This window comes from Populus alba, chromosome 17 (genome assembly GCF_005239225.2).
Source record: "Populus alba chromosome 17, ASM523922v2, whole genome shotgun sequence".
Lineage (NCBI taxonomy): Eukaryota > Viridiplantae > Streptophyta > Magnoliopsida > Malpighiales > Salicaceae > Populus > Populus alba.
The window spans coordinates 16,372,167-16,443,901 of NC_133300.1; the positions used below are offsets into that span (position 1 = coordinate 16,372,167).

Here is a 71,735-nt window from a genome sequence, read left to right on the forward strand (position 1 = left end):
CGATCCAATGGAGAGTAGACTCCTACAAAGAAATCATTTGGGCTTAAAAAAAATCACTTGAATTTACTCATGACTTATTTATTTTATTATTTTATTTAAGAATCTTATTTCCGATACAAAATAAAATGATTGAACAATATTTTTATATTTTAAATTATTTTTTATTTAAAAATATATTAAAACAATATATATTTTAATTTTTTTAATATTAACACCTCAAAATAATATAACAATAAAAATAAAACCCGAGAAAACATGGTAATTGTGTCGCTATCGAATTAACAAGCATGCGAGCTGAAAAATATTAATCAAGAGGCATCCAACTCGGCAATAATACGCCTAATTATAGCAATAAATTTGGATACCATTTCCCAGCCCCATTAGTTAAATATTGTCTCTTGTCTCTTTCATTTTTTTTTTTAAACCATAGGCAGGCCTTGATCGCCGTGATCAATCATAGCGGATTAAAAAAAAACATGGAAGAGCACTAATTATTATTATTATTATATAATAAACATGAGGTTATGGATGAACCAGCTGTAATGATCTTCATGATTTTGATTTAGCGTCACAAATTGCAAGTTTATTGATTCATGGGAAAGATCTAAGAATAGTTTATTACAAAACAAAAGCTAAATCACAATTATGGAGGCTGTAGTTGTTGGAATGAAGGAAAAGAGCTCACGAAGACACGAACCGAAGCTTCCTCTCTTTCACCGGTCCGAGCCACGATAGAAATTATGCGGTGTGACGGTGAAGGCCCTGAAGGGTGGGGTCCATGCATTTTCGCTTGGACGCGGGGACACGTAAAAGAGAGTGAATTTTCGTCTAAGAAAATGATAACACGTGTCGCTATGCGGCAATGCTTGAATTTTTGTGTGCATGAAGTTTTCAAAATAGCTTTTTATTTAAAATATATTAAAGTATTTTTTTAAATTTTTTTACATCAATACTTTAAAATTATTAAAAAAAAATTAATCTAATATTAATTTAAATTAAAAACATTTTTAAAAAACAAAAACACTAGTATTTATCCAGTCACTTATAAACTTACATATTCTTTTGATATTTACTCTAAAATTAATATATATTTCATACCTATAACTATAATATTTCAGATCTAAATTTTCATTCATTGAGGTATATATATCAATGATATGGTCAAGAGATTTGTTATTTATATTATTATTTTGAATTCAAATTATAAATACGCGTGAGAAAATCTCTCATATACAATTTGAGCAAGGATGATGACTTAAAATTCAACTAAAAAAATTAGTTTTTAAACGTAAGAATTGTTCAAGTAGTACTCGAGCCATCCTTGGAAAACAAAGACTCCGAGTCTTTGAAAGAGCTCCAAAGTCTACAATTGTTTTTTCCCTAGAAAGGTTCTAGATAAACACTGGTGTGTAGAATATAGCACCCGAGTCCAACGTGGATGCTTTATCTAGCTATGTAAGTTTGAAACGTGCACACATAGCATTACTATTGACATCGAAACTACTTCCAGTCTCTTTTGCTATGCTAGTTATGGTGCCATGATGTCTGGTCAGAGTATGGATGCTCCTGCAGCCCTAACAGCCTGCCTAGATGCATCACCGTAATCTCGGTGGCGGATCTATGGCTGCATTGTGATTAGTTTTTTTAATGTATAATTTTTTTAAAGTATAAATCATGTTTTATAAAAGTCAAGAAAATAGATAATAGATAATAGAATAGAATAGATAATAGATTAAGATGGCATCACCATAATTTTTATTAAATGATAGTAGATAATAGAATGTCAAGAAAATGAGCAACTTTCTATCGTCGCCATAACTATTCTTTAGGTTAAGATGGTGTTGTGGTGTAGATTTTTTTTTTTTGAAAATATATAAAAATAATTTTAATATCAAGACATTAAACATATTGAAAAATATTAAATAAACATTAATTTAGTATTTGTTTCAAGGTAATTACATTTTTAAAATATATTCAAATACAATTATCAATTCAATACCAAACAATCATTAAAATAAATGGATTTTCTTATAAAAGCACCTTGATATGGATAACTTGCGTAAGATAAAAATAAAAAGGGAACTTAATTTTAGTGCATAGAAGTTAGTCGAGAGTAGTGTGTCTGTTTCAAAGATAGTTTTTGTGATTATAATTTGAAAAAAAAATAAGTTTTTTAAAAATATAGTTAGCTATATTTAGATACGTGTTTGGTAAAAATTATGATTGAGGTTTATATGTAACAAAAAACATGTATAAAATGTTTGGTAGTTGTGTGATTACGGTTGTTTTTCAAAGTGTTTTATATTTGAAAATACATTAAAATAATTTTTATTATTTTTAATATTAACGCATCAAAATGATTTGAAAACCAAAAAAAAATATTAATTAGAAGTAAAAAAAATTAATTTTTTTAAAAAATACTTTTAAAACGCAAAAATAAATAGAGTTTTATAGAACTCGGTTATAAAAACATGTAAAAACTGCTTATTAAAAACTATATTTCAAGCTTAATTTTTTAGTAAATTTTATAATAAAAAAAATATAACTTGATATATTATCAAATAATTTTTATATCGCAAACATAAAAACTGCTAGAAAAGAAACGCAACAAGTACTGCTGCACCGAAAACGTAAAAAAACAAAAAAAACGAAGGAGGAAAATATTGGGGTGTGGGGCACTGTTTTGGATCCGGGTTTACAACGGAGGAAGATCACTAAATATCTCATGGGCTTAAACATGGACCCAGAACCTTCTTAGTTAAATCTATACTGGGCCACATTTGGGCTTCGGCAATTGCAAGAGTGGGCTACTGAAGAAATGAAACCAGACGCCTAATCGAAATTGAAATCGAAGTCTTTCTCCAAGATTACTGAAAAAAGAAATATTAATTACAGTTAAAAAAGAAAGAGGGAAAAAAACACGTGTCACTCACTCGACTGGAGGGACAGGTGTAAAGAAGTCCTAAGCGCACGTTAACATGAGGCAGTGAAGTTCGCAGCTTCGTTTTTAACTTACCTGTCTGCCTTCAACCCCGATGTGTCTGCGAAGAAGACAGGCATAACCAGTAGCAACAGCCAACAACAAGAGGTAGTCTGTTGTTGTTTTCCTCTCTCATCAACACTACAACTATATTCTCTTCTTTACACAGTACTTACTATTTCCCTGTCGACACAACTCAGCTTCGTCTTTCTAAAGGGTACGTTCTTCAATTATTTTCGTCTTTTCTCTTCTTCTCTTGTTGAGAGTGACAGAAACTTATGTGGGCATGTCAGATTCTTTTTTGTTTTGTTCAGTTTTTCCTTTTGGTATACCCGTGGTGGGTTTTCTTTTTTATATACAGTTATGGAAAGATTGTTGTTGTGTATTAGAGTTGGAGATGGAGATAAGACTGATTTAATATTGTGGAAATGATTTTGTTTTGTTTTTTTGAATTTTCCAGATCAGAGGGTTTTTGTTTTGTTTTGCAGTGGAAGCAAGTGACCCTGATGTGGATTAGTTAATGATCATGAATTATTAATGAAGGGATGAATATCTTTATTTTTATGTTTTTATTATTATTCATTGAATCAATCATCAGTCGAAATTGGAACTTGAGGAAGCCTGTGTGAAACAATAACCAAGTCTAGAATTTGAAGGGCTGGCGCGATTATCTTGCTTGCTCTGATGAATGAGAGGTGGATGTAGCGAGAACTGGTTGTGAGTGGGAATTGGAATGAGGATGTTAATCTAGTTAGATTTAGATTTCATTGTGAACTAGCTCTGGTAATGCTGTAAGCATGGGTTTTATTATAGTAAGCGGGCCTTTGAGATATTTATTGCTGCTACATAAGTAAATTGCATCTAATTTTCTTATGAAGTGCTGGACTTGGTTATTTAATTTGGATTGTGACCCAGTCCTATTATCTTAATTGTTTAGAGGAGAACAATGACAATAGTCTTGCACTTGGAATTTTGCAGCACATCATTGAGAATATTGAGTTCACTACATGGTGAGGAATTATTGTTAGGATTTGAGGTATATGAAATTAGGGACTGGCTTATCCAATGATCAGGTTATTTTGAAGCTGAAATTGGACTGTGATTCATAGAAGTAAGCTTACTAATAGCACTGCTGCTCCTTAACAAGTAGGGCTTCTAAACAAGAAAATAACTGGAACGACACAATGGCTATTTAAAACAGCTCCCCCTAGCCAAGTCATCTCAGTAAATGATGATGGTATTTTTGGAGTTTTAATGCATGTTTGGAATATGTATGAATCATTTGAAGTTGTAGTACGATACCAGCTTTATATGTCATATTTTGATGAGGGGCAGTGCTGGTCTACCCAAGAAATTAACTAGAAATGATACTGAAACTATTGAACAGAGCCCCTAAGCGAAGTTGTGTAACGGTGATGGTATCTTTTATGTGATAGAGTTCTGAGGCATTTGGCATATGAATCGTAAGAAGTATATTTTTGAAGTTTATAGCACGTGTTGTCAACAAATTTTTATATCAATTTCTGATGTTGATTTGGGCTGGTAGCAAGTTGGTTTGGATCTCATTTAAGAATAGCACTAACACTTTTAAAGACTTGATTTTTGTTTTTTGGCAGTTGATCATGTTGTGCAGAACCCACACAAATCAAGCAACAACACAAAATAAAGGCACTCAAAGTTTAATGTGGTTATCTCTATAGACCACAACTGTTACTGAAAATTTTTGTTTCTACTGTTACCAGTACAGCAAATCTTCCTAAGAAATTAACCTCTCAAGACTACCTCACACTCACAAGCCCAAAGCCTCAATCACACCCAAGACTTTCACAACAAAATTATCTAAAAATTGCCAAGCAGCAAGACCACAACTTATACCAAAAATACTTCTTCTCAAATAGCAAATTCCTAAGCTATATTCTCTCACCTGCTTGGCTGCCACAAAACTGCTCCCCTTGCTCTATTCGGATGATACTCTTTTCTTAGCACAAAATACTTATTTTAAATTTACCAGAAGTCAGTGAAAACTGCTTCTCTTCCTCGTAAACTTTGTAATATAAGGCATCTATATATATATATATATATATATATATATATATATATATCAGAAGGGGTTTAATTGGGTATGGTAAGGTGCATTTAACTTACATGCATTTTATGGCAACTCAAGCCATAACGCTTCACGTTGTGTATCCAGCTTGACTTTGAGATTATGATTAGCCTTGTAAGATGTGATTCTGAAAACCTCTACTTAAGATTTCATGCCTTTGGACTTACTCACCAATTGTGCCTGAGCCTTGGTCAATTTACGTTGGAGCATTATGTTTATTGTTGTAGAGTAAGGTCAAGCAAATTGTTCATTGTTTATAGTTCAAGTAGAAGTAAAATAAGCAGCATTTGATATTTGTAATGCAATGCTGTTTTTCTCAGTGCCTGTTAGCTTGTGGCACGCTACTATTATTTAGCAACATTACTAGTGCCATTTGTAACTGTCCTGTTAGCTTATGACATGCTATTATTATATAGCAATAACATTAGCGCCATCTATAATTGTCGTGACTGGCACTGATTTTTTTTTTTGCTTTTCTTTTTTATTTATTATTTTAATGGGCATTGATCACCATTTGTGTGCGTATCCCAGTACCTGCTAGCTTATGAAATGCTATCGTTTAGCAATGCTCATTAATTCCACTGAAACTTGTATTTTGACTAGCATCAATTCCTTTCATTTTATTTACTATTTTAATGGTTGATACTCAGGTTTTGAGGCTGCCAGAAAGACAAGTTTGCGAACATGGATACTGATTCTGTACATGAAACTAAAGTTTCTCTTGAAGATGTTGGAACTTGTGATCTGGACATCGAGTCAATTAAAACTGACTTAGTTGTAGAGGCATCTTCTAATGGAGACAAGAGTAGAGAATTAGAAACTGCGGGTGGGATTCTGACAGGAGTTGAATTAGATTTGGCTTGTGTTGCAGAGAAGTTGGTTAACTTAAGCGTGCTTATGATGCATGTTGCAACCAAGGAAACTGATTTTGAAGCCTTTGCCTCATCTAATGATATATTGGCTGATTCAGTGGAGAAGGCTTTGGAATTTGATTTCTTGTCTGAGATTTTGGATGCTGAGACAATGGAACTGGATAAGTTAATGATGAACACAGAAAAATATATTTTTGAGATTGGAGAAATAATATCATCAAATGGACCAGGGGAAACTTTCATGGCACTGGAAGAAAAGTTGCGTGACTCTCAAGATTCATTGAAGCAGTCAAAAGATCAAGTCTCAGAGATTAGGGCACAATCTGCCAAGTTCCAGAGGACATTTTCATGTCTGCACAGGGAAGAAAATTGTAAGCTATAGATCCCAAAAATTTAATTTAATATAACTTAATTTTATTTACCCCTGCTTTGATGCTGGGCCGCCTTAGACTTCAGAAAACGAACCCAGGCTATTATGTTTGCTCTTGAATCATGCAGCCTGCTGGTTGTGTTTTTTTTTTTTTTTTTTTATGGGGTGGGGGGTGATGGATATGGATATATGTGCATTTATGCAGGTATTTTGGAACCATGCATGCAATATTTTCAGGGAATTCTTGTATTTGACAGGCTAATTCTGCTGCTTTGGAAACTGATGTTTAAATATTTGCCTTTTTATTTCACTGTTTTGAACTTTGGTGTCAAGGAAAGATCAATTACTTACTGGTTGTAATTTTTTGCTTCACATTCTTATGTGTGCATTTTAAAAGGGAGTGCTGACAAGGGCTCAAACTTCTTAGAAGACAACCAACTGTCAAGCATGAATTCAAAGATCAACATGCAAACTGCAGAACAACAAAGGCATTTCTTGAGGATGCTGGAGAAGTCTTTGGCAAGAGAGATGGACCTTGAAAAGAAGCTAACCGAATCAAGACAACTAGAAGAAGAGCTAAAAGATAGAGCACTCTCTATCCAGCAACAAGTATTCTTCATAGAGGAAGAAACAATGGATGTTTATGAAAAATGGTTTGAAACAGAAAATGCTGCCGAGGTTTTGATGGGGATATCAAAAGAACTACTGGGACGACTCCAAATATTCCAGTTAAATTTGAATGGTTCCGTGAAGAGAGAAGCTGAGTTAAGATCAAAGCTCGAAAATTCTATGGAGCAGTTGGAAGCTAAAGAAATTGCTTTGCAGAAGTTTGATAGCAGCAGTACAAAACTCAGTCTGCTTGTAGCAAAGACTGATACCTTAAAAGCCAGCTTGTCAGAAGCTGAAAATAATTTAGGCCTTGCTAATTCCGAGGCCTTAACTTTGAGGGAGAAAGTGACTTCACTTGAGAACCAGCTGATAGAATCTGAATTTCAGCTGTCTGCAAAGGTCTCTGCGGATGGAACTCAGGAACAGCATAATGCATATTTATGTTCTGAAATCAATGAAATGAAGAATGTAACTGATGCTGTGAAAGAAAAACTAGCTAAAGCAGAAAGTAGGGCAGACAATGCAGAAGCCAAGTTAAAGTTATTGGAAGAGACTAACATGAAACTTGATGAGGAGTTGGGCCATCTTAAAGACACTTCTGAGAAGGTTGATTCCTTGGAGAGACAGCTGGGGGAATCTGATTTTAGGCTCCAGCATGCGGTGGCATCTGCAGAAGCCAGTCAGGAGAAGCAAAATATGCTGTATGCTACAATTAGAGATATGGAAAATTTAATTGAGGGCTTGAAGTCAAAAGTTTCAAAAGCTGAAAGCCGAGCAGACAGTGTGGAGGATAAGTGCATCATATTATCTGAAACTAATTCAGATCTAAATGAAGAATTGAGCTTCTTGAGGGGTCGACTTGAGTGCTTGGAGGCATCTTTGAATCAAGCTGAAGAAAAAAAAATGGCGACTGCAAAAGATATCTGCATTCGATCTAAAGTGATAACAGATTTGGTGATGCAGCTTGCTATCGAAAGGGAACGCCTTCATAAACAGGTCCACACATTTCCTATCTCAACTTTCAGCTGATCACGATCTTGCCTGGATTTTTATATTTAGGTATCAAAGAAAATTAAAATTTTTAAACGCTATAGACCACCAATGAATTTTGTCATGTTGTATTTCTTGAATTTCATCAAATAATTCCTCTTAGTGTCCTGTCTATCTCTCTTCAACCCAACACGTGTAAATAAAGCTGTCATTTTGCACATGGATGCGCACACAGAGACTAGGCCTTAAAACCTGCATAGAAGCTATAATTTAGAAGAAGGTTAAAGTTTAGTCAGGTTTAATAGACAAGAAATTTAGGAAATGAACAATCCTAGGTCTAAAAACAGAAGATCAATCAAATGAAGCAAGAATTAGAACTGGCACCCCCCCAAAAAAAACAGTGAATAGTTGTTTTTGGCCTTTACAACTGGGGGAAGGGGAGAGAGAGGCCAGTAGTCCAACACGCTACCTCTTGCATGAGGCAGGAGGTTGACACCACTGGGTCATAGGCCTATTGGTAGAACAAAGGGTAATTAAACAACTGAAACCCCATTCTCCTAGAAGGAAAGTAAATTTTGACACTAACTCTACCGAAGCAAATAACTGTTTTCAGTCGAGAATGTTTGATGCAAAATTAGAAAAAAAATGCCTTGAACAAAAAGGCAGAAAGGAAGATGGATCACTCAGGTCAGTTCTTTTGACAGAGTTTGTTATTGTCTCTTCATTATTTACTACATTTCACTATTAAGAAGGGAGAGGATAGTGATCTGACTTTTGTCCTCCCATGCTATAAACAGCATTGGGAAGATACCTAGCATATTATTTTCTTTTTCCTTCTTCTTCTTCTTCTTTTTTCTTTTTCATTTTGATAAATCAGAAAATGTTTTGAAAGAAGCTCCAAAGGCAAGCATACTTATTTAACCGAGAATAGCTGGTCTTGTTTGCTTGAGATTTATTTTTAAAGTTCTCGACATTTGTCACTTTGCAGGAAATTTCATGAATTCCATGCTGTATGAGCTTGCAATTACAAGAAATTTCCTCTCAGGTTTTCTGTTTCTGATGTGTTGTATCGTACATGCAGATAGCATCACTAGCACAGCAGAACCAAACTCTGGTGATGAAGTTACAGCAGACAAGTAAAGATGCTGTAGACACCGAGTATCATAACAAAGGAAGTGGTGAAAAGTTTTTGTTTACTGAGCATGACGTCTCCAAATTCTCAGCTACTATTTCTGAGGTGGGTATTATATGTTACATTCTGAATAAGTTGGCTTTCACGTTAATCATTGAAAGCGCTGAAACCCTGATCTGTCTTCACCTGAATCTCAACTATCCTGTTTGTTTCAAGAGTCTTAAATACTGATTAAATCACTAATTTTTTAAAAAAAATGTTGAAAAGTTCCTTTTTGGGTCTGTTGTGTCTTCGTACAACATTGAAGTCCTTAATTTGAACATTTAGTCTAGAAACTTTTCAATCTCCTAGCCTTTGAGACTAATTTTATACACCTCTGACCTCTATTAAATGTAGCAGGCATCAATAGGAAGTAGCAAAAGGAAGCATGATCCTTGTGGTGTCTAAAATTTTGGGAAGACTTTACTTCTTCTTAATGGACACCCTTCCCAATTCTTTTCTGTTTCTGCATGTTCTGCAATTACTAGAACCTGTGTCATGGAGTAGGTGTTGTGTTCTAAATTCCTCTCTTCGTTTCCTTTTCTGTTTACAGCTGGACAAGGCCCAGAAAAATGAACCTGTTAGTGAAACTAAGGTGGCACCAGCAGATTCCACATCTGAACTTGAGACTGTGAGAAGAATAGATGCAGGACTCGGCTTTAAGCATGCTATCATGGCAATGCTTATATTACTCATTTCAGCAATAGTTTACTTTTTCCCACCACAAAAGCTACCGTTATGATGAGAGCTATATTCCTGTGCTAGAAGCCTAAAAGAGCAGCATTAGGCATACACTTTTCAGACAGTTCAACAATGACCTTGAAGAGCTTGTTTTTCTGTAACAAAACGAACCAGGAGGAAAATTTTGGAAACGATAAAGAGTTCTGTTACGTTCAATCTCATTTAAGATCGAATTTTTTAGTTCTTCTGAACGGTAATTAGGTGGTCATTTTCACTCCTGTGCGCAATACCAAGGTCCAATCTTGCTCTCTATATTTTGTTTTTAACCCAAGGGTAGGGCTAAATCATAAACAGTTCCTTTAGAGAAGAAAGCAAGCAATTCTACAAAAGAAAAATGGTCAGATTCATGACTTCACATTGAGCAACAGATGCAGTTCCAAGCGAGTATTGATGATGGGATGGTCCATCATAAATCTGGCAAACAAGCAGGCATGGAAAACTGCAACTGAACAAGAAAGTGGAAGGAGGGTTCCATTTTCACCCTATTAGAGAATGAAGGGCATCAACCACCGTGGTCCATGTCTAGGCAGAACATATAGGGCTTCTGAATTAAGGGGCGACCTACATAAGGCAATCTCTCAGGAACCAGTGAAACAATAAAAGAATTGCAGAGGCATAATTTCAAGATCTTTGTCCTCAAATTTATGGGTAGCCACAATAACACATCACTGAAAGGACAGAAGAATGCAACGTACAATCTTGAAGGTCTTCCGAAACATAATTTTTCTGGAGCTATTTGATAGCCAGTGTTCCAACCTCTTTTTTTTTTGTAATAATTCAACTGCTGCTGTTTCCACCTTCCAGGACTTCCCAAGAGTATGCCACAATTGGAAAAAGGGTAGGGTCTCCAGTAATCTGTGATTGGGTGTAGGCTCTCTATTTTTCCGTACAAAAAAGCTATGTTGCGTAGATTTTTCTTGTTGAATCCTGGAGACTTCTCCCAACACTTACTTTGGTTCCGTAACATGCTCACAAGGGTTTTGATCCATTTTGATTGGTTTCAGTTTCGTAGAGAGAAGGGGGAGGGAGAGATTGATGATTGCCTCAGTAGTTCGATCCATTTTGATTTAATTTCAAGCGGACCATCTATATTTAACACAAAAAAATATATTTTTTGTGGCCTCCTTAAAATTCCAATCTTGTATGAGAATGTCGAGAATATACCCAATTGTCAACTAACATTTTCTGAGGGATTCTTAAATTTGACAATATCTAATATCATAACCAGTTCATGCGTTGATTAGTCATCCAAAAACAATAACCTGCAACAAGCCACCTCAGAACCAAGAATTTTGAATCAAGTAAAAGAGTAGAATTTTATTAGATTACAGTAGTGTAATTAAAAGTTAATGTAGCACAGGACAAAGATGTTCACTATATGGTGACCATGAAATCAAAAGGCAGAAGGTTACAAGGCCAGTAAATCCATAAACTGTCATTCTTCTTTTGCAAGTGTCCACAATAAATGATAACAGAGTTTCTGCTGAGTAGTTTCCTGGCCCCAAGCAATTCGTAAAAATAGCTTGCAGTTACCCATTTCATCCCACCAATAGCTCAGTTGATTATTTGTTAGGTAAGATTCTGTTGACGAGTTTGAGAAGCTACTTGTTCAACAACTGAAAAGTTTAAGCCTGAACAACGAGAGATCACTTTTGCCTCTTCTGCAAATTCTGGATACATGTTGGTTATCTGCAGTGTTTCAAGATCCTTGAGACTTTCAAGGCCTCTTGGAGGCAATTTTAGTTTACGACACCAACCAATGGTTAAAATCTGAAGTTTTTCCATTGATCCTTCCTCTATCTTTGTCCATTCAGTTAATTCTTCAAAGTGAAAAATTGATAGTCTCTTGAGCTTCGGAAATCCAGCAATATTATCACAACCTATCTGCTTCCCTTTGAAAGCCTTGGACAATGAAAGGACAGCAAGATTGGGCAAATGCTGGAGGCTTGAGATGGGGTCTTGATTCAACATACAGTCCCATAGATGCAAATACTTGAGGGAGCTTAGCCTGCTTATCCACCTCAGCAAATCTCTAATCCAACCTCCAACACGTAACTTTTCCAAATTCTCAAGAGGATTTGATATCTGTATTTGAACTTCCTTCCTCCAAGCGCATTTTATGGTCAGGGAACTGAGGTCTTTCATCTGATTGATGGATTCTGACAGACACAGAGAATTTTTTCCACCTTCTACCTCTCCCACTGACAGCTTCAGAAGTTTAGGAAGGTGGTTTAGTCCTACAGCAACATTTTGTGTAAGTTTCACACCTGCTAGTGTCTGGAGGTCTTTAAGAAACATGATTTCGGCATCCAACTTCACTACCCTGTTGCCATATGAATCTGCAAGAAGAAGGTGCTTCAACATCTTGAGGCTATCAAAGCCACTAGGCAAAGCCCTTACCGGTGTGTTTCTAACATCAAGTGTCTGTAGTTCACACAGATTTTGAAGGGATGGTGGAAGCTCATGTAGCCTCGTGTTCCTCAGGTCTAGATAGCGCAACTCAACAAGATCGCCAATTTCATCAGGCAAGGTGTCAATAGGAACATTTTGCAAATCCAGCACATGCAGGAGTTTAACTTTCGATACCAAGTTCAACAAGATAGCCGTCTGGTTTGGCCCCCCCCAAAAGAAATGCAAAGAACGGATCTCTCTAGGGAGGGAATTAGGTGTTCTATTTTCAATTTCTCCATGTATGGCAACAAAACGTGATGCCTTTAATGGCCAAGCCTGCTGGGTGCTCTCATACACAGAAAATATCTGGTCCTTTTGTGACATGTCACAGATAAAATCATGCACTGGCTGCAGGAGTGTACAAGATTCCACCTCCCCATTTACACCTACACGTGCCACTTGAAGCAAATTCCTTTGGATAAGCTCTTCTAAGAGGTATTTGGCAGATTCCTCTTCTGTTATCCCAAAGAGCTGTCTTCCTGTAAAGCCCTCTGCCACCCATAACCGAATCAGCCTCTTACATTGGATGTCACAATGGCGGGGAAACATTCCACAATAAAGGAAGCAGCATTTCAGCATTGCTGGCAGGCTAAAGTAACATACTGTGATGACTTTCTTGATCAAATTGGACTGAGGCATACACTGATTAGCTTCCTCCAGCATATGAAGGACCTCATTCCAATTCCCAACTTCTTCTAGGTTGATTGTTGAAAGCAAGCTCCCCATAGTGGCAATTGATAAGGGGATGCCTTCACAAATATGCAAAATCTTCTTTTCAACCAATTTCACTGAAGAAGGCCAAGGCACCTCACCAAGGTCATATTGCTGCACGAGTGCTCGTCCGCGAAGAAGCCCCAGACCATCTTCTGCCAGTAGTGGATCAAGATGGAGAACATGCCTGCATATAACCGCAGGAATTGCTGAATTACAGGTTGTCACCACCACCTTCCCTCTGCATCTAGCGGGTAGTGCACGCTTAATATCTTCAAAGGTATCTAAGGTATCTAAGCCATCTAAGACTAGCAAGAAGTTCTTACCACCTAAGTAGTCACAGATCATGTTTGCTAAATCCTTGTCACCTTTTTTATCCAAATTACTCACCAGCTTCATTACTGAATGGCCTCTGGAAAAATCTGTAGCCATGTTTCTTAAAATTCCAGTGATTGAACGCCCACAAACAGAAATCCAGGCAGAACAGTCAAAATGCCTCTGCACACTCTCATACACTCTTAGGACAAGTGTTGTTTTGCCAACACCTTCATTTCCAGTTACAGCAACAAGATATGGCCTATCAGCCTCGACCACATGAACAAGCAATTCCTTGAGCATCATAAATTCTTTGCTCCTTCCAATCATATTGGTCAATGGAAGCTTATGAGAGGACTTTGAATGTTGTATCAGGTTTTCATGTTTGGCTTTAGTGATGTCTCCTAACAAGCTCAGTTGCTTCCTTGTGGCTTCTAGTTCTTTAATCCTATCTGAGACATGCACCAGCAATGACTTGTAACTAGTCTGAGGTTTATTTGATGTGGTCCCATAGTTAAAAAATTCACTCACAAAATCAACAAGTGAGGACAGAGACCCATATGACTCCTTTCTTCCAATGGAATCCTTGTCAATGACATCTTCAATCTCATACACCAGGTTTATCACATCTGTCACCCATTTCACAATTGTGTTGTCAGCCACCATCATCTTTCTCCAATCTGCATTTTTCAGAAATGGCCTGAGTTTTTCAAACTCAATCTTGATGCTATTTAATTCTGCCGCACTTCGTCTGTCAGTTTCAAATAAAATTCGATCCTTCAATTTTCTAACGAGGTACTCCACCGCTACCTCAGCCATGTTTCACATGTATGCAATGTCCTTTTATGTTATAACATTTTTCGAGAATCACCTCTGTACACAATGTCACCATTCTGCCACCAGTTTGAAAGGAAAAATGTCACAAATACAACAGAAAGAAAAAGTCTCCTCATCTAATCTTTCTGTCAAATCAAATAACAATATACAAAAAGATATGCTCATAAAAATTATAATAATCTTCCAACGCAATTGAAAAGTAAAAGATGAAAAAAAATGAATAAAGGCGCTTGCATTTATTTCACAATCTACATCGATTTTTAACAGCCTCGTAATCCAGAGAACTCAAGCTCATTTTTTGGCATCATGGAATTCAGCTGGAAACTGAATCAAAATAAACTACAAAAGCACTTATTAGAACAAAAAATGATGGCTGAACTAGGTTTTTTAACTAGCACTTCCAAGAGGAACTGCCAGAAATAAAAGGGATACGAAGTTCAAAAATCAAAATTTCTCTCCGCCTCAACTAAGTAAAAGACATCATTTTTCAAGTCTAATTCTCAAGTCTGCCAAGAATCCAATGTCCTTATCTCAAACAATCACCAATCTTGAAAGCAACCCATTAAAAAGATTTTTTTTAAATGCTCTAGTGATATCTACAGTGTGTTTTGGAACCGCATTTAGCAAGTTCTGAAGAAAAAAAAAAAGCAAACTCCATTTATGCAAACTCATTAAAAAAGAAAACGCACCCATGATTGTTTAGCAGGTTTACATCAGCCAATGTAAAGTAATGAAACTGAAAGAATATAATGAAAAAAACGAATCCCAAAATGTAAAAATCAAGATCTTGAGGGATACTCAAGATTCCAGGCACAGCCATTAAGGTAGTATAAGACCCCTAACAAAAACTAATTAAAAAAAAAAAACACAGTGAATGCTGAGAATGCCAAATATGAGAGATAAGAAAGAGAAGAGAAACCATAGGGTTTATTGAGATCCAAAGATGGCGAGAATGGAGAGAATTTGAAGCCTCCTTCCTCCTCCGTCATGCCTTCAAAATGTTAGGTTCTCTCTTTTTTTTTCTTTTTTGTCAGAGGTGAATGAAAAAGTAATTTACTTGTAAGAATATTAACTACCTTTTTTAATTGAAAATGTAATCACTGTTTTAAGATTTACCAATATTCATTTTATAGGTTTTTTTTTTCTTCAAATTAAAAAAAAGGTAATTACTGCTGTAAAATTGACATTGAAATGTTGATAAAATTCCATCCACACCTGAAAATTAAGTAAAGAATGCCTGAACGGGAAAAAAATTAAATTAAAATTAAAATTTTAAATTTTAAATATAATACATATATATGTCAGTCAAATCTGTGGTGGCAGTTAAAGGCCTGTCCACGAAGCTGAATTTTATCCTAGCTTTAAAAATGTTGATTGATAATGATTTTTTTATAGGTTTATTTGATTATTTATATATATAAAAGACATTTTTTAAAAGATTTTAAATAAATATTATAATCAATTATTTTTATTTTATGAAATAACAATGAACATAATATATAAAAAACTTTGTTTATTATTTTATTTTTATTGTATTTTATCTCAAAAAAATTACCAAATAAAAATAATATTTCGTTTCAGCTAATGCTATTTATAAACTTTGTATGTTTATATTTATATAGGCATGAAAACCAATAAAATTAAAATAATGGATCTATTATGAAGATAAAAACTAAGTTCATAGCTTTGATTTAATTTGATATGAGCTATTAGCCTCTTAGTGCATATAAAAGTCATTCTATGTTTGTAGTAAGTTTTTATATTATTATCTTGTATGTAGTAAAATTTGTATTATTTATGCTTTTCTTTGTATAAAACTAAATCATGAGGTGTTTTTATGTTTATAATTATGTATGGTAGATTAGAAAAATAAATTTATTTTTTGTTATATTAGGTTCGCCCCCCTCAAAAAATTATTCTAGCTCCATCCCTGCAAATCTGTGACTCGAGTTATCATGAAACCATAAACAGCTTATGTAAAAAATTAAAATAATCAAAAAGTTCGATTCTTAATCAACATAAACTAATGTTGAAGGAAAAAATTGAAAAAATATATTAAATAAAAAAAAAGACAAGAAAAAACTATCGGAATTAATTTGGGTTAATCTGTCAAACCCACAACTCGAATCATAAAATCAGGATAACCTCATTAAAAAATATATGAAACTCAATCCTTAACCAATTTAATGTTAAAGAAGAAGATAAAAAAAATCAATTAAAAAAAAATATTCAAGTCAAACCTGATTAACCTTATTAAACTCGTGATCTAGATCATATTTTTATTAAAAAAAATAATAAAAAAATTTATAAAGTTCTAACATTAAATATTGAAATCAAGGGGAAAAAAAAATCATAAAATGAAGATAATTTATAAAATAAATATAAAATAAAATCTTCTAGTAATTAATTAATGGAGACTCCTGCCATATCACAAATTTTATTATTAAGGCATACAAATTGAGCATCACAATTATGAAGACCAATGAATGGAACATAAAAGGGCTGAGTGCAAAATAATTGTTAATATCGACGGTGCAAAAGGCTGCAGAGAGATTTCTTATGATAGTGAATAATTCTTAAAGAGATTTGTTAATATTAACACCATCACAGATGCATTTAGCCCATCTCTCGAAAATGCTGTTCTTGCTGCTGCTGTCGCCGCTGCCTCGACTTTCATCATCTCAAATTTTGGAGATTGATTTTTAAAATCCAGAATATTTATATAATAATATATTAATCAAGATTAGGCAGATGATTTTCTTCTCGTAAGTTCAAGAAACACTAAATTAACAATAAAGCCTTGAGTATTTGCAAAAACAACCCCAATTAAAGAGATATCCCCCATGTTTAGCTTAATGCTCCATGCCTTCTTATGAATCAACAGAAGGGGAAAAATAAATGGTAAATCTGATCTGGTAAGCATTGCAGAAAAGCAAAAAAACAGAAAACATATGGCAACTTCATTTCATGTTGTTTTGATTTTCAAATCTTTATTGTTCATCCTTCCATTTCTGTTTGTAAATGCAGGTTTATTGGATATTTTATCTGGGGACACGCCCAAGGGCATCAAGATTCAGGCTAAGTAGTAATGATCCAATTTTTTAATGAACATGGAAAAATAAGGAAAAATTTAATAATTTCCTAAAAACTATTTTCTAAAAATTAAATATAACCTATAAAGCATTACTTTTCCATTGATTGAAATTGAATTAACAGTCCTTTAACTTTTGTATTATTTGATTCCAATCATAAAAAACTAAGGAAAATGGTTTATAAAAAAAGGAAACAAACAAGGTAGGATATATAATTTGTTTTATATTTTAAAAAGTGTTTTTAAATAAATTAATTTTTTTATATTTTTTTTTTTGAAAGAAATTAATATTATTTTTATATTTTTTAGATTATATTTTGAATGTGCTGATATTAAAAAATAATTTTTTAAAAATTTAAAATATTTTATTTTAGACAGAAAAACTTTTAAAAACTCTTCATATCATCCTTAAATATACATTGCAGTTAATGTATGTATGGACCCACTTCTTTTTTTCCCCATTTGTGTTTTGCCAAGCAACCATGAGTTTGTGGGTTACATCACCATCAAAACACAGGACCAAACACGAAAGAAAAACAAAAAAACTCGTCATCTTCACTAATGGAAGAAGCCTCAAAGGCAATCATGGTGTCCACAAGGGCAATCAAACAGAGCACTCATAATCCCCTCTTGAAAAACTGCATGATGATCGCATATGGGGAGTTTATATAGTTATGGCCCTTGGGATTGGCTTTGGTTCAGTGTTTCTTCAAACACCTTGAGGACTTTCTGATTCAGATGGTGTTTTTCTTAGAGGGTGGAGGGAATAGGAATTATTACTTCAATCATTTTGGGTGGAAAATGATGGCGAAGGAGATGCTGCAGTACTAGGGCACACCCTTTTGTTTTTTGCACATCAAGTTACTCACGGTTAAATCCTTTGGCTATTTTTTTTTTACAGCTTGTTATCGGCAGCCACCCACCCACCTTGCCTTGTCCAAATCATTGCTGAGGTTAGGGTTCTTATATTTTTTACCTTGGTCAATTTCGTCTGTTATGAGCTTTATAATCCCTTTTACTGTTTGCTGTCGTATAATTACTCGAAGAAAACAACTGATCTCTTCCCCTTTTTAAAAAACCATTTGTGATCGTTTATTAGATGGAAAGGTTAATTATGGGGTGAAGAAAATGTATGTTAAGAAGATATAGTCATGATCTAATTATAAACCTATACTCATGAAATAATGGTAGGACATTAGAAAATTTTTTTATACATCTAAAGTGATTGGAAGATAAATATCATTAAATTAATATTTTATGTTAAAAAATTATAAAAATAAACAATCAAAGCCTTATGACCCAACAATATCTTAGACCTTTATCTCTTCATGCTTGGTGCATTGCCTAAATCCCGGAAAGTAAAAGTGACGAAAAGTCTAGTAACGGAAAATACTAGAGTCATATGCACTTAGGCTTGGCTTGAAAATGCCAAGCCCAATGGGAGTGAACCTGATAATTTGCTAAATCAATTTTGTTTATTTATTAGTTCTATCATTTTATTTGTAACTGAACACAAAAATGCGATTTCAGATTATTTATTACTTATTCACTTTTTCCTGTAATATTTACTTAAGCTCTACATGTGGCTAAACCTAAAACTGACAGCTTACCAGATTTATATCTGTTTGAGCTTAAAATGTAACTGAAGGATATTGAGTCTGGTAACTTGTCAAATTTATATATGTTTGGGCTCAGCACATAATTAAACTTAAAGAAATTAAGTGTGGTAACTTATCGAATTTATGTCCGCTTGAGTTTGGCTCGTAGCTACAACCAAGAGCATTTGGCCTTGAAGTATGCAAAATTCATATCATTTGGATCTAACATTCTGCCAAGCGTAGAGATGTTAAGCATATACGCAAGCTCCACCCACTTATCATTGAATTATCACCCTTCATTTTATTCTTTTTTTTTTTCAAAAAAAAAACTTAGCCTAAAAATTAATTTTTAAAAATATGTGATGCATCACATTTTGATACTTGTCTTTTGGGCATGTTTTTCAACTTTCTATTCAGAATGTCCGGTGTGGAAGGCTGCATTTCGTATTATTGGCCAATGAAGTTTTATTCAAGATTTTAATTAGCTAGCCTCTCCTCCTTTGAATGTTCTCTACGTTATTTTTTGCTGATAATTCCTTCTTTCATTGTTTGATTAAATCAGATATCTTACAACAGAACATATGCTTCTGTCAGGATTTGACATTGGTTGCCCTTCTTATCGGAAAGGCTCATAATTCATTGAATCTCCAAACAAAATCTTCTTCATCTTATGGACTTTTCCACATAGATGAAAGATTTCTGAAAGTGGCTGGCACTTGAACATTATGAAAAAGGAGTATTGAATACATATAAAAACCTACTGCTTGATAACGAGCATGCATGTATTAGGAAAGTGATCATTCCATTTCCATTTCAAGTTTTTCAACACAGGTAATACGAACTGCTACCTGTTGCTAAGCTATTAGAAAGACATGCGGCATTGTCTGAGAATCTTAGCAGTAGAGAAGATGCAGAGCATTTATCTGATATCTACTCAGAATGAATTGGCAGATTAACAGTCCTTTCTTTAATTTATTTGTATTATTTGATTTCTATCCATCTTTAAAAATTGCAGGATTCTGTATTTCTTTAATGTACGAACATGGAAGGAAAGGAAGGATGCCCTGCTAAATATTAATGTTGAGGCCTGTTTCCTCTACTGATGACAAACAATAGCGATTGATATCTATTGTATGGAAATTTGTTTCCAAGTTGGGTCACTGCTGGATCAAAGATTTGCAGTTAATGTATCCAGCCACTTCTTCTGTCCCCATTTGTGTTTTTCCTAGCAACCATGAGTTTGAAGGTTACATCACCATCAAAACACAAAACCAAACACAAAAGAAAAACAAACAAACTTGTCATTTTCACTAATGGAAGAAGCCTTAAGGCTCTCATGGTGTCCACAAGGGCAATCAAACAAAGCACTCATAATTCCCTCTTGAAAAACTGCAAGTTGATCACATATATATGGGGAGAGTTTATGTAGCTATGGCCCATGGGATTGGCCTTGGTTCAATGTTTCTACAAACACCTTGCCTTTCTGATCCAGATGGTATTTTTTTTTTTAATGGCAGCAGGGACTAAGAACTATTACTTCAATCATTTTGGGGTGGAAAATGATGCTGCAGCGGGGCACACCCTTCTGTTTTCTGCACATCAAGTTACTCACTGCTAATTTTTTTAACAGCTAGTTATCAGCAGCCACCCACTTTGCCCTGTCCAAACCATTCTTGAGGTTATGATGATATGGTCATGACCTAATTATAATCCTACACTCATGGGCCCTGCAAACTGCAATAATTTTCTGAAAGATCTCAGATGAGTAAGAATTATAAGATACATAGTTTATTTAAACCGCTTAATAACCCTCTTGAACCAAGTAAAATCCCTTCTGAAACTGTTGATTAGAGCTTTATCCCTGTAAAATAGTGTGCGAAGGCGATTCCTTTAGTGCATGTTACTTCAATCATTGCTAAAGTGTTACAATATGATTGAACAAATTTGTTCTTCCAATCCCCAGGAACCAAAACCCTTTTATAGGCCAATTAGCAAGTCTTGGATGGCCAACTCAAAATAATTTCTTTCGAGTGTAGACAAAATAAATGATTTTAACCATTAGGAAAGTGGGGATATGTCATGGAAACGGATCTCCACTCCAACCAATTGCTACTCTCCATAGAAATCGATTAGACCTATTCTAGTTCTACCCAAAAATTTCCTGTATATGATGACCTGATCAACTTTGTCCCTGGATGATTTAGATGGCTTGATAGGAAACTTTGGTCAAAGAACTTTGGAGTGAAGATATGTGATGATTTGATAGCAAGCGAGAATAAAGATTAGCGGAAAGATTGTGTATTGGAGCAAATAACAGAAGAAACAAAAAACACACAGGACACTGAAACATGGACAAGCAACAAGTTGTAGAGCAATGTCTCAGCTGAAAGGGTACATATCACAAGCAAACCGATCAACAAGGATTTATGCATTCATGATTGTTATCTGATAATTTTAAGAAAATCCCATCACATAAATGATAGAATAAGGAATATATATTTGATGGGCTGCGCATGATCACTTGGGGAACTTGATGGAATCAGTGCTAGCTTCACCATGGTGAACAGCAGGCAAGCGTCCAAGAATTCTTATGATCTTTTTTCCAAATAGATTAAGGTGTTGTTTGGTTATCAGAAGTTAAGAATTCCGAAAATAGAATGATCTCTCATGAATTAATCAGTGCAACTCATCGTCATAGTTCTAAAAAATAGAATGATCAAGCGATTCTTCTCTTTTCTTGGTATATAAACAGATCAAAGTCGAATATGTTCCAGTTTAGAAATGTTTAGGTGCATGCTGTGGTGATTACTGAATATTGGATCCCACCAAAAGTATACGATTCTTCTAAGCAGGATGAGAATGGTATTTGATTCTAATTTGATTATATCAACAGCTAAAATGGTGTGAGGCCACTGCAGAAACAATGGAGAACCTTACAGCAGGAACGAAAACGAGAGATACCAAATCATGTGAAATATGCGATGCAGTCGAGCCACGTTAAAACCTAATAAAGTGTACATATCAAAAAAGATGAACACTTCTTAAATATGGATGATCTAAGACAGTCGACTTTACAACAGCAACAGCAAATATGGTATAAACTATTGATGATGAAACTCTTTTCACCCTTTTAAGTAGAAAAAGTATCGATCATAACTATATATTAATGCCCATTTAGAAATACATAAAAAAACAAAACATCTTTATTATCCACACTTGTTAGTGGATCAAGACCTTAATCATACAAGTGCGTAAGCAGCAATAAGTGAATCTGTGTGCGAGTTAGTCTTACTAAAAAATGCAGCAGCATTTAATTACACATTAATCCCACGATTTCGAGCATATTGCTGCGTTAAACAATGACTTAAAATTAAGAAATTAGCCTAACAGAGGGCAATTTCCTTAATGCATAATCAAAAGTGCATCTAAAAGGAGAGATGATGAAGAAGGTGTTGGCTGATGATGAGCTTATCCTCTATCAACCAATCACCGGAGATCTCGTGCATGAACTCAATAGAGAAAAATGTTTGCTTAGGGAAGGAAACAGCAAGCTTGCTGGTGGAGAAGATGCATGAATTTCTATGTTTTTGCTCCAATTGCCATCACAAGTGTGTTCCAATTATATTGGTACTTATCCAACTACAAAACATGAGAAAATTCATTAAATCATCAACAGTCAAGTTGGAGTTTTCTCAGGAATAAAAAAGGAGGAAGAGCAAAAAAACCTCTAACAAAACAACACCAAAATTAGTATTTTAGTCGAGATTTTAATGAGGTTTTTTTAGAATGCTCCGATTTTATTAGATTTGTTTTACGAAAGTGAGACTCTGCTATAAGAACTATCTCTTTTGCTAATGTAAGTTTAGCATATTGTATAAATCTTTTGAAGATTATATTATACTATAAACTAAAAGACATGGGGTGCATGGTTCACTCATATGAACCGTGAACCTATCATCTCAATTAGGCTTTAGATTATGATAAAAATACAACATTTGGAGATAAAGAACTAAAATATAAAACATAAAGAAAATTCATGGTTAACCTCATATTAAATATGATATTTTATTTTGCTCTAAAAGTTTTTTTTTAAAAAAAAAATTTTAGTTCCTAAATTAGAGAGATGAGAGGAAGACATGCCTAAAAATGATGAATAGAGAAATAAGTGTCAATTGATACAAATTTTGGCTATAAAAAAAGGTTGATTTTGATAAAAAGATTAATTTAATATCAAAAAATTTCATTTGACGAGAGGGTTCCATTATAATGTTCTTTAGCCTTCCCCATGAAAAGCTAAATCTAGGCTAGAAATTTTTTATCAATACGGGTTGTGTTGTGATTTTTCAACCTATTTTGAGTTATTTGATATTATAAGTGGATTTATTTAGGTCTTTAATGTATTATTTTAGATGTTTTTATATAAAAAATAGTTGAATTTGAATTTTTGAATCCAAAAATCATCATTTTTGGTTTTTCGACCATCTTCTTAGGGGATGAATTCTAAAAAAGACGATGATAGGTTGGCTCTGTCATTGTAAATGACATGTCGCCTGTATATTTTTGATAAAAAAAATGAATGAATTTTCAAATTTAACTTATTGAAATAAGTTCACTAACAATATCAAAAAGTTCATTATATTTTTTTGAACATTCAAAAGATTTTAATCCAACACTTAGCAACAAGTAACTTAGTTGATTACTATTACAAAGTGAATGTGCAATAGCACAATTGCCCCCTTTTTTTTTCTTTTTTTGTCTTTTGAAATGATTGATCTTGCCTTTTTATATAGTGATTTGAAAGGATCGTTTAGCTTCTGATTATTGCCATCATTTTTGTTTTGTGATAAAATTAGGAAAAATAAACCCAGCAGTAATTTATCAAAGGATAAACACTTAATATTCGTACCATTTTTTCAAATTTTCAGGAACCCAATTGAGTTATATATATATATATATATATATATATATATATATATATATATGGAGGATTTATTTAAGATTCGCAAGGAAATGAAATCTTGATGCCCTGAATTTTGATTACATCACAATCCAACAAAATCTGAAAGGTAGGCTTTGTGGGGAGCACAAAGGGTACAGGTGACAGCACCCAAGAACTTGCAAAGCAAGGATGATGCTGCAGAGAACCTCAACGAAGAGGTCCTCTTTAGCAAAGAAGCAAAGCAAAACACAACTCCAAAAGGAGAGACCCATCCCTCTTTAATTTTTGAATAGACAGGCTAGGCAATAGGGAGCTAGGGTGGTGCCCCAAGGCGCCCATGCGCGCTTGTTAGCACGGGTCTCTTTGTGGTCTTTGTTGTGTCTTCTTGTTTTTTTCTGTGTCCTGTTTAATGTTTATCATACAAAGTAAAATAACTATAGTGAATTTTTATAAATGAATTTTATTTTTATTAATTACTACTTTGTGCTGTCATTAGATTTTTCCATACTTATTTTAGGGGAGATTGTAAAAATAATATGCTGTTGTTATGGTGCACATGAATTGCTTAAAAATTAATTACACAAAAATTAATTTTAGTGTATAAAGATTGATCCAAGACATGAGAAAGTTACTGGACACTATAGAGTTTATTGTGGATTGTAATAGTGAAATAATATTTTTACCTTTCATTGAATTAGATAAGAAGCCTAAACTTAGGGGTAAAATGGTTTTTTATAGAATTCATTTGTTATTATCATTTTGAGTGGGGTACAAGATAATATAAGTATGTGCTTGAAACTTAAAGGAGTGTGTTAGAAAATGATATAAATTATATCTTGGGGTCTCACCTAACAGTTTAAGTTTTTAGGTTGAATTGGTTCTTTGATATGGTATCAGAGCTTTTATGACCAAGCGGTCACGAGTTTGAATTTTACTATCTTTATTTATTTGATGAAAACTACGCATAAGATAGTATGAGCTTGTGCAAGTTTCAAGTCTAAAAAACTTTTACTTGAGGGGGTGTGTTAGAGAATGATATAAATTATATCTTGAGGCTTCATCTAACAACTTAAATTTTTGAATTGAATTTGTTCTTTAATAATATATAAAGGCTTCATGGTTTTCTTTATTTATTTTTTACAGGGTTATCCCGATCTTATAACTTAGATCGTGGGTATGGTAGATTAACTCGGGTGAGTTCGCACCTTTTTTTCTTTTAATTACTGTTTTTTTTTCTTTTGGATTCTTTTGTGTTATTGATTTTTCTTTTAATTTCATCATTCAATATTTAATTTGTTGGGACTTGGCCTTCATGTTCTTTTTTTTTTATTTGATGCTTCCAATCAAATGGCATGGGGCGCGAGTTTTATAAGCTAAGAGGGTTGATATTATTATTTTTTTTTCAACTAATTTTGTTCTCATCTCATAATTTGACATTGGTTTTTTTTAAAATTAGGGTTTGTGATTTTTTTTTCACTTTCCTTTCCTGTAAGGTTATTTTAATCTCATGATTTGACCTAAGGATTTAACAGGTTAACCCAAGCCAGTTCAAGCCTTTTATCAGCTTATAATTGCTATTTTTAATTTTTTTTCATCTCATGATTCAACATTGGTTTTTTTAAAAAATTAGGTTTCTTAATTTTTTTCATTTTACTTTTTTTTTCGGGTTATCTCAATGTCTAACCTGATTTGTAGGTTTGACAGATTGGCCTAAGTGAGTTCAGGTCTTTTTTTTTTTTTTTTTACTTATAACTGCTATTTTTTTTCTTTTGTATATTTGATTTTTTTTTCAATTTAATCCTTTAATATTTAAATAATTAAAAATTAGGCTACAATGTTTTTTTTTTAATTTGTTCCTTTGAGTCAAATGTTTTATCCAACCTGCGCTAGTAGTTATGTTGCTAGTATAAGATTTTTTTTTTTGCATTGTGGTTCAACAATACTATTTTAAAAAATTGAATTTCAAATTAATTTTTATATTTTTTAAATTTTTTTAATATGCTTAAATAAAAAAAATATTATTTTAATATATTTATAAATATAAAACTTTGCCACATTTCTAAATAAGCCCTACGTAAAATTTGTGGTGTCCCACATGCTCTCATGGGTGACTGTAGTACCTTAAAAGTTGAGGGAGATGCTTACCCTTCCGTGCATGACCAAAGGGAAATGTTTTCTAGTTGATATATTTGTGTTCCCAAGTTACCCCTACCTTGTTCTTCGGTGAAGTGATATTCTGACATGGACCAAGCTTGCTTATGTTTGGGATAGGGAAGAAAGATGCGAAATGATTTAAGAGCATGATAAGACATGCAAGTTTGGTATGGAAAAGATGAGCTTTTAATTATTTCTTAATAAAATAGCAAGGATTAAAAGAGTTAATTAAAGAAAAATACAAAGAAATTTTGATGATGAATGCTCATCCACATGACTAGTTCAAGCATCAATTAATAATAATTCTAAGGGGTATAGCTTAATTGATCAATCTTTCAATTTATTTTTTAAAAATCATCAATTCAAATCTTACAAATCTCATGTTCAATGAAAAATTACATGATCGTTAACTTCAAGATCAGTGATGTTAGTCAAGATAGATGTAAACTGATCCGAAACAATTATATTAATTAAAAAATATATATATATCTATTAATAGCACACCTCTTATTTGGCGATAACAATGCATCGAGAGCTTGTACTCTTAAATTAACCCAAGCTCTATATCCTCCATGCATGTACTCCCCCTAGTCAAACATGTTCACACCATCGTTGTACAATGATGGAGCTCATAGAATTTTACTAGTTCAGGCAAATTTTGACGCACAGTCCAATTTTGCAAAGAATTAATAGCACATGACCAGGAAAGGTAATTCTCTTAATGATTCTTGTTTGGAAGCATAGACGAACGCGCGCAGGATGTCTAACAATGTCCAAATGGCGCACCATTGACCAAAACTCTGTCTGCTTCACTGTGTACACTACAAGCGTGGTCGGAGTCTGAAATTTTTGTCCTGGTTTATTAAATAAATATATAAATTTTTAAAAATAATAGTAAAATTTTAATTCAAACATATAATTTAAAATACTAAAAAATAAATTTAAAAATATATAAAATTAAAGTAAAAGTAAAAATAAAATCACTCTTAAAATTACATCTTTCAATGTTTTATGAATGTAATTAATCTATAATCGAATCTGAATCGATATTGTAACAATCCTTAACGGGATAAAATAATAATTTCTATGTCAATTTCTCTTTTCTTCACTTGATTCTTTCTTATATTAATATTTTATAAGTTAGACTTTATAAGTTTATAAGGTTATTATCTCACTTTTCTTATTTGTTTTTCTTGATTTTTTTTTTAATGTTTTTCCCTTACTTTTCTCTTTTTTTCTCTCTCTTGTCTTTTCTTTTCTTTCTTTTCCTATTCTGCTTCTGCCCATTCAGCAACATATATATAAAAAAAAAAGAGTTGATTTGTTTTATTTTTTAATGGCAAATAATTATTTTACCTTTAATGAGTCGCTTTGCTTTTATTTGATGATTTTTTTTAGCACTACCAAACTCTGTTTATCCTAAAATTTTAACCAGGTTTTATTCAATATATTTTAAGATCCTTCATAAAATTTCAAATCAATCTGATGGTCAGATTGAAAATGACACTTAATAACGTAAAACTGATCAAATTGTGATTTTTTTTTTATCAAATTTCTGAATTTCTCTAAAAATTCTAAAATTTTAACCCAAGTTAAAGTATTATAATAGAAGGCTCTACATAAATTTTTAGAATTTTTTAATACCTCAATTGAGAATTACAAATTTATTTCACATAAAATTAATTAAAAAATATTATAAAATCTTTGACCTGATCCAGAGCACCCGAGCCTTTACGTGCCTCCACCCATGACTACAAGTACAATGGATAAAATGATATACCAGCATGAATTCTTTGAAAGCTTATCCATCCTATACTCTGAGAATCCACAAGGTGGATACAGGTCTTTAGAAAAATGAAAAAAAAAAAAAAAAATACGAGGAATTTGCGACAAGGATTAATAGGTCGATCGCAAGACAGGAAAAGAAAGACAAGTCTGTATCTGTCTAATGATATTGTTGACCTATTAATCCACTCAAGAACCTGGAGCGTGGGGGGAGAGAGCATTTTCCCTTGGTAAAATTCTTGGTCCAGAATGTCTCAGAGAGAGCTTTTTCATTTAGTGGAGTGCTTGCTTGCTTGCCTGTAAAAGTACTTCCATATCACCATGGACGAAGATCATCCCTTTCCACTAGATGTGAGTAGCGCGTTAAGTGGCGTGGCGCCTGTGATCAAAGCTAATCTTCCACCAGCTTCGTAATATAGCCTACACAATTTGACTTGGGTAACCCTAGATTGCTTTAAATGCGACACTGGATATGCAAATATCCTCAGACTAGTGGTCTTGGGTGGAAAAAACTGTTAAAAAATGAAGGAAACAGCCCACCACACATTTGATGGTATGTGCCCTTTATGGAGAAACCTTGCTTCTGTGGATTTCTTCGAAGAACTTTGAATTCCCAAAGACTGTTCAGGTGTATTTCTCTTATGTTCTATAGCAGTTGCACTGTCAATCGGGTTCCGGCAAGGAGATCATCGGCAAATAGTGCCGTTCTGTGTTGCATGAGGCTTCATCTGAAGAATAATTTCTGTTTCCATTGTGATGTATAAAGGTAGCCATCACTTTCTCCCAGTACTGTTAAAGATCTCAATTCTAACTCAAATCTCCCTGCCAAGGGTCGGTAATTTTTGTATTATATAAACATAGAATATAGTCGATATAGATATGTGGCAATCCAAAACTATATATTGCCCTCTTCCAATTAGCACGAAGAACATCTTGGCCACACGTAACTACCACTTGAAAGCTGCCAACCTTGTTTCCATAGTTTTCTCGCATCTCATCAGCTGAATATATAATAATAATCATAGATTATGGCTGTTTTTATATCATCACATATCACATGGAAGCTAGTGATCTTTAAAATGCATGTTTCCATATACATACATGACGAATTCAAGAACTCCAAGCAAGCTTTCTTAGAACTTGGAACTCAAGCACACCATAACCAATGAAAATGATTTCTGGCCATTCTCCAAAAACGACTGCTGGGGATTTACAGGCTCATACCTCACAGAAACCCCCTCAAATGTTAGGAGGCCTGCTATGACATGACATGCTATAAAGGATACCTAAAGTATTCCGTATGAGAGTTTGTGCTTCCACAAAATCAATTCAATTTGGCATACTTCCAATCTATTATCTTTTTTCTGTTGAGTGGCTGTCGAGTCACCAACCCTCTTGTATAATCTTTCGTGGTTATGATTATGGAGGATGGCTTGAGTACTTTCCTCTGCTCCAATTCCTTGCCTCGCAAGATCTTATTGGCTGAAGAACATCAAGTGAACTATTTAAATAAGCTTGGCTTGGAATAATACACCTCCAGTTTGAAGATCGACTCTCTGTAACCTAATTTGATCAAACATTTTCCCATTAAAATAATTGTACTTCCCACAATACGAACTCCCTCTCCTGATGTAAGCATTAATGGATCTCAGATGATTATCCACAACACAAATTGCGGGACCTGATTATGAGTACACGTCAGTTCAGTCGTGCATAAAACCATAACATGACCACAGAAGGTAAACAGTACACGAACTCGGATCAGTGGTATTCATACATGTACTGAAGGGTACACAAAAACAATGACATGATCTGCACGATGCTCTAATGGTCTATGATATAAGAAACTTTAATCCTGTTACTCCAAATTGCTAACAGTGGGGTCACCTCAAGCCTTCCCGCGCTATAAAGGGAGACTGAACCTTGGCCCTCTGACCTCGTTCAACATAAGACCAAACTAGAATAATTCACCTTCTTACTTCGAGAATTAGATCCTGCAAGTTTTCTCCAGCTTTTAGCCATGCAGCCAAGTGAGTTTACAGGACTCCATTATCTTGTTCCTTCCAGCCCATCCCCATATTCAGCTAATTTTAGCATGTCTCAGAATAACTCACAGATGTTTCAATTCACTAATCCATCTTATAATTCCCAGATCCCTTCGCAAGTTCAGGAATTCAGTCTACAAGCATCATGTATGAGCAGCATCTCTACTTCTGACGAAGCAGATGAGCAGCAGCTCTCTCTTATCAATGAGCGAAAACAGAGAAGGATGGTATCTAATAGAGAATCTGCACGCCGATCACGCATGCGCAAGCAGAAACACCTAGATGAGCTCTGGTCACAGGTGGTCTGGTTCCGAAACGAAAATCACCAGCTCCTAGATAAGCTGAACCATGTATCAGAGTGTCATGATAGGGTGGTTCACGAGAATGCTCAGCTCAAAGAGGAAACCTCTGATCTTCGTCAAATGCTAACTGACATGCAACTCAATAGCCCTTACCCTCTGTTGAAAGACCTGGAAGACATCACCTGCGATACGGCTTACCTTGGATCTGAGTCATCAAACCAATCTATTACAAGTTCTTCAGATTTGCTAGGCTAAGATGGACGCAACATATTTATTTTACTCTTTTTCTCGTTTTTGGTTCTTCTGTTTGTGGAAGCAACCAATCCTAGCCCCAGTTTCAGCTGTTCGAGATTGAGCAATAGTAGTGGAAAAACATGATTGAAGTATATATTTAAATTACTGAGCAATCATGATGCTGCACAGTCATGTTTGGATATTCTAAGTTTTTCACCTCATCGCATGCGAACACCAGACCAGACTAGTTTGGACTGTGGATTTAAAGTTTTTTCTGTATGTCCTGATGTGTCGCAAGATTATGTTATGGATAATTAAAAACAGCCATTTTAAATCTATGAAGAGTCTTGCATTGCATTCTTTTCTTTCAACTTTGTAAATCACAACGAAGAAACCATATCCAACTAGTATCGAGATGCATGACCAGAGACAGAAAACAGAGTGACAAATAAAATACAGGGTCCAAGGCAAAGTTCCTCCCAGAAAACAGCAACAAAATCAAGGGAAAAACAAAAAAACAAAGAGAGTACGGAGGCTTTAGCAGATAAATTTCATCTCAAACACCAAAATCAAATATCCTTACTAAGGAATCGTTTACTAGTTCACGCACAACAATATCTACTTGAAATTCTCTCAAGCAAGACAGTGAAAACAGGGGATGGAGCACTTGTGGATGCATTGAATGGGAGAAATGACAATTACCCATTTTCCCCATGGACTTGACATTGCAAAATTCCCCGGAAAACCCCTCCTAGGAAACTAAGTATATCTGACTCTTGATTCCCTAACAAGTTCTGACTAACTGATGTCAGTAGCAGGTAAAAATCCAGTTAATTCAAGTTCATGCACTGGTTTCAAAACCCATCAATCTTAATCTTTCCAATTCGTCAAACGGAAGCACTAACGTCACCAGTGAAAGTGAAAGCGTGAAACCTTCCATTTCTGAGTGGTGAAATACTGCATCATTCACGCTTGATATGAGCAGATACTAAAACAAAAAAAGGAAGAACAACCGTCCAGCCGCAGCCTAGACGATAGGGCGGCTGACCATTCAGCCTGTCAAGGCCAAGTGGACTGCTCTAGCTCAGGGACAGTTCTTTAGCCCAAAGCAATCATTCCAAACTAGCCTCGTCCTAACCAAGATGTGCGATGCCTAGCGCACACTTGAATGCGAAGTTACTATATTCAACAACGTCAGTATAATGCATATCTTTCCTTATAGGGCACTAGCCGACATGAACGGAAAAAAAAAATAACGAGGTGTAGTAGGTGTGGATAATTCATATTTTTTTTTATGAATTTTTTTTATTAGATATTTTATTTTTAAGTAAAAGTTTCATCTTTCAAAAGATTTATAACTTTTTAAATAATTTTTTTAACTCAATACACAACCATAAAAAAACCCAATTTGATCCAAAATTTCTACTAATTAAACTTTAACACCAACATCAACAATAAAACCTCTTTGTTTTCGATTTAATTTTTCAATATAATATTCATAATTCAATTTTTATCCAAATTGATAGAAAAAAAATTTAATACATATGAAAATCATAATGAACTTGCATTAGAGATAACAATTTAGAAATAAAAAATTAATTAGTTAAAAGATGTAATTATTTTTTATTTATTTATTTTAATTTTATTTAGTTCTTACATGTATCAGACACAATGGCATGAAATATTTATTTTTCATATGTTTTATAAGCGAATAATGTATTTGGCCATATAGATACAAGATTTTATTATAAAATCTTGATTTAAATAAAAAAATATTTATAAATTTTTAAAATAAAAAATAAAAAATAAATTTATTAAAATTACAGAATCAAAACCTCAAACTCCAGAGGGAATAAAAATTAGAAGATAGACAATTATCACCTCTATGTACTTATTTTAGTTAAAAAAAACATATAAAAGAACAATAATCTATAATTCGATGATACAATAAATGATAGTTTTGAATTTATTTTTTTTATATAAATTAACAAATTTTTATTAAACTAGAGAAGCTTAATAATATGTATTTATATTCATAATCGTAAGATTAATTGAGATCCATGTGAGCTAACTCGAATATTCATATTAATAATAAAATAAAAAAGGTGTAGGACAAAGACCACGTTCATGACACATGATTAGTGAATCACAATGATTCCACAAGTCTCCAACAATCTATGACTCCTTATATAGTTTTTAAACTCGGTCTAGTAGCCTTTTTGGTTCAAGATCTGGGTTCTAAATTTTAATCGGGTAACCAGATCGCCCGGGTTAATTATTATTTTTTTAATCAAAATAATGTTGTTTTAGTAAAAACAAAAAATCAATGGGTTGCAATCAAGTTTTTGACCCCGTCTTGCCAGGTCAACCAGCAGGCCAGTTGGGTCACTTCAAGTTTTTCCTTACCCTATTTTTTCTTCAACCTGACCCGATTCTAGCCCAAAGCTGGGTCGAGTTTCAAAGCTATGCTTTTTGCGGCCGGATCTCAATTCAAATAAGATCCATCTTAACAGGTGCTAAGCCCAAACTGGTCCGAGTTTGTCAAAAAACCAACTGGTACAACGATCAGGTCAAACTCGATCGACTCAATGAGTCAAATAACTATTGAGATATAAACTAGCGTGATTGTCTCCGACAATTTATGACTTCGAAGCTGTTTGGCGCAAAAATTCAATTTTTTTTTTTTTGCTAACTTTCTAGATCGTTTTAATATATTAAAAATATTTGAATACCACACTTCTTCTTCGTGGGCCGGATCTCAACTCAATTTTATAAGATCCATATTAACAGGTGCCAAGTGCAGGCACTCCCCATTTTTGGCATTTAAAAAAAAAGCAGTGGACAAACTATATCTTCACCCTTGTTATTTCATCAACGTTTCACTTATATACCCTTACTTTATAATTTCTTATTCTTACGTCTATAGTTTCTAACAACAACAATCAATCTTCAATTCAAAACTAATTACGGTCGGATATATTAAGACTTTAAATTATAAGGATGGAAATAAAACATTGAATAATCTATAGGGTTAAAATGTAAGTTTACCCTACAATCAAATTTATGACCAAAAACCCAGAGTCTTCATCACAAATAATAAAATATTAACGCCGACGCGTCACTTAAAATAAACTAGACAGATTCCGTTTTGGGTATGAACGGAAACTTCTTTTTCTCTTTCAACCTTCAGCGATCCAGCTTCAGCCTTCAGCTCCAGGCTCTAACTAGAAAACCATACACAAAAAAAATTATACAAAAAAAATAATAATTCAGATCCTTATTAAAATCCATCGATGGCGGTGGCCGTCCGAGGAAACCGAGGGGGAGGCAGCGGCGGCATCAATGGTGGATTACGTGCCTTTTTCTCTCACCGGATCTTCATCTCCGCCACGTTCACTCTTCTATTCCTCGCCACTCTCTCTGCTCTCTTCTCCCCACACCCTCACCACCACCCCGTAAGTTTTAAGAATCTCACTCTAACTCTGTTTCTCTACGGTAATAATTAATCATCATCTTCGTTGACTATTGTTTTTGTTTTTCTCTGAATGTTGAACTGAAATGCAACACAGTCACTGCCTAGTAGCGGAAATGCTTACGTGCAACGCACTTTTTTGGCGATCAAATCAGATCCGTTGAAAACACGATTAGATTTGATATATAAGCAAGCAAATGATCACATGACGTTAGTTAATGCATACGCCGCGTATGCGAGAAAGCTGAAGCTTGATATTTCTAGGCAGTTAAGAATGTTTGATGAATTAGCTAAGAATTTAACGGATTTACCGCTGAAACCGAGTTATAAATCCTCGCTTTTCGAGCCGGGCAGTGATGTAGATGAGGATGTTTTAAGGCAATTTGAGAAGGAAGTAAAGGAGAAAGTGAAAGTTGCGAGGTTAATGATTGCGGAAGCGAAGGAGAGTTATGATAATCAGATAAAGATTCAGAAGTTGAAGGATACAATTTTTGCGGTTAATGAGTTGTTGATCAAGGCGAAGAAGAATGGAGCGTTTGCTAGCTTGATTTCTGCCAAGTCGGTGCCGAAGAGTTTGCATTGTTTGGCAATGAGGCTTGTGGGGGAGAGGATTGCCCATCCGGAGAAGTACAAGGAGGAAGGGTATAAGGCAGAGTTTGAGGATCCGAGTTTGTATCATTATGCGATTTTTTCGGATAATGTGATTGCGGTTTCGGTTGTGATTAGGTCTGTGGTGAAGAATGCAGAGGAGCCTTGGAAACATGTTTTTCATGTGGTTACGGATAAGATGAATGTTGCAGCTATGAAGGTTTGGTTTAGGATGCGGCCTGTGGAAGGTGGTGCGCATGTGGAGATTAACGCTGTGGAGGACTTTAGTTTTCTGAATTCATCGTATGTGCCGGTTTTGAAGCAGCTCGAGAGCGCTAATATGCAGAAGTTTTATTTTGAGAATCAGGCAGAGAATGCTACCAAAGATGGGAGTAATATGAAGTTTAGGAACCCTAAATATATGTCAATGTTGAATCATCTTCGGTTTTATTTGCCTGAGATGTATCCTAAGCTGCATAAGATTCTGTTTTTGGACGATGATGTTGTTGTTCAGAGGGATTTGACCGGGTTGTGGAAGGTTGATCTGGATGGTAAGGTGAATGGAGCTGTTGAGACTTGCTTCGGGTCATTTCATCGTTACGCACAGTATCTGAACTTTTCGCATCCTTTGATTAAGGAGGGGTTCAACCCCAAGGCTTGTGCTTGGGCTTTTGGGATGAATATTTTTGATCTTGATGCTTGGAGGCGTGAGAAATGCACAGAGCACTATCATTATTGGCAGAGCCTGGTGAGTGCATCTTTGCTTCCTTTTCAACTTATTCCTTGCAGATCTTTCTTTTCATTAGCCACAAAAGTAATACTGTAAATTCTGATCACAGAATGAGGATCGCACTCTTTGGAAATTGGGTACTCTCCCACCTGGCTTGATTACCTTCTACTCCACGACAAAGTCACTGGACAAATCCTGGCATGTGCTTGGTCTCGGATATAATCCAAGTATTAGCATGGATGAGATCAGCAACGCTGCTGTCATTCATTACAATGGAAACATGAAACCATGGCTTGACATTGCTATGAACCAATACAAGAACCTCTGGACTAAATATGTAGACAATGATATGGAATTTGTTCAGATGTGCAATTTTGGTCTTTAGACGAACACCGCTCGTGCTCCATTACTGGCCAGGTAGACAGCAACGAGCTGTAAGTGTTCATACTGAATTACTTCTATATTTCATAATTTTGGATCCAATCATTAGTTGTAACTTTCAAAGTTCCGTGTCCAACCAAACTGGTTTTTCTGCGCGCAGAAATGATTCTTTTGAATGAAATATTTTCGACGAACACCAGTGATTCACATATTGCTCTGTGAAATGGAGTATTTTGACATATTATATCACTTATTTATTATCTGGAATGCTATTTATTTTAGTTCTTTGTTGGAGCATGTCTGTACTTGTATCCAAGCTTACTGAAAGGGGTAGTAGTAGTTAATCATGCCACAATGACATTTGAAACAGTACATGTTGCTTGATTTGATAATAAACTTTGTTAAAAACAGGACAATTAAGTTTTCCAGAGTAAGACCCCCAATTTAGTTACAAGGAGGATTTTGTATGCATAATTTCAATTCAAATTCTTTTACACTTGGGGACAGATCTAGTATGAAGTTGTATTTGGGCAGTGCAAAATTCTTCATCTGAAGAAGAGGAAGCTAAATAAGAACAACAATGCTTTCTAAGGGGAGACATGGAAGTTAAAGTGATGCAGGCGAAAGCTACCTAGGACAGTAACAACATAAAATTGCAAGAAAAAGAGACTTAGAAGATTTAATGAGTGAAGAGGGTTGTAAATGTGAATTTTAAATTCATAATTTTATTTTTTAAATTTAGAATATTATGATGACTGTCTCTTTAAAAGGTTTATAAAACCTTTAAATAAGTCACAAAACCTTACCTCTTCTAGAAAACAAAACAACTAGGAATCTGAAAACCTAAAAGAAATAAAGATCCAAAATTCCAAAGGAAAAATAATAAAATTGAAAGATTTTGAAAGATTTGACGGTCCATTCTGCGACATAGTAGCTGTTCTAGAAAAAACTATTCATGGAATCACTTGTAAAAATTTAAATTTGGTTCAACGATTGAAATATAATGTTATCGTAATTTAAAAGAGCTAACCAGTTCTGGTCATTCTAACCACTTTTAGATCTAAATTTATTTTATTACTTTATAAAAGCATTTATTTAGAATAATCTACATCCCCATCTAATAACTAGAAAAGCCGGCTACATAAAAAAGTTGCATCTTTTCTTGGACCAAGCTAAAATTCATTAATGATCTCCCCGTCTCCCCTTCCAAGTTTGTTATGATTATATGATTCATGCAAGCCTTAGGAATTAGAGAGACTTCAATACATTGTTTTCATGCCTTTCTTGGAATCTATTGCTCCTTATAATGGTCATTAGTTAGACCAATAGGAGAGTGCCCAACTATTACACTACTACAGAAGATCCAGTACAATACACCCTGCAATGAATTAAAAGCTAAATCAATAACAACCACCGGAAACATTACACTTCATCAATTTAGAGAAAAAAAATTGTAATCTATGTAATTCAATTGATCAAGGTATTGAGTTTGCTTTTTAAAAATTTATTAATTTGAGTTTTATAAATTTTAAAACCATTAAAAACTTACATAATTATTAATTTTAGAACCCGTAAATTTAATTAAGATATATATAAACTAGTCCGAACATCTATTTTAATTGAAAAAAAAAAAACGAAATATGCTAGCATGCTTCTATCATGCCATCTTGCGCAGTTCTCTCATTGAGTTCTTCTACATCTTGATTCTGCTCTTTTATGAAACATCCTATGGGCTACCCTCTGCTCAACTTTTTATTGCTTTAATAAATTGGCACATGTTTTCATTGGAGCCCAGCGGCTTCAACTTGAAGAACTTTGCGATAGGCATGCGTTTGTGGACTTGGGAGGTTGCTTGGCGGTGTTCTATGTTTGTTGGACACTTGTTGAAAGCTGCTTGTAAATTGCTGACCTGGAAATTATTTCTCTATATGCAGGTTACTTTTCTTCTATTATTATACTATATAGTAAAAAAATCGAGTAAGAAACGCAGGTGCTTCACTGTTTGTATACATTCCATCATAAATACATGCCATTTATATTTATACTCGAATAAAAATATCAATTACCAAATATATTTAAAATATTTAAATATATTAAATTAATTTAATAATAAATATTAGCCTATTAATTATATTAATGTTAATCATTTAAATTTTATGTATCATTATTAAAATACTAAATCAATAAAATTTATTAATTATTAAAAATAACTATTATTAACTATAATTTTAAATTAATATATTAACAATTAGGTGTTCCAATTAGAATTTATTTAAAATGTAATTGAAATTGTGATAGCGAATGTTTTTAAAATGTTTTTTTTTAAAAAATATATTAAAATAAATTTTTTTTTTAAATTTTTTTTTTATTATAAAAAAAAATTTAAAATATAAAAAATTAATTTAAAAAAAAAAAAACTTTAATTTATTTTTTTTTAAAATATAATTTTCATGATATTTCTAAACATAACTTTACGAGGTTGCGACACTCCATGAACGCCTAATCCATCGTCAATGTGGAAAAGCCCAGCAAACCCATTTTGTTTTGACTTACTTTTCGCTCCTGTAGCCGACGATGTTGTTGTCGTTGGTGGCCGTCATTGATACTTGGAGCTGTGGTTTCTGTCACGATGGTCGTCGTTGTTGCTGCTGCTTCAACCATGCTCCTCCAAGATCTTTCATGCAACCAACCAAATCTACCATCGCGCGTACCTCAAACAATCCAAAGCGCCACCGCGGTTTGCCACCAGAATCTACAGCTACACAAATAAAAAGATCGAAGAGGTAAAGGAGATGATATTACATGACGATGAACTCACATCAGCTTCTGTCATCGTTAATTATTGCTGTTGTCGTCGTCTTTTATGTGTCATGGGCAACGATATATGGGGGTGTGACTGCTGGTGCCGATCTGGTGGCTTGAGACAGCGCGGAGACCGCCGCTGTTGATGGCTGACGATGGCCGATGTTGAGATGGGATTGAGTATGGCTTTGCAAAATAATATTAATCATGGCTTTCATTTATTTGCAATGTTCCACAAAATGCCAAGGAGAGGGTTGTTACTTGTTATTAACATACAATAACATATTTTTGTTTGCATTAAAAATATAAATATAATTCTTTAAAAGTGAATATGCAAAATATTCACATGCTCAAAATACATGATATTTTTAATAATTATCTCAATAAAATAAAATAAATATAGATTGACCCATTAACCAAAAATTCATATAAATTAATATAATTTGTTATATATATCAAAATTTAATACTCTAATGACACATAATACATTTATAACTATAAATGTTAAGAATATTGAAGAAATATATGAGTTTTTATCTATGCATTTATCATATGCATGCGAGGGTTTCTATATAATGATAAACATTATTTTTAATTCAAAAACTTAGATTAATAACTTATGAGTATATTTTATAAAATATAAGCATCTCATTTTTTTCTCAATTACTTGAAATATGATATATTCACTACTCATGCGTGTAATTAATAATAAAATAATTAAAAATATCTATATATTATAATCACCTAAAGAATATCAATCTTAATTATGTTCAATACTTGTTGTATTAAACGCAAAATTCAAATAAAAAGATGAATGTTAAAAATAGTGTTTGAAAAAATATTTTTTTTATTATTAAAAAAACAAGAATTAAAAGACAAAAAGTATCATGCATGCATTGAATAAATTGTATATATGCCTCCAAGAAGATATGGAGGCAGCATGCTAGAAGTGTTTTGTAATATTCTATTACCCTTGTAAACATAATGTATTTTTAATAAGGTCTCTAATGTGAATTATGAGTCAAAGTTGGCTGAGTTTACCCTTGACCTTCAGGTCCATACACAATACAAATAGTTGTCTTTCACAAATAATTCATATATATATATTGTATATTTTCAATTTTAATCTCAATCCAACTCTTACAAGGATTTAAAATTTAGAGGTGTGTAGAAATATGGTACTGATTATTTATATTAAAATATTTTTTGTAAATATTAGTATATTAAAAAAATTTAAAAATATTAAAAAAATCAATAAAAAAAGTTGAATTACAGCACAAGCAAACATTTCGTAGATGGTTAGGTGGAAACTCGACTTCGGATTTCTCTTTTGTTTCTTACAAAGACACTCGGGCCTTTTCAAAAAAAAAAAAAAAGTAATCAAGTGTCAACTTACAATTCATGGCATTCTTGAAAGTTCAACCCTTTTATTCCTTTAGAAAAAGAAATAAAAGAGATGGTTCTTTCTTCCATGGATCACAGATCAAGAATGGCACTTAAAATATGATCATCGTCAAATTAGGTAGCCCATCACACAGCACATCTAAAAATATTTGGTGCATGGGAAAAGGTTGCAAAATCAAAGGCAACGGTCACATTTAGACCACCTCCCAGTTCTCACCTACCAATGCAAGTACCAACCAAAATGGAATACTATTTTGATGGCCAAATTTGACCCGCTTATAAATCCGGACAAACGAAGAGATCATCACCAATTGTTATTGTTTCCTTCTATCAAGTCCCTTTCTTCCTGACTGATCTGTGCGCACTGTAAGCAACTACAACTCTTATGTACCTATCACTGTATTTCTTCTTTTTTTAGCATTAACTATTATTGTTGTTGTTACAACAACTAATCTCTCCTGCCTCTTCAATTCCCAGATCTTTGATTTTCCTGGGTTTTCCTTAGTTTCTCCAGAATCCATTTCCAAGGTGTGTACTTTTTATTTTTTTGTTTTATAAAGATGGGATTTTTTTTAGTGGGTTTTTGTCTTCTATTTGTTTGCTTTAGAGATCTTAGTGAGAAAAGACAAATCATTAGGGTTTCTATAGCTGTCAAGATTTAGTTCATAACAACTCATATTAGGCTCCAGTTTTTGTATTTTTTTTCAATGTTTCCGGGGTTTATTAAGGACTTGGTGATCTGGGATTTGGACGTCCCTGTATGATCTTGCAAGTGAATCTGGTTTTGTTGTGATCGTAGTACAGTTTGAAAAGTCTATCTTTTCATGGTTTCTTTGGTGATGAGCTTATCAGATTCTTGTCGAACTGCTTAGCATTTGTGTAAAGTTGATTGCTTTCATATTAATCTGATTGATTAATTGTTTTATTGGTAATCATGACCTTCTGAGTATGAGCTTGAATTTAAGTTTCATGTGAAGATCTTCTTGTTATTAAGTTGTGATCTTTAACTTTAGGTCTTCCAATATGCCCTAAAATTGAAACAATATTCAAAGGAATGTGAAGGGAATGTATTTGCTAGCCTTTGTTTAAGAATCTAATCTGTTAAATTGTTTTTTCAGTAACATTCTTGATTTGTTTTTAGTTTTTCACAAAATATCTCATTAGTGATCATTTTGGACAGGGTAACTATGGCTGCACCTCCCAAGCCAACAAGAATAGGCCTTGCTGGTCTGGCTGTCATGGGCCAGAATCTGGCCCTTAATATCGCAGAAAAAGGTTTCCCCATTTCTGTTTATAATCGGTCTACCTCCAAAGTTGATGAGACTGTTGTGAGGGCTAAAAAAGAGGGAGATCTTCCCTTATATGGCTTCCATGATCCTGAATCTTTTGTGAAGTCAATCCAAAAGCCTCGAGTGATAATTATGCTTGTTAAGGCAGGGTCACCTGTTGACCAAACCATAAAGACTCTTTCTGCCTACTTGGAGAAGGGTGATTGTATCATTGATGGTGGAAATGAGTGGTATGAGAACACTGAGAGGAGAGAAAAGGCTATGGCTGAACTGGGCTTGCTCTACCTTGGAATGGGAGTTTCAGGTGGTGAAGAGGGTGCACGTAATGGGCCTTCTATGATGCCTGGAGGTTCCTTTGAGGCTTTCAAGTACATTGAAGACATTCTCCTTAAAGTAGCAGCTCAAGTTCCTGATAGTGGTCCCTGTGTGACTTACATTGGCAAAGGTGGTTCTGGTAATTTTGTCAAGATGGTTCATAATGGAATTGAATATGGTGATATGCAGTTGATTGCTGAAGCATATGATGTACTAAAATCAGTTGGAAAATTGTCGAATGATGAACTCCATAGTGTTTTTTCAGAATGGAACAAGGGTGAGCTTCTGAGCTTCTTGGTTGAAATCACTGCAGATATATTTGGAATTAAAGATGATAAGGGAGAAGGATATTTGGTTGACAAGGTTTTGGACAAAACTGGCATGAAGGGTACCGGTAAGTGGACCGTGCAGCAAGCTGCTGATCTATCAGTTGCAGCTCCTACAATTGCCTCTTCTTTGGATGCAAGGTTCCTAAGTGGTTTAAAGGAGGAACGAGTTGAAGCTGCTAAAGTCTTCAAAGCAGGTGGCTTTGGGGATATTTTGACTGATCAAGTGGTGGATAAGAAGCAGTTGATCGATGATGTCAGGCAAGCTCTCTATGCATCCAAGATTTGTAGCTATGCACAGGGAATGAATTTGATCCGTGCAAAGAGTATTGAGAAGGGATGGGACTTGGAATTGGGAGAACTGGCTAGGATTTGGAAGGGTGGTTGTATTATTCGAGCAGTATTTCTGGACAGAATCAAGAAGGCATATGATAGGAATCCTGATCTTGCCAACCTTCTAGTGGATCCAGAGTTTGCAAAGGAAATCATTGAGCGCCAGTCAGCCTGGCGCAGGGTTGTATGTCTTGCAATCAACTCAGGTATTAGCACTCCTGGTATGTCATCCAGTCTGGCTTATTATGACACTTACCGGAGGGAAAGGTTGCCAGCTAATTTGGTCCAAGCTCAACGAGATTATTTTGGTGCTCATACATATGAAAGGGTTGATGTGGAAGGATCTTTCCATACTGAATGGTTCAAGATTGCAAGGCAGTTGAAGAAATAAACCTTTTCCTGGTGCTATCAAGCTTAATTAAGACTTTCAATAAGACAATAACTTCTGCTCTGGACTCTATTCTGGGTAGAACTTACATCACCCCTATATCATGAAATTTATCGCAATCAGGTTCAACAAATCCAATTGAGTATTTCGACTTTGTCTTGCTTTTATATGTTGTGGTTTTTCTTGGCAGTTCTACTGCTTTTGTATTTTATTTTCACCGGACTCCTCATCCAGGATTGTAGCCCCATTTCTTTTTAAAGAGATATTTAATGGTGCTTTTGAGTCACTGTATGAATCAGATGTTTGAACAATAGATTTTCTCTTTCGGTGTTATTTTCTTTGTTTGCTCTTCACCAGCAATATATTTACTTTACAATATTGCCGTCCACTCGATGTTGGTTTAAACTTTTCAAATTTACATTTGAATTTGTTGTGCCTAATTTTTACATGAGGTCCTATAGATTTGGTTGCCTTATATAAGACCAGAGGAGAGCCAACCACCAGATGATGGGGGATCGTGTAAATCTTCTACCTTATTTAATAGCAGGGATGTCGTTTGTAGTCAGGTTCTGAAATTCTAAACTGACATCCAGTTTAAACATATTCATTCACCTTAATACTAAGATTATTTGGATAATTGAGTCATTGAATGTGTGATGAATTTTGAAATTATTCAAATAAAAGACATAAATTAACCCGTGAGTATAGTAGTTGATCAAAAAAAGCATTTTGAGGGGATGAAACTCAGGGTTTGGCTGTTTTTTTAATGACTATGTATGCAAGGAAAATGTATAAATTCTCAATGCTGCAACTATCACTTGAATTCTGTTATCATTTATCCAATTAAACCCATGCTAACATTTTACCAAGTAAGAATCATATCTTGAAACATCTCTTGCATCTGGTTTTTTTCAGAAACAGAAAAGTGATGCTAATGATCTAGAAGTAATAGTACAATAGTCGGTTGATGCTTCTATAATTATAATGAAGAAGGTTGTGTGTGCCCCAATTATATGTTTATTTGCATTATCACTACAATTATTAACTATATCATTTTCCCCAGTACAGAAGATCCTTTGGCATACTACAATTCAATAATTGAATTCAAGGGATGATTGCCCTTTTCATTTAGTCACATAGTCCAAGCTTGAGGGAAGGAAGGACAGATAATTCACTTCATTGACTTTTATTTTCTACAGCGGCATTCTGTTGACGTGCTGTTGAGCATCAGTCTATTTTAATGAAAAAGCCGATTAAACGCTATAAACTATAGGACGAAACTTTATGTAAAAGTGATTTTAACCCTTTGTATTATTGGTGATGAGGAGCAGTGAACTTGGTTAAGTCTCTATCTTTTAATTAGTGGTGCTAACCGCTCTTTAGTGTTTTCACACACATATATTCGTTTTATTCTTGTCTGTCTTCCATAAAATATGCTAATTTTATATATTTTGCTCTTTGTTTTCATTTGAAGAGTAGAGGCTTCCTGAAAACATGTTTTTATTTTTAAACCAATGATACCAGATTTTAATGGTGTGCTTTTTGTAATATTGTTTTGCTTTTGATGCACAGCCCATGCTCTGCAGTTTCCTAGCTGTTGCACTTGTACCCCCCTTGCTTGCAGATTGGTGTCATTATTCTGTCACTAGAATGTGCTTGTTGCTTCCCATGGTTGGCGTTTGTCTTTCTAGGTTGATCACTGTTCTTTCCAGCAAACCATACATAGCATGCGCACACAAAGACATAATGGACACTATACAATGCACTATATCTTTAAGTTTCTGCTGCAAAAGTAATGTTTTCTTGTAAACTAATCTGGAATCATTTTATTCTTGAACCTCAATCAACCAAATCAATATTCAATACTTGTCGTTTTGTTTCTGTGGTGACCTTTCTTCTCGCTTTCCTCCTGCCCAGGGGAAAAAAGACAAAAGGATCTTAGTTTTTTCCAGAAGAGCACAAGCTGTTGGCTAGTACTTAATTCATTTCCAAGCGCGCATATGCTCATATGTAAAAACTGCATTTCATTTTTATACATTGCATTTCATTTTTATACATCAGAATGTGCTCAAAATCTTACCCCTCAGATACAGTAAACTGCATATGCTCATTAATCTCAAAAGTCGCTGCGGTATCAAGAAGTTAATTTGATACAAAATGGAAAGACTTTTTAATGCAATGATCAACATGTGCCTTTGCAGTCAATACTGTCAGGAAATCATCTTTATAAACTTTGTTCTCGGCGCTGATAAGAAATGATTAAATGAGAAATGGTTCCTAGATTTTGTTTCTCTCGACGGTGCAGCCTCACAATTTATTTCATGAATACAGTGAATCTGGAACATAAAAGTTTTGGATAGAAAATATCTGGAGTATGTTTCCTCTCTTTAAGAACATTTATGAGAAAAATTACATGTTCTCATCTGTCTGACGTAGAGTCTTGAGAATCTTGCTCCCTGCTAATAGGATCACTAGTGTTTTCTGTGAGCATCAAGTTTCCGGCTCTTTTTAGCATTGTTTTTATCACCCTTCTTGTCCTTTTTCCCTGTTTTTTTGGCTGAGGAAGATTGGAGGTTGAAATGACCGCCCTTGCTGTGCTTAAAATGTACTGTTCCACGACCGTTCTCATGGGTGTTTTGATGATGGGGACCGGAGGAAGCGTCAGAAGCCATTGAGTCATCACTGACTTCATCAGCAGCAGCAGCGTAGTGATAATTGTTACTGACGTTATGAGCCTTGTAGTTGGTACAATCATAACTGCCCTCGTCATCCTCATCTTCTTGCACGGGAGAGGCAAGGTACGTTGTCCACCCAGATTCGCTGCTGCTGCATCCTTCTGCTCCTAAAATTTGTTTGTATGAATCCATTTCTGATACTGAGGGCAGAGATGAAGGGAGTCTCGTTGAGCTTCTCTGAGAGAATTACTTTTTGCTGTCTTTATATCTTGGAAGGCTAAAGAAGCGAAGGAGAGACAGAGTTGTGAAACAAAATTACACTCTGAAGACTGCATAAAATCCCTATTTATGGTGAGCTAGAATGAGCTTTGACATCACATATTCATTCTCTCTATATTTTTATATATTTCTAAAAGCAATCCCTTTTTAACAACCAAAATACAGGTTATCATAGCTAACTCAATGTGGGAAGCTATAAAATAAGGGAGCCTGACACAAATTGAGGTTCTCTCTTGGTTTACATGTAATCATAGAAAACAAATAATAAAATCTTTTTTATTTTGTCAGCATCCACCTAAATGAGAAACCAGCTTTTAGTGAAGAACTGGTGAGGTCATTTCATATCACTTTTAATCAATTCTGTCTTCTTTTCTTCCTTTTTTTTGTAAACAGTTCTGTCTCGTAACCATAATGCAGAAAAACCCATTCCTCAGTTCTGGAAGAATACGAGACCCTTATCCTTAAGCATGTTAGAGCATAGCCTCCCTACTTGTTATTTTCCTTTCAAGCCTTGAATTCTCTTTCTTGTCAGAAAGAAAGGTCAGCTCTTGTGGACAAAATCTGCAGAGAGGTACCTAACAGGTTATTGATATTCTACATTAAAATTATGGGGACTACCTAAGATCTCCTTGCTTTTGTTCGGTCATTTCTTGTTTGCTGCTTTTAAAGCTGGCTAGTGACTTCTAGCCACTTGGATAAGAATGAAGCAGAGCTTCTTCTTGGTCTCACTGGATCATAGTTAAAAAGTGCAGTTAACGTCATCTGAAACAATCCTACTTTCAGAATATTTACATTACACTTTTCAGTTTTGTTTATATGTAAGAAAGCTGATAGGAAATGGAAGATAGTGGCTTTGCTACGTCAGGATTGATGTGTTATTGCTCTCTGTTTACATCAGAAACTCGACAAAAACTTGCAGAAAATCTGGAGTGAAAGATGACGCTTGTGGTTGGCCAATTTCGGTGTGCTTGGTAGCTGTCATGTTCCTGGTTGTTTTGATATATAAAATTAGATCCGAAAATACCTTATTAAAATCAAGACTGATTAATATTTCTCTCACTATAGACTAACCATGGATATTGATTGCACAAGTCGTAGCTTCTGCTTTCAAATCTTTCTTCACAGGATTCGCATTCAAGAGGTTTTCGGTTTCAAAACAAGACATTGAAGATCGATTGGTGAATCCATGATTTGCACTTGTTTGTTATAATTTTAGTTTTTGAGAAATTCCATCTGAGCATTATATCAAAATTGAAAAGCAAGAACTCAGTGGCAAGAAAATGATGAGTGGAGTGAGTGTTTGGGCACCGTTTGGGAACGCGTGTAAACCATGTACCTCAAAAATTCATTTTTTTTTGTTAAAAATTAATTTTTTTTATGTGTTTTGGAATCGTTTTGATGCGCTAATCTTAAAAATAATTTTTTTTTTAAAAAAAAAAAATATTTTGATGCATTTCTACATAAAAAACACTTTAAAAAATAATCATAATCATACTTCAAGCATGCTTCGAGACTCTTACTAAAAAATTTGATTTATTAGAAAAATTATTTAAAAACACTCACCACACATAAAAAAAAAAAAATATTTAAGTTAAATTTAGATTCTGGTTGTTTGTTTTTATATATGATTTTAAAAAATTAAAATTTTTTTAATAATGTTTTAGTATAATGATGTTAAAAATAAATTTAAAAATATTATTTTAATATATTTTTAAATAAAAATATATTTTAACAAGAAGAGGCCTAAGCATGGTATGATTGGGCCTCCCACTCCAACTTGATAGTCGTTAGTGCGGCCCGGGCTAAATAAAAGTGGAGGAATAAAATCATCTAAACGACCTGTCTTTGATTTCCCAGTTGTGTAAACGATTTGTCTTCCATTTTCAGTAAAGCAAATGACTTGTGGTCTTCTGTTTATAAAAGTTTGTCCATTTTGTTTTAGAGTTTAAGAAGTGTTTTTAAAGGTTTTAGTTTTTTTTTTCAAACTACTTTTTTTTTTATGATTTTAAATCGTTCTGAAGTGTTAACGTTCAAAAATAAATTTTAAAATATTATTTTAATGAATTTTTAAATAAAAACATTTTAAAAAAACACTCATTACCATAATCTCAAACACTATGTTAATAAGCTTGGATCAAATTCAACCCGTTATCAATCAACTTGCTTTCATGCGTCAAGATTTTTCTTACAAAATTGTTATTTTTATAATATTTTATGTTTTCTTTAAATTGTATAATCATGTCCAAACAAAATTTTAAAATAATATTTTTCCCATTTATCACATGCCTTCCAAATGATAATTGTTCCATGACTTATGCTCTATGTCTCTTTGGATCCATTTCGAAAATGTTGTTGTGTGCTTCTCAGAGTGCAAATCTACAAATCTTATAAAGTTGATTTAACCCGTTAATCAACTTGGATTATATTTAACCCGTTATCAATCAGCTTGCTTTTATGTGTCAAGATTTTTTTTTATAAAATTGTTATTTTTATAGAATTTTACTGTTTTTTGTTTTTTAAATTGTATAATTATGTCCAAATAAAATTACAAAAATAATATTTTTCGATAAATGCCTTCGAAATGATCATTGTTGCATGACTTATGCTCTATATATGTTTCTTTGGACCCATTTTGAAAATGTTGTTGTGTGCCCCTCGGAGTGCAAAGCTGCAAATCTTATAAAGTTGATACGGGATGGAATATCCCAAGAATATGTGAAAACCTGGAGACACTTACTGCTACTATTACAACACAAATGTCTCCCACTATCCACAGTTCATAGACCTGCCTTCTTTTCCATTACGCCATCATTATCCCTTTTGCGTTTTCACGCCGCCACATCCACTCAGACTATCCAATATTGTAAATTACAAAAAAAAAAAAAAAAAAAAAAAAAAGACCACTAAAGGATGTGTTAAAAATACTGGTTGTATGCACTTGAGGTTTTGTGTATCCTGTAAATCACTGTAGACTCATAGACTGGTCACAGTCTCTTATATAACTCTTTTATGCTCATTTGAATTTTTTTCTAACATGTTTGAACTTTTTTGAAAAAAATTCAACGTTGATGATCATGATTGTATTAAATTGAAATTAGGCTTGGTGATTTGTTTTTATTTATTTTTTATGGGAGAATTTTAATGATAAAATAACTTTTTAATATTGAATTGATGCTTAATTATATATATATATATATATAATATATATAGTTGTTTTATTGCTTATAAAAACAATTTTGAGGACTAGGATCTACCACGAGGCGAGTTCGGGTATTTTTTAATTACTATTTAAAACAAGCTTTTTTTAATATTTCCATCAAAAGAATCTGGCCAAATTTATTTTTGATCCTTTTAGTTTGATAAACTAATAAACTTTATTTTTAATGTATTCTGGTCTTCGAGTCTGAAAAAAAGAGAGAGACTCATCAAAAAATAACGAAAAAGAAGAAGAAAATAATCAATTGATCACATTCAGTTGATAAAAAAAATCAAAATTTGTGTCGATGTGCTTTTCTCAACCAGAGGAGTGCTATTAAGATATTTTTAATATTTTATATTGTCAAAAAAAAAATAGATCGAATTTGAGAAAGTTTTTTGTTTTTTAGTTGATTTTGTGTTTTCAACTGATTTTAATGTTTTTTTTGTATTTGATAGATTAATTTATTAAGATTTTATTTAATGTTTTTAAATAAAAACATATTTAAAAATATTAATTTTACATCCAATAAAATACAGCATGGTTTTCCAGCCACCTAATGGATTAATTTAGGTGAACATAGACTGTGAGGCTTTCACATGTGTAGATGCCTTGTTATCCAATTATATTTTCCGGTGACTGAAAAGACAATCTCTGAGACTTTGCGGCAGAAGAAGATCTTTCTATCGACATAGTTCACTATCAAGGGTCATCAGTTCTTCAGCAAGGGGTATAATTCTCAGAATGTTTAAGATGATGCTGCTTTTAATTAAAAATGATTACATAATCTAATTAATTAATACCTCTTTAACAACCTCCTGTGCTATTATTTCACCACATTTCTCTGCCACAAATCCCTTTTTTTTCTAGACTCTGATGATTAGCTTAGAGAGAGAGAGATTACATAATCTCGATCATTTTTTTTTAAATCTTATTATAAAGAGATTATTATTATATTGTTTTTAACTACAACATCAACAATGTAATACTGCCGAACATCATTTAACAAAATTTAGCAATCTTGAAAAATAATATATTTATTTATTTATTTTTTTTTTTCCAATTTATCTCTTCCTTGAACGAAAAGATTGGAGTCCAAGATCCTTTCTGTGTCTTGTGGTGTAACATCTCCCTAGATCCCTTTTAAGTTTCAAGTAATCATGGGTTTATGTTACAAAACTCAATAATTAAATTTGAGATTAATTTTGCTTCAAATTGAAGAACATTTTCTTTGAAAACACAAAAAAGAACTATGGTTAATTTGTTCTAAATTATTTTAAAAAAACTGTCCCCTTCTCATCTCATTTTTAGCTAGTAATCATAAGTCAACATTATTATAGCCAGTCCAAGTATACAAGGACCTTCTTCCTATACTTGATATAATTATCGCATTAATTATCATTTAATTAATTCTCCCGGTGGGATATGATTCTGGGAACATTGAGATGAAAAAAATATATGAATCTGGAGAGGAAAAAAGGAATGAAAGAAGAGAAGAGGTAAGCAGATTGAAACTGAAAATGTTGAAGAACAAATGCCATAATTACAAATTGAACAAGAACTTTGTCATCAAGTCATAACATATATAGATAAGGCTGCTACAATATTAGCACAGTACTGGCCATTGACATTGAGCCAAGAAAAGAGAAATCTATACTAGCTGGTCACAATGGTGTCGCTAGATACGTTGGCTTGTCCTCTCCGGCCATGACGACAACAGTCTCTGGCTCTGCATGATGAACCGGCATGCTTGTGAGCATCGCGGCTGGCTTTTCTTCTTCGTCACCTGATGAGTTTCTGTAGTAAGAACATGCCAAAGATGTCAATGCCACAGCAATGATGGCTAACAGCAGGCCTAGGCTGCCGAACAGGTAAGGTGTTGGAGAACGCCATACATTGATGGCTGAGGTAGAATCACTTGAAGGCCTCATCGATCTTTCTCTCTTCAGTTTATCTCTTTGAGTTCTTGGTCGCTGTTTATTTCTCTTCTAGAGATGGAGATGCATGGAGGGTTTTGCAAGTGCAGGGAGATGAGGTAGCTAGCTAGGTGAATCATGTATATATATAGAAACATTAATTAATCAGTTTGTTGGGGATTTCGTTTGGAAACCTTAATTAAATCAAGTTACCATAGAAATGCCTTTGCGTTTGAGAAGAAGATTCCTTATGCTTAAACTAGATGCCAAAACATATAGTGTTCATGATTAATGATGTCAGTTTAACACTTTTTTTTTGTGTGTGGAATGATTAGCATTTGTATCATGCATGCTCCCTTTTGTCTAGAAGGTATTTTGATTAGATGCTAGAAAATTCAAAGTTATATTTTCAACTCTAGATCTTTGTTTTTGTATTAAAAGTTAATAGGTTAGATTTTTATATTTTGACTTATTCAGGGCCGCATGTATTGATTGGATCATGTCGGGTTTCTAACCGAGTTAATTATATTTTTTTATTTGAATCAGTTCAGATTCCAAGTTAATTTGTCAAAACAATCTGGATTTTAAAATTATTTTTTCAACTACTAATTAGCAGGACAAGTTTTTAACACTTTACATCAATAATATCAATTCGTTCATTGAAAGTTATTCATATCAGTTTTTAATAGTTTTAATTAGATTAATTATCTTAAAATATTCTAAATGATGAATTCAAAAATAAACTGTTGTAATCCTCATTTTTATCCCATGCATCATATATAATTAACAAGAATACTCATTTAGATAGAGAAAAAAAATATTTGTAAATACCACTCTCGTTATAAAAAATAAAAAATTATTACACTAGAAGTTATTGAAGATAACACACACACACTCATATATATATATATGTATATATATACATAATTATATTTCAAATTGCGAATTCAAGATATTGTAGAATTCATCAGAAGGAAGAAGTTAACAAAATTCAAGGACCTTTCAATTCATACAATGAATCCCTACCCGAACCATTTTTTACCATTTTGCCCTTCGAGAGAAAAATAACCTTATGTGACAACGAGTTGACATAAGAGTCTCAGGCGTCTGCCGCCGGCTAAACTATTATTGCGACAACCCTTAATTCTTTCTATCCTAAAACAATGTACTTTATGATTTTGGTGTGATTAATTTTTTTGAAAAAAAAATATAATTTTTGTCTAAATAATTTTTAATTGGGTCAATTATATTTTTTTTTCTAGATCAGTTTAGGTCTCGAATCAATCTGTTAAGACAATCTAGATTTTAAAATTATATTTTCAACTGCTAATTAACTTGAAAAGTTCTTAACACTTTGGTTTAACAATATCAATTCGCTGAATATAAGCTCTTTATATCAGTTTTTAATAGTTTTAATTAAATTAATTATTTTAAAATATTCTAAATGATGAATTCAAAAATGAACTAGTAATAAGAATCTCATTTTCATCCCATGCATCATATATAATTAACAAGAATACTCATTTAGATAGAAAAAAAAATATTTGTAAATACTACTATGACGTTATAAAAAATATAATACTATCACGCTAGAAGTTATTGAAGATAACACTATATATATATAGCTAAATTTTTAGATTAAGTTAATTAATTGATGTAATATTAGAGCATTAATGATAAAAAAAAAAATTATAAGTTTGAATCTTAATATTTTAAGATACTATGTGCTTTTATTTAAAAGGAATATATTAGACTCCTTCTAGTAATTTAAAATTTTAGATATAATTTCATAATTATATTTCAAATTGCATACTATTAATTCAAGATATTGTAGAATTCATCAGAAGGAAGAAGTTAACAAATTCAAGGATCTTTCAATTCATACAATGAATCCTTACCGGAACCATTTTTTTTTAATTTTGCCCTTGGAGAAAGAAATGACCTTAAGTGACAACGAGTTGACACAAGAGTCTCAGGTGTCTGTTGCCGGCTAATTATTGACTGCGGCAACCCTTAATTCTTTCTATCCTAAAACAATGTACTACATGATTTTGGCGTGATTAATTTTTTTTTAATATAATTTTTACTAATATTTTTTTTATATAAAAAAATTTAAACTTACAATAAAATTTATTTGAAGTAACTCAATCAATTTAATTGGTTAAAACTAATTTAGTTGATAAGTAAAAACATAGATTGACTCAAAATAAATATTTAAAATAATATATTTTTTATAAATATTAAAATAATAATATATTAAATAGATTTGAATCTATCCAGGATAATCAATCAATTTATTTACTGGGTTATAAGAAGATGATAAAAAAAATACACAAAGCACTATTCAAAAGAACCTTGCTTCGTAAGGATGAGTAACCCCTCATTTTTTAGTTTTTTGTCATCTAATTTATTTAGCCTGCAATATGCTATAGGTTTGATCAATTTTTTTATATAAAAAAATTAAAGTATTGTTAATATTTTTTTTAGTAAAAAAAATTTAAATCTTGTAAGAATTAATCCAATATGACTATATTACCTACAAATCAAATAATAAGTAAAAACTTAATTTCATTTAAAATAAATATTTTATGAGTTTTTTAATAAAAAAATAAAATGATAATATTTTAAATCGATTTGAAAGAACCAATCAATCTATATATAAATTATAAGATTATAATTATTTTGTATAAAACAAATCAAAATAAATTATAAAATAAGTTTTTTAAAAAATATATAATATTAAAAGATATTAAAAAAAAATTGTAACGTTCCTCACTGGTTACTGGTTACTGCACGACAACTGTATTTTTCCTTTTAGTTCTTGAAAAGTTTCGAACTTGCTAGACCTTCAACATGACAATATTCCTTTTCTTGTTTTCCTTGCGTTTATGATCTTCTGGGCTTTATGGATTTGTTAATTAGATTTGATCCAAACAATTGTGACGGGCCGGGTAGAAACCCAGAAATGAATATGATTAGATCATATATAGTAGGATAAAAAAGAAGATAAATTACAAAAATCTACTTAAAATGTTAACACAAATCATCCAGGATTAAAAATTTGATAGAATTCTTTCATGTTTAAATAAATATTACAAATTATATCTAAAATAATCTTAATGTTCTAAACATTAATAAAAAGATGATTTAGAAAAAAATATGAGTATTTTGAATACAGTGGAAACTTTTTTTTTTAGATGATCACATTAATTTCATATATCTTAGAATATTTATTGCAATTTATCTAAAAAATCAATTCCATCCCTCCATCTAACATTAGTTTTATTTTTGAGATTTAATTGACCCAACATAATTAATATGCATGATCGATTATAACTTGACGGTATCTTAAAAAGATAGCAAAAAGAAGAATTAAATCTAACTATTTAAAAATCATTTTGACAGCAACAATGATAAAAACTAATAAATTACATTAAATAATTTTGAATAGTGTAACTTAACTGTTATATTTTAGATTTGTTTTCTAAAAGTTATTAGTTTGAGTTTCACAAACCTTAGGGTCAATGAAAGTTTACATGATCATTAACTTCAGAATCTGTATAATTAATAGAGATACGTGCAAGCTGATCCACCCGGACACCAAGTTAATAATAATAAAAAAAAATACTATAACTAAACTTTCTAAAACTCCTAAATTTGAGTCTCCTGTACAAGAACCTGTAATAACACATGGTCATAGATGAGTTGAATCAGTGAGAAACTCGTCGTTCTACTAAATTTCATTGATTGAAGACCTGTATCTGCCAAGTCTTCATCATCAGGCAGAAGAAACAAAAAAAGCTCACAAAATAATTTAAGAGATTATTTTGTTGTCATTATCATTTTTTAATTAAATTATTTTGGGAATTACAGGTTTTGTTTATATCCACGCGACGCCATAGTTTCTGTTTCCAGCAAGACTCGCCGGACATATGTTTCGTTTCCATGAATTGGTTCATTTCATGGCAACGCCGGCATGGCTAAAACGTGTAGACAGAAAGATGCGGGTCAAAACCTATAACTAGCTAGAAGGATTAATGGAGGAACTGTTGCATAATATTTTGCTCGAACTGATGAAAGATGATGTGGAAAAGCACTCTTCTTTAGACTTTTGCAGGCCATGTTTCAAAAAGTACCACTCACTCTCTTTTCACTTACTCTTGTTTCTATTCTATACGTCCTGATCTTTCAGGTCCAATTTTCCTCGGCTAATTCCGATCACTAACAGCATCAAAATACATTTTTGAGCCGCCACGCCTGTCGTTAACCTAATCCAATACAGAAATCAGATCACATTTTTCATTCCTTCCGTCAGCCATGGTTTTGCGAACGCTCCAATATTACTAAAATAGTATAATATATATGAAGACTGACTTTTGAGAAATTATGAGCGAAGACGGGCAAGCAAGTGACTAAGTTTTTTTTTTTTTTGGATTTGAAGATACTCAATTTTCTAGAAAATGTATTTTGTGGGTTTAGGTAAATGAATAAAATCCTGAGCTGTCTCATATTTTTACAAAAAATATATGTCTTGACTCAAATTCTAGACTTATTGTGCAGATTATCTTAAACCTTTGGACTTTTTTTTTATATATATTTTTTGTCTTTTGTTTTGATTGTGCAATACCAAGAATTTCTATATTGATTGCCAGTAATTTGTATGAAACACTGGGACAGGATTTTGTTGTTACTATGGATTAACAGATTTTATGATTCTGTGCCTCGTGCATGCTTTGAAGCCGTGAAAAGAATGACACTTGGAATAGTCCTGTTGATGTCAATTCCCAGAGGAAATTTCATGCCACAGAGATATGCTTCTCAGGTTATACAGCTGGTGCCCAGTTTCTCATAGATTAATCTGATATATCAAGATGTGAAACCTTGAATTTTATATATGGAACCAATATGTCAGATAGCTGTCATTTGATGTGTGAATGATTATGAACCTTAGAAGAGCGCAATATCAGTAGAGGATTCTTCATTCTATTTTGTCTAGTCCTTGGTAGCAGACTCATCCCTTTCTGCCTTAGCCATCTCTAGCAATAGCCTGCTTTAATTTCTAAAACGAATATATGTAAACAACCTCATTCTAACGCACTAATAAATGTTGAAGATTTCCCCGCATATTGTTCTCTTTCCCTTGTCTTGCTAATGTTTGAGAGCTTCCTGCGAGCCTTCTTTAGCACCAACTCTTTTAGCGAATTCAGAAGGAAATAGATGGATGATTCAGCGAATATATGACGAGTTACGGCTTGATTCTTGCACTAATATGATATCAAAGAAACAGTAAACAGAGCAATCCCGAAATATAATCAATTACCAACATTTGATTTCTATGCTCTTGATTTTACATATTCCCGTAAATTTCAAAAAGAAAAGAAAAGAAACAAAAGCACAAACAGAATTTCCTCATGAAACAAAATACAAAAACACGGTACTGTCTTCGTTTCCTATTTGAATCTAGATGCTTGTGAGCCTAAACTTGTTCACTGGGACAATTGCAATAGACGGGCTTGAGCAAGTATGTAGGATTCTCATCCCCAGCCATGATTACAGCAATCTTTGGCTCAAGATCCACCTGAATTTCCTCATGTTTTGCTAGTTTTTCATCTCCAGCCTCGCTTCTTGATGAACTGGACAAAGATTTTCTGTAGGAGCAAGCAAGAATGATCAGTGCAACTGTGATTAGCCCCAGCACGAACGCTAGACCGACAAAGAAGTAAACAACTGGTGAATTCCAATGCCAGAATCCTCCATGAGTACCATCTACTGCTGTTGAGTTGGTGGCAGATCTCATCTCCAATAAGGGCCTCTCTTCTTTTCTCTCTCTAGTTTTTTTAGTGCAATATAATGGGGATGAAGATGATGGACCTTGTATTTATAGCATGAAAGCTGGAGTTCCACAGTAAATATTGGATTAGAACAAAGAAATAGTGCTTTCGTGCATTTTCCAATAAAAGAATTTAATGGTTTTGTGAAGAAAAGAATGGTTGTTTCTTGGGCGTACCAATTCTCCCACAAATGTCTCATTTTCTCAATACCCCTTTTCCTACCAAGTTCAAGCAAGACATGATTAGAATTAATGTTTGCGTTTCCAAGCAGCCGCGTCCACCTACCAAGTTCAAAAGAATTTAGAATAATTGTTTCTCCAAATAAGTTACACTTACATGATAAATAAAAACTATAATTTTTTTATTATTTGATGTGATTAATTATATATACTTAACCTAGCGATACAAGTTTTCTAGGCATGGTTATATTGTTTTTTTCCTTTTGCTATATTTTTCAACAATGATTAATCGATATTTTGCTGTTTGTTTTTTCAATAACTCTCGAGCTTGGACCCCTATAATTGCTTGCAATTTGTGATGTGTTCTACAGCAGTTGCATTGCATATTTCTATCCAGATATATCTCCTGTTCGATTATGGGTGGGTAGCTAGCCGTTCTTGCTATTCATGTCGCAGCTCTCCTTATTCAATCCAATAAATTATCAACCTACAATTCAAAGACGACTAACGTGAGTGTGGTTGTCATGTCACTTCAGCATAGGACCCTTTCGGAGGATGACGAAGGCCCATCATATTATGGAGAGAGGTGCGGTACGGAAGAAGAGAGACATCAGGTCGTAAGCCATGAGCAGCATGTATATTGTGGTCGTTTCCACTGAGTTATGGAATAGTTCTATAGATTTTAGTGTTCTGTTTTAATATTTCCTGTACGTGAAACAAGTTCAAAGCCACTATCTTTTGTCTGTAATTTCTGGTGGGGCCAAAGTGGTGGAATAACTTGACGGATTCAGGTGACCGCTCGCGTCGACCAAACCACCAGTGTCTGCATTTCCGAACACATTTTCCAATTCTTTGCATGTTCATTCGTCTAATATGGATAGAGAGGGAGGGAGGATGGCTGTGCCCTAAAATCTAAGCAAAAGTTTGAAGAAAACAAAAACATCGATCGTGGTACAACTTGCAAGACATGGTAGATTATACATGAACATTACGTACCTTTGCGGCAAGCTGAAACAGACAGAAAGTGGTCGTGATTTTAGGGAAGCTTCATTACTGTATCCCAGCAATTCTTCCATGATCCTATCTGTTTTCTTCTTTGCCTCTTATAGCACGTCAGAAAACTGGTGTCAATTCAAAATTTGTTGGCCAATACTTCAATTTGTAACCCATTGGACAAATTAAATGCTATTACTTTGCTTAGAAGTTCGAAGCACTGTGCCTCGTGTGCTTAATGTTCATGAAAAAGATTGTGTGATGTTTATCAATCATTTTAACTTGTAAATATAGTTTATTTAGGTCATGTTTAGTTAATGTTTTAACATACAAGAGACGAAGATATAAGAGACGAAGATTGTGTGAATTTTTTTAAAAAAAATTGAATTGTTTTGTTAATAAGAATCTCATTAGTTAATAAAATATCGTTAAATTTTAATTTTTATATTTTTGAGTCTCCTCAATAAATTTTTTTGATTATTTGGTGAGCATTCTAGTATTTTTTTTATTGTTATATTTTTTATAATTTTTTTGTATTTAATTTGTTTTTAAGAGAGAAAAAAAATATAAATTGAGAGATAACCAAAAAAACTAGGTTATGAATTTGTTTTTTTGGTGAATAAATTGACGATGGAGTTGGTCATGAAGAGAGAAATTTCTTATTGAAATAAAGAGCTCAATTGATATGCGTCTCTCCCACTGCGAAGTTGAAGTGGAGAGATTCCACCCTTTGGATTATTTTCCCCTTAGCAAAAAGAAGTCAACGCTTCAAAGATTATTGTATAAAGTATAAACTCACCCTAACACTCTGATTGCCATCAGTCACGGCGGCTTGTTGAGTTTTGCTTTAACTTTTTTTTTTTTTAGAAATATTGATAGAAAATAAAGCAAAATAATTTTTTAAAGGAGACAATGAATAAAATTCAATTAGTTTTTATTTTTATTTTATTTTCTTTTCCTCTCCATTTGGATATGGAAAAGTTCGTGCATATATAAAAAGTAAATTCAAGTATTTAATTTCTCCACTTTTGTCTTCCCTTCATTCATTTCTAATAAGAATTTTAGCAAGCAAACAAGATAAAAAGAAAGAGTTGAATTTTCTTTATATTACTCTCCTTTACATCCCTTTTCTGCAAAACAAACACATGTAAGAATTAATTTCAATTCTGTAATAAAAAATAAAATAAACTTTTGAGTGGACACCTAATTTATTAACCTTATCCATGAGGAAATGTTGAGGTTAAGAGCACAAATCTTCTCCCTTTTGTCAAAGATAGTGGGCTATAATGCACGAAAATGAGGTCGTTAAATACCAGGAAATGAGAAAGGTGAGCCTGCTGGTTATTTTAGGGTTAGGTCATTTCACATGATCTATATATATATATATACACTCCAAATATTTTTTATCTGTAATTTCACATTTGCCGGCCGATTGACCACCTCTTCTATGACGTCGTCTGCTTCGTTTTATCTCGTTCTTGGATCCAGGTTACCGCTCCCGTCTCCATACGTGGCAGCAACTTTTTAACGAAGAGTCTCTTTGATGGCAATTTAAGAATACATTAACTATTATACTATAAGATTTGAGGTGTAACCCTAGTTACTTCGCATAGTAAAGCAGCCAGAGTTAACATTGGTTGATTTTTTTACACAAGGGTATAATTGAAATATATATCTAAGGGTGGAGCCATAAGTTTTTCCTGCCTTGGCTATTATATATATATATATATAAAGATCAATTATTAATTAATGTACATGAAATTTTTTAAATTAATAGTAAAGTTTTTAATTCAAATACATTATCTTAAAATATTAAAAGATAAATTTAAAAGTGCATAAAGTTGAAGTAAAAGTAAAAATAAACCCATTATTGAAGTTTATCCTTTGATATTTTGTAGAATATAAATTCGTCTATAATCAAATTTGAATCAATATTGTAACAATTCATCAACCAGAATAAAATAACAATCTCATGTCAACTGGAAAACAAAATAATTAATTTTTTTTCCACTCTCAATTCCTCCTTACTTTTCTCTCTTTCTTTCTTGCCTTTTTTTTTTCTTTTTCTATTCTACTTTTGCCCAGTTGATAACATATAAAAGAAAAAAATAGCTGATTTGTTTTCTTTTTTTTTTAATGGCAAATAACCATTTTACTCATAATGAGTCATTTTACTTTTATTTAACAGTTTTTTTTAGCACTATAAAGCTTCGTTCATCCTAAAATTTTTAACCAAATTTTATTCAAAATATTTTAAGATCCTCTTATGAAATTTCAACTTAATTTGATAGTCGGATTAAAAATTACATACGTCCAATAATGTAAAACTAGTTAAATTGTGATTTTTCATCAAATTTTTGAATTTCTTTAAAAATTCTGAAATTTTAACCTAAGCTAAAACATCATATTAGAAAGCTCCATATAAATTTTTAGAATTTTTTAATAACTTAATTGAGAATTATAAATTTTATTTTATATAAAACTAGTTAAAAAATATTAAAAAAATATTGACCTGGGCTATAACACTCCAAGCATGCTAGTGTTCGTGTTACCTTGAACATTTTACAGCTGAGGGTTGCTGTCATTTGATGCGTTATAGATTTTGACCCCCAAAAGATTAAAAAAAGAAGAAGAAGAAGATAAAATTGACATTCTATTCTCCAGCCGTTGCTTTGGTTACCTAATATATTGCTTTTTCTTTTTTTTTTTCTTTTTTCTTTTTGAAGTATTTTTAATTTTTATTTTATTTTTGATATTAACATGTTAAAGAGATTAAAAAATATTAAAAAATTAAAAAAAAAATCAATAATTTTCAAAAACACGGCTAAACTTTAATATCGAACAAGATCAATAACTAGATGCAGCTGCTTTTTGAACAGACTCCAACCTGATTCTGACGGCTTTGATGAGCAAATATTGAAGATTATATATCTTTATTTAATTGGATAACAAATTAGACAATCCTTCCTCCTTTGGTTTTTTTTTTTTTTTTTGACAAACTGCAGCATGATCATTAAGATCGAAGAACCAGTGAAACAAAGCAATCAAATCTCACAACCAGGAAAATTCGAAATGAAAGAACCAAGAAAAATAGCTTCATTTATCTATCAATACTCATCATTTAATATATATATTCCCGCAAGAATCATAGAAAAAGGGCCAAAATTGAAGAGCAGAACTACAAAAAGACGGTGTCCTGTCTTTAGTTTCAAAATTGAAGCTACTTAAATTACTAGCTAGACTGCAAGAGAGACTTCAAGCTTTTTCGCTGGTTTTGCAGTTGCAAGAAACAGGCTTTGCCAGGCATGTAGGATTCTCATCCCCAGCCAAGATAACAACTACCTTTGGCTCAAAATCAACCTCTATCTCCACTTGCTTTGCTGGTTTTTCATCTAATTCAGCCTCCCTTCTTGAAGAGTTGGACAGAGATTTTCTATAAGAACAAGCAAGAATTATCAACGCTACTGTTATCAGCCCCAACATAAGTGCTAGACCACCAAAGACGTAAGCAACAGGAGAATTCCAATGCCAGAATCCTCCATGAGCACCGCCACCTCCTCCTGATGGGTTGGTTGCTGGCCTCATCTCCAAGAACTCCCTCTCCTTTTATCTCTCTTGTTTTTTTTTTTTTTCAGTGCAATGTGATGAGCTTGATGAAAGGCCCTGTATTTATAGGACAAAAGTTAAAGTGGTAGGGTGCTTAGAAGTAACAAGTTGCTTTTGTGCTGTTACCAAGAAGCCGATGGTTTTATAAAGCAAAGATTGATTCTTTCTTGGTGTGCACTATAATTCTGCGACTGTTGTCTCACTTACTAAAGACCCATTTTCCCACCAAGTTCAAGCAAACAATCATTGGACTGCTGGCGTTTCCAAGCAGCCGCATCCACTATCAAAAATCGACCAATAGTATAAAAAAGAAAAAAAAAAGGAGGGGAAGAAAACATCAAATAGAAAATTACAGGAAAAACAAAAATAATATTATAATACCCTCTAATCATAAAGACGAAGTCCATGAGAGATGCCTAGCTAGCTAGATTCCTGTCTAGCCAAACGCATGGCTACATCGATTAGCGGCACATTTCTTTTACGAGGAATATCATTCTTAGAATGTTTAATGTGCATGAGGGTGCATAGTGAAACCATGGCCATAAATAAAGCACCAAAACCACAAGGTATATGTGATGTATTATTCAAAATCGAGATGATGAGACTCAAATTAGACGTGTGTGAAAGAAACTGAAACTGGCATATATATAGTTTTTCAATTTGTTCTATCCACTGAAAAATCAGACATGGCCCCTCTGCGTTTCACATTCTGTCAGGTCCAATCCTAAATTTAATGAAACCAGGCAAGTTTCGCCTCTTCAACTGGGATTGAAGGGAGCTTTAGATCGCTTTCAGATTCCACCATAGCACCTGCAACTCATCTGAACATCCATGTTGTAGGGAAGTTGCGTTGAGGAGCTTATTAATATTAAAAAATCGATAAATACAAATAAAAATATCGACAGATTTTTTCCATCAATATTTATCTTTATTGACAGAATTGTTTCTATTACTAACTTTGTCGGTTGATATATTAACAGATATATATCGTCGGTAGAGACACTGCATAAGATCTTACCCTATAATTTGCTCGCAGTTACCATCTATAGATCAATCAATCAATCTGTAAAGCATGGCATGGCATGGTTTACAATTGCTTCAATATGCATAATTAATCTCATCCACATATATATCTCCTGCTATGTTCTGGAGGAGCTTCTAGCTCGATGACTTTGCTGTCAATCATGTAAGATCTGCTAACATCATTCAAGTTTTGTGGCATACCGACAATTATAAATAATTAAATTATAGTGCGCACTGAGTAAAGGCTTTTTTTGGAGGATGACTAGGCCAACATATCATGTGGATTAGTACTTGCTAGGGAAATTAATCTTGGTGGATGAGCATCAACTAAAGTTTTTTCTTAAGGTGGAGAATTTATTTTATATTTTCTTTGTTCTAATTGTAAAACAACTTCACCCCACCATCAAGCTTTTGCGATTAGGTGGCTAGAATGGGACCATTTGGTGTGTGTAGAGTTCACATTATGGGATTGCCAAAACCCATTATACCTTTCATAATAATTTTTTTTTAATAATTTTGAATTATTGATCTCAAAATAAATTTTTAAAGAATATTTTAATATATTTTTAAATAAAAACACTTGCTTCACAACAAGAATCCTAAACAAAAATACATTTTATAGATTTTCAATTCATTTTTTATCTCAAGGCTACTCAAAGAGGGTGGGGAAGTGGGAAAGAATAACTTTTAAAAGGGAGTCCACTAATGAGAACAGTGAGCTAAATAATCCATAAAGATACCAACATTTTTCATATTTAAAATGCACATTTTCATCTTAATATATATATATACATTTCATAAATGTGATCTAATTAAGATTAATTAACCAAATTCAATTTAAAGCTTGTCTCCGTCCCAACATTTCCATCGTCCCAACAACATGTCTTGATCTCTTACAAACCAAGAGGGAACAGGAGAAACACTTGCAAGACTGGCCTCCTCAGTTCCACAACATTTCTAGCTAATTCATTCAATTGTATATCAATTCCACTTGACGGCTTCTGGGAAGTATAGACATCATGTACAGATTCAAACACATGTTTCCTTTCCTCTGAGAAGTGCTTGTCTGATCCGGCCGGAGTCTGTACTCCATAACTTCAGACAAAAGGCATGGCAAGTATTATATTAAGAACTTAGAAAACATCTTGGTACAACTTGCACGAGATCATGTTTGATTATATATGGATAGATTGCTTTCTAGTCTAGATCATGAACCAGACATAAAGTAGTGGAGATTAATCTAGGAAAGATTCAAGTACCATGCTATGAACCTGATGATCCCCTCGTCCGGAAACTTTATCTGTGCCAAATCTGTTGGCTGCTGATATCACATTTCGTCCACCGTTTGGCATAAAATATGTTGCTCCACTTTTGTTTTGCTTTGGGAGAAGATTAAGCAGGAAAGTGCGTGTATTTAAAAAGTTTTTTCTTTTTTAATTAATTGATACAGGGATGGTAAATATTAGTTATATGTAAGGGGCATATATATAATATAGTACTGACATAGGGAATTTCTAGAAAATGCTTCGCAAAAGGAAAGAAATTTAATCAATATTTAAACATTGATTATCCTAAGATCGTACGTTAAGACATCATAACGAAAATTAAACTCCGAAACCATATGGGAAAAAAATCAATTACAAAATAGATTAAGTTCATGCACCCAGTCTCATGCATTTTTCTTCATTTAATTGATCATTTGAAGATTTCAAAAAATAAATTAAGTTCATGCACCCAGTTGTCATGTATTTTCTTCATTTAATTGATCATTTGAAGATTTCAACCTATATATATATATAGGTCAAGTAGTAGATGATTGCTTTCATCAAGCATGAGATAAATTCGTATGAAAAACATAAAATTATATTATCTCTTCCTCTAATAAGACCATCAGTCAACAAAAGTTTTCAAGGATTTTCGAAGAGACAATTCCAGGTGCCATAATCTGCCGTGCAGACATTCTCACATCGTTCTTCGTAAATAAAAATAACAACGACAACAATAAATAATAATAATAATAATAATTAAGCGACATGCCTTATCTTTTTTTACTTACTCTTTCATCTTATTTCACACTTCTTTTCCAGAATTAATTATATTTTTAAATCGATAAATAATTTTAAAAAATACATCTATCTTGTAGATTTGATATATTAATTTTTAATTAAAAACGCGCAGGTGATAAATCTTATTTCACAGCAATTAACGTTTTTCAATTCTGTGTGTAATTAATTAACAATAAGAAGAGCACAAAACATCCATTTTCGAGTGGCCACGTACGATTAATCCAGCAATTAATCAGGAAATTAAATTCGAAATCATTCCTCCTCTTGTCAAAGATAGTTGGGCTAATGAGACTAAAGAATGTTGGTGGTAAGGACCCACTTGGTGACTATTTCAGATAATATTTGAGGAGCTGGGCACGACGAGTATATGTCAGCCTGCAGCTTCTAAAGTTTATGGATAGACGTCTCTCTCTCTACAATTCCAGTTTTTCTACCTTTACTTTTACCGACGGAAACCGCGTCCCGGTTCGGTTTTCATCGTTATCTACAAGAGATTTTTCTATCACAGTATGATCTCCCAGTCATGATGATGTTGACTATTAAACCTTAAATTAGAACTTGATTAGGGCACATTATTCAGGGGTGTTCTTCCATATATATATATATATATATATATGCAAGAGAATTTTAGTAAAATAGCACAGTTAAATAAATTGAGTAATTTCTTTTGACTTTTATATTATCTTTATTTTATTTTTGTGTGGTTACTGTGGTAATTAAGTAGTTATGAACTTTTTTTTATAAGCTTGCTCCATGCTAAGAGGGATCAAATATAATTTTTTAAATAACAAAACATATTTAGCCATGAAAAACTACTTAATTATTATTAAATCTGGTCCAACGAATCAACTTTAAAACCCTAACTCTTTATTTAGCTTAATTTTAAATTAAATTGTATATAAATTAGTTCAATGTGACTCATTTACCTTCATTGATATAAAGCAACTCAATCAACTAATAAAAAAAAGCGCTAACAGCAATGGGACTCCTACAAGTAATAAGAAGCTTAAAAAATGAAGGAAAAAAAACCTCCTAGCACAAATCTTTTCTTAACCCAAGTTTAAAATTATATGGTGTTATAGTTTTTTTGATATGATCTGTTCAGTTTAATCGATCCAAAAACAACATATCTTACCAGCAAAAATAGTCTAAGAACTAAATTAACAAAAAAAAATTGACCTAACTCTTTATCTAATCTTGATTTAAAATTAAATTTTATGAGAGTTATATTAATATAATTTAGTTGATTTTATTGATTTAAAAGCAATTTAAATAACTGTTAAAAAAATTCTGAAATCAAACAAAAATACGAAATTAATTCGAAAAAAGGAAGTAAAAGGGGGGCTTAATATAATAATATATGGCACCTAACCGTATCAGACAATCTTCAATTTCACCATCGACTCTAAAGTTGACCTCCTTGAAATAACGCACTTTGCACTTGCTTTTTTCAACACAAATAGACTAATACTGACAGGACTTGCTCATTTATCTGTACTCTAATATAATATATATAATTTTAATTAAAAATATATATTTAAAAAACACCATATACCACCTTACAAAACACACAGCTGATAGTTTTCAGGATTCGATTTCTGGTATTTTAATTAATTTCATTTCATGGCTTAAAACACTTCTTCTACCCAGTTAACATTTTCACTCAAGATCCCCACATGCAACAACAAGAGAGGAAAAGACCAATAATAAAAAAATAAAAAAATAAAAATCTTGCTTTGGAGCTAGCTAGGTAGCTACTCGAATATCATTTGCCTTGCCTTGCCTTCAAAGCTGTTTGCAAACGGCAACTTTAGCTTGCTTGGGTTGAACTTGCAGCATACTTTATCAAACCAAACCTAAAAGCAAGATTTTTTTGGTTTGCAGATGAGTCTATTCTTGAGGGACGAAAAGTCTAGTAAATTAGAACAAGGAAAAATGTAATAAATCAACACCCTTTATACCACTCCAATGATCAATTTACATACTGAATCCAGCGCGAGAGGAAAAGAACTAGAAAATACTAGAACAAAAATCACTGTCTTAAACTTGTTCATCACTTTGGCAATTGCAAGAAACTGGGTTGGCCAAATATGTAGGGCTGTCGTCACCAGCCATGATGACAACAATCTTTGGCTCCATTTCTGCTTTCATCTGAACTTGGTTTGCAGATGCTTGAACCTCCGGATCAGTAGCCGAATTGGGAGAAGATTTTCTATAGGAGCAAGCTAGAATCATCAATGCCACTGCAACAAGTCCAAACATTAAACCTAGACCAGAAAAAAGGTATGGGATTGGAGAATTCCTATCTTGATATGATCCTGCATGAACAGCAGGTGCAGTAGAGTTGAACGCAGGCCTCATTAATCTCTCTTCCAAGATGGTCTTTTTTCTTCCCTCTCTTGCTCTTCCTACTCTCTCTCCTGTTTTTGTTCGTGCAGGATGATGAAGCTGGCAATGTTCTGTATTTATAGCACCATTAGTTAAAGTTCCACCGTGGTAGGATGAGAACAAGGGAGTTGAACAGGAAAGTCATCTCATTGCCGTTGGTTTTGGCAAGAATAGATGATGGAATGATTATGATTCTCTCTTGGGCTCTACTTATACTTTAGGGGAACATTGATTGACATGGAAGAGCTTAAAATACCATTCTTTGTCCCTGAAAAACAATTGCCTAACCTGGTAACTAACTCATAAATCCTTAGCTCTATCAAATCAAGTTGAGGATATGACTTTAGAATAGTAATTGGGTTTCTGTTAAGCATATCTAGCGGCTCCAAGATCATTTTTTAATTAACCCTCCAATTAAATTCATGTTTATGTATTTTCTTTAATTTTACTTCTGTTGCCTTAGGAAAAAAATCGTTAAGGTTGTAGAGGTGGGATTTAGAAGCTGAGTATACGGTTGCTTTTTAAATAATTTTTCATGCTGAAATGCATGCTAATAATATTTTTTTTATTTTTAAAAAAATTATTTTTGACATCAGCATATCAAAAAACGATCCAAAATATACAAATCTTATTAAATTTTAATAAAAAAAAAAATTAAATTTTTTTTAAAACATAATTTGGACGCGTATTCAAACATTTTCTTAATCTCTGGACATGTTCATCTTGATAATCTATTTTCTTATATTTTATTTCTGAGGGTAGTAAAGGGGCATGAAGCCCACGAAAAGAAACAAAGACATGTTCATTTTGATAATTAAATATATCAACATCTGTGGATATTTGTGTAAATTTGGTGATAGGAAATTCAAGTTGCAGGGATGAAGAAACCACCGGCAGAATAGGAGTGAGCGTGAAGTAGCCTCCAAAAGGGTGGCCTCTGCTTTTCCAATTAGTAAAGTAGGCCCACTAAACGTCTTTAAAAGGCCACTAAACATCTCCTTTATTCTTACGTATGCCTTGATTTTCTATGGGAAAAATAATGGATTAAAGAAGCAAAACTAAATTGAGTGTTGGAACTTCTTGCGTTCTCTGAGAGAACATATGAATTGACAGTAGCATTTTTTTTATTTTTTTACAGCAAGCAACATGCTTTCGAGGAGAAACAGTAACGTGGTATTTGAAAACGAAACGAAACGTGTTTCATGAATTCTCTTTTCACATTTTGTTAGAATAATAATACTTACGGGATTCCGGGCTGCATTTAAGGACAGTCCTCCCTGTTTCCTTACTTGCCATCTCCAAATTGAACCTCAACATTTAAGGATTGTTCACCATGATACTAGGAAGAATCGGAGTTTGAATTTAGAGTTAAGAAAGCGTTTTGCAATGAAAAACTTAAGATGGACAAAAACAATCTTTTATTTGCATGTTAAAAGGTACTTCAAAGATTTAATATGAGCAAGTCTAAAAACCTATTTGCTCTCCAATTACAAGCTAATTTAAGTTAAGTTCTAAATAATAAGGCTTCTTATATTTATGCAATTAATAACTTGATTTATGTCAAGATTTGCATATAGCTGAATATAGCTTATATTATTGATGTGGTTTGTCGATTTCTCTTCAATCTTGTTAAAAAACACCAATCAATAGTGAAATAAATACTTATAATATATATCTCAACAATATTTTTAATCTCAATTTATGTTTGGAAAACAATATTTTTACACACATGTAAAAATAGCTGGTAATGTTAATTCTAAAAAGTCCATATAGAGGTATTTAATGATCTTTGCAAGGGAAGTAGTTTCTTGATAATTAATTTTGCAAAAAAATATTGCATTATTCACTTATTGAGACTTATTACATTACTCTTAATGAAAAAGCAAAGAGTTGTTATGAATAAAAAGATTCTTAAATAAAATTGACCTAGCAAAAAAAAAACTTTGTGTTGTACGGTAACAATCAAAGTACAAACTATTTGAGCCTGATCCATCAGATATATTTCATTTCACATCCAAAATGCTACGGATCATTATTTCAAAATCAAGAATTGCTCTGTATTTCCAAAGAAAAGGTTGCATCATCAAGGTTTATATGTTGAATTGAATTATAAATCTGAGAATACAGTAGAAGATCCCGTCTTGAAATTGTGATACACCCTGAAATACAGTTGATCTCACTAGACACAAGCTTTAAAGAAAAGTGCAGTCTGTTTTAAAGAAAAGGGCTGGGCGTATATTTTTTCTTATTTCATTGTTGTATTGGATTGAAATATTTTTCATGATTTAGGAATTTTATAACATGAGAAACTCCAGTTTCTTTTTGTGTTTGGAGGTTAAAAAAACTCTCTAACTTCTTTCTCCGCGTCACTTTACCCTTAGGCATGTCATTATCTGATTTCTGCTTAGTGGTGGGCGGTCACGCAGCATCATTCACAACAATTAAGAATCATGGTTTCCAATGCTTACTGGGTGGAGAAGAGAAAGCACTGATACCCGACAAATGGCGTTGCAGAAATGGATACTTCAAAGTGTCTACAATCAGTAGATATGTTGAATATTGTGTTTGAATAGGATACAAAGGTATCAACTATCGAGCGTCGCACCAATGAAGTAATATCATCCGAGATACATCTCACATAGCCCAGTCTTGCTCAATACTGTGTTTTTCCTCTGTTTCACTTGTTTACAACATGACAGCAGAAGTCACCATCTCCTTTTTGAGGAACCTCTGAATACTTTGATAGAATATACCATGCACTCAATGGTAAATAATTTTCCTCTCTGTTTTCCTTTTTTGGCTGCTAGGTGAAAGTAGATATGTTGGCTCTGCAGGAGGAGGGCCAGACCTTCAAATCCATGATTTGTATGTCATGTTATTGAATATTTTGAAAAATAGGAGTCTATGAACAAGATATAAGCAATCGTTTGCTTTCAAGAATAGTTGGCTCCGTCTTTTCTTCTTCAAGTCACGGCAGAGCCTTAGTTCTACAAATGAGTTTCGACTAATGCTGGCCTCTGACTAGCGTTTACTTCGCCTTATCTCAATCCTTAATTTTAAACATGAACTCTATGGTTAATGAACTGTACAGAATGGTGAATAGCTTCGGGAGCCTCATTTTGTAGAGCTTAATTGCTGAGATTTGTTATTTTTTAGACTCTAAAGCATGGAGTAGCAACTGGAGTTTGAGTGACACTGTTCTGGTTTTTGCATGTGTCTTAGTTTGAGACATTGCTAAAAACAAAAGCTATTTGCTGTGCCTTGAAGTGTTCTGACTATTTCCAGTGGATGCTTTCTGATAATCATGCGCAAATGTGTAAATATAATCCCTCTTTTTCTTGCATATAATTATCAGATTGTGGTGGATGGACCCGGCATTACTTTCAGTGACCTTTTGGAACTTCGTTTTCTTCCCCTGTCAAATATTTGGTGGCTAAATCACATTCAATTATCAATTAATTTCAGGAAAAATTATCATACTTGAACCTTTTTTTTTTTCTTTTTTCAATTTCAAAACTAATAGATACAGACATTTACAAAATAGCAGCAGCTTCACTGTATGTAGCAAAACTACCAAGGGCATGTCCCATTGATCAAGACCAATTATATTTAGAAACAGAGTATCAGTACCACATCTTTAGCAATAACTAATACAAGCCTCGTCTAACGAGACATTTTTTTCTTTCTCCTACACTCTGGATTCAGAATGATGGGACAATGCTATACGCAGTTTCAGCCATTAGTGTTGACGAGAACATCTGGTCCACTTCGACATCTACATCTGTTCTCTTTGCAAATCGGCCTTTTATCCGGGGTCTGGTCTCTGCATAGGCCTTCCTTGAGGCATACCTGATAGTCTTCTCAAACTTCCTTGCCTTCTTTTTCTCTCTGTATCTCAGGACTCTTGCCTCCCTTTCCATCGGACTAAGTTGAGATGGCATCTGGATAGGAGGGCTGGAGAAAAGGTCGATTGTCCCTCTCGGAGCACTTTGGTGCGAGATTGAGATCTCGCTCATTGCTGATTCTGGCACCACTCCAACATCCATGGATGACATGGAGACCTAATTAAATGAGTAAAGAAAAGCAAGTGTTTAGAACCATAAGATAATTTCACCAAGTTGTCGGGAACTAATTGGATTATCACTATCTGTAACATATATTTTTCGGTTGCCTATAAGATCATACTCACTATGCTATTAATGGATTACTTGGAAGTTAATGATGTCAATCCTAAATCAATCACTTGGAAGAAAAGGGGATGAAAAAAAAAAGTGCTCAAACACTTGTACCCTCTGATTCCATCCATTAAAGGAGAAAGGTAAAGGTAAAAGGAAAAGATAGCTCTTAAAGTGCAGAGAGATATCCCCTTCGGATTTTTACCAGTACAAGCAGTGGGGGTGGTAGAATATGATACTTCTAAGCTCTTTAATCTTGACACACAAAAGATTCTAATATCTAGTCTTCAACTAGCTATAGGAAGATACCTAAGTGATTCTAAAAGGAGCACGCAGAGTGGTTCAGCTAGTTTAGCAACCTAATTGTCAACAAAGACAGATACTAATTTAACACATGTATAAAGCTGCCGGTAGTAAAAATGAGATGAAATTTTGAGAAAACACTTCGTTGAAATAGGTTGTGGACTAGAGATATTTCCCAATGATCTCAACATGAACTTATTAGAGCTCAAAACTGTTCAAGAGAAGATACTGTGATAAAATTTCTGAGAGTACCAGAACTTGTGGTAAATCCTACAGTGAGTTGTACTTACACCTTGACTGGCTGAACCGTCGTAGCTGTAAGCAGCTTTAGCGGGCTCATACTCCAATCCCAACGGAAAATTGTGATACTGCTGTTGCTGTTGTTGTTGATGATCCTTTCCTTCTCCATACTGAATCGGAACAACACTGTCACCCCCACAACTCTTTGGAGGAACACTGTAGTGTTGCTGATTATACTGATCAGAATATTGATTCTCAGCACATGAGTTGTACTCAACAATATCCAAATACTCGTCAACCTCCCCACCAAACAAGAAGCCATTGTTATTCTGGTTGTTGCTGTTCTTCGCAGGATTTAGCAACAGCCATGAAGCAGCCTCATCCTCATCCTCCTCACCAATAGTCTCTTCTCCCTCTTGCGTCATGAACTGATCTTCAGTCTCACCAGCTGCAGGCCCTACTTGGGTACCGTAAAGGCAGCCGGAAATGGGCAGGATTGGGACGCGCTGGTGGCGGCGTGCTAGTGGGTTTGCAG

The 71,735-nt window shown here is 33.4% G+C and overlaps 8 protein-coding genes across 10 annotated transcripts in view; 4 read left to right on the forward strand and 4 right to left on the reverse strand.

The window, feature by feature from the left end:
• Positions 1-2,954: 2,954 nt before the first annotated feature.
• Positions 2,955-10,024, forward strand: LOC118030131 (WPP domain-interacting tail-anchored protein 1). 2 transcript variants are annotated; one of them, XM_035034130.2, is made up of 5 exons: positions 2,955-3,088; positions 5,738-6,330; positions 6,727-7,934; positions 9,010-9,165; positions 9,653-10,024. In XM_035034130.2, the coding sequence occupies exons 2-5, from the start codon at positions 5,772-5,774 to the stop codon at positions 9,839-9,841; spliced, it is 2,112 nt and encodes a 703-aa protein (XP_034890021.1). In that variant the 5' UTR covers positions 2,955-3,088; positions 5,738-5,771; the 3' UTR covers positions 9,842-10,024. The 2 variants fall into 2 exon arrangements, with proteins under 2 accessions (XP_034890021.1, XP_034890020.1); XM_035034129.2 differs by having other exon boundaries at positions 2,966-3,197.
• Positions 10,025-11,130: 1,106 nt separating this feature from the next.
• LOC118030129 (disease resistance protein RPM1) lies at positions 11,131-15,220 on the reverse strand. The gene is made up of 2 exons (XM_035034127.2): positions 15,074-15,220; positions 11,131-14,210 (listed from the first exon to the last, which is right to left on the reverse strand). Exon 2 carries the CDS (start codon positions 14,134-14,136, stop codon positions 11,410-11,412), a length of 2,727 nt encoding a protein of 908 aa, XP_034890018.1. The 5' UTR covers positions 14,137-14,210; positions 15,074-15,220; the 3' UTR covers positions 11,131-11,409.
• Positions 15,221-29,628: 14,408 nt separating this feature from the next.
• On the forward strand, positions 29,629-30,464 carry LOC118030133 (basic leucine zipper 43). Its single transcript, XM_035034132.2, has one exon. It carries the CDS (start codon positions 29,742-29,744, stop codon positions 30,321-30,323), a length of 582 nt encoding a protein of 193 aa, XP_034890023.1. The 5' UTR covers positions 29,629-29,741; the 3' UTR covers positions 30,324-30,464.
• Positions 30,465-33,408: 2,944 nt separating this feature from the next.
• LOC118030132 (probable galacturonosyltransferase 9) lies at positions 33,409-35,758 on the forward strand. Its single transcript, XM_035034131.2, has 3 exons — positions 33,409-33,757; positions 33,872-35,110; positions 35,202-35,758. The coding sequence occupies exons 1-3, from the start codon at positions 33,596-33,598 to the stop codon at positions 35,475-35,477; spliced, it is 1,677 nt and encodes a 558-aa protein (XP_034890022.1). The 5' UTR covers positions 33,409-33,595; the 3' UTR covers positions 35,478-35,758.
• A 4,053-nt stretch (positions 35,759-39,811) lies between these two features.
• LOC118030134 (6-phosphogluconate dehydrogenase, decarboxylating 2) lies at positions 39,812-42,663 on the forward strand. Of its 2 annotated transcripts, XM_035034133.2 has the most exons (3): positions 39,813-40,045; positions 40,157-40,207; positions 40,860-42,663. In XM_035034133.2, exon 3 carries the CDS (start codon positions 40,867-40,869, stop codon positions 42,331-42,333), a length of 1,467 nt encoding a protein of 488 aa, XP_034890024.1. In that variant the 5' UTR covers positions 39,813-40,045; positions 40,157-40,207; positions 40,860-40,866; the 3' UTR covers positions 42,334-42,663. The 2 variants fall into 2 exon arrangements, with proteins under 2 accessions (XP_073261934.1, XP_034890024.1); XM_073405833.1 differs by lacking the exon at positions 40,157-40,207 and having other exon boundaries at positions 39,812-40,045.
• Positions 42,664-44,708: 2,045 nt separating this feature from the next.
• On the reverse strand, positions 44,709-45,197 carry LOC118030135 (protein SOB FIVE-LIKE 4). The gene has a single exon (XM_035034135.2). It carries the CDS (start codon positions 45,195-45,197, stop codon positions 44,802-44,804), a length of 396 nt encoding a protein of 131 aa, XP_034890026.1. The 3' UTR covers positions 44,709-44,801.
• A 15,457-nt stretch (positions 45,198-60,654) lies between these two features.
• LOC118030136 (protein GLUTAMINE DUMPER 6) lies at positions 60,655-60,984 on the reverse strand. Its single transcript, XM_035034136.2, has one exon. It carries the CDS (start codon positions 60,982-60,984, stop codon positions 60,655-60,657), a length of 330 nt encoding a protein of 109 aa, XP_034890027.1.
• A 9,087-nt stretch (positions 60,985-70,071) lies between these two features.
• The window catches only part of LOC118030138 (zinc finger protein CONSTANS-LIKE 2), a 2,094-nt gene continuing 430 nt past the window's right edge, over positions 70,072-71,735 (reverse strand). The window contains exons 1-2 of the mRNA XM_035034137.2: positions 71,251-71,735; positions 70,072-70,543 (exon numbers count right to left, since the gene is read on the reverse strand). The exon at positions 71,251-71,735 is cut by the window's right edge and continues 430 nt beyond it. Coding sequence (XP_034890028.1) covers positions 70,184-70,543; positions 71,251-71,735 — 845 coding nt within the window. The 3' untranslated portion in view covers positions 70,072-70,183. The remainder of the gene's footprint in view (positions 70,544-71,250) is intronic.

What these genes read in the sequence shown, in the direction of transcription:
- LOC118030131 (XM_035034130.2), top strand. Translation starts at nt 5,772, where the DNA reads ATGGATACTGATTCTGTACATGAAACTAAAGTTTCTCTTGAAGATGTT. An exon ending in TCTGCACAGGGAAGAAAATT is followed by an intron (nt 6,331 to 6,726) that starts GTAAGCTATAGA and finishes GCATTTTAAAAG; the next exon opens with GGAGTGCTGACAAGGGCTCA. An exon ending in GGGAACGCCTTCATAAACAG is followed by an intron (nt 7,935 to 9,009) that starts GTCCACACATTT and finishes TCGTACATGCAG; the next exon opens with ATAGCATCACTAGCACAGCA.
- LOC118030129 (XM_035034127.2), bottom strand. Translation starts at nt 14,136, where the DNA reads ATGGCTGAGGTAGCGGTGGAGTACCTCGTTAGAAAATTGAAGGATCGA.
- LOC118030133 (XM_035034132.2), top strand. Translation starts at nt 29,742, where the DNA reads ATGCAGCCAAGTGAGTTTACAGGACTCCATTATCTTGTTCCTTCCAGC.
- LOC118030132 (XM_035034131.2), top strand. Translation starts at nt 33,596, where the DNA reads ATGGCGGTGGCCGTCCGAGGAAACCGAGGGGGAGGCAGCGGCGGCATC. An exon ending in CACACCCTCACCACCACCCC is followed by an intron (nt 33,758 to 33,871) that starts GTAAGTTTTAAG and finishes AATGCAACACAG; the next exon opens with TCACTGCCTAGTAGCGGAAA. An exon ending in ATCATTATTGGCAGAGCCTG is followed by an intron (nt 35,111 to 35,201) that starts GTGAGTGCATCT and finishes TTCTGATCACAG; the next exon opens with AATGAGGATCGCACTCTTTG.
- LOC118030134 (XM_073405833.1), top strand. Translation starts at nt 40,867, where the DNA reads ATGGCTGCACCTCCCAAGCCAACAAGAATAGGCCTTGCTGGTCTGGCT.
- LOC118030135 (XM_035034135.2), bottom strand. Translation starts at nt 45,197, where the DNA reads ATGGATTCATACAAACAAATTTTAGGAGCAGAAGGATGCAGCAGCAGC.
- LOC118030136 (XM_035034136.2), bottom strand. Translation starts at nt 60,984, where the DNA reads ATGAGGCCAGCAACCAACCCATCAGGAGGAGGTGGCGGTGCTCATGGA.